Source organism: Phodopus roborovskii, unplaced genomic scaffold, assembly GCF_943737965.1.
Source record: "Phodopus roborovskii unplaced genomic scaffold, PHOROB, whole genome shotgun sequence".
Taxonomy (NCBI): Eukaryota; Metazoa; Chordata; class Mammalia; order Rodentia; family Cricetidae; genus Phodopus; species Phodopus roborovskii.
This window is the reverse complement of record NW_026126407.1, coordinates 14231585-14302707: the sequence shown is the minus strand read 5'-3', so window position 1 is coordinate 14302707 and position 71123 is coordinate 14231585. Positions and strand designations below refer to the sequence as shown.

Sequence of the window (71123 nt, the reverse complement as noted above, 5' to 3'; positions counted from 1 at the left end):
TTCAAGGACCCACATTAATAATAATGAATTTAACTGAGTGTGAAAATATATGTCTATGTTGTTTAAGTGTGTTTATCTAATTCTTACAATAACCTAATATAATAAGGTAAGCAATTGAATAAACCCATTCTATATGTGAGAAAAAAAATTTAAAAATCAAGATTATTTTCACTTCTGGCAGGTGCTAGTCATGGCTGGAAACCCTGACTACTTGGCTCCACAATTCATAATTTCAATAACTACTGAGCTGTGCTGCCCATAGGAATGACTAATTTCCTTGTTTTAAAATGACTTATCATCTTTTTAACCCACTACTAAGCAAATCTGTTTCATCCCAACTGAATTTTGGTTGTTTATTTAAAGCAACCTATCATCAAAGGAAAGTTACAAACAAACATAAGATAAATTCAAAAGAATTTGCTCCAGGCTCTAGAAGTGGCTCCCAGGAAGGGTCACACATTCTTGAGTAATGACAATCTTCCAAGTGTGTACTCTACCTAAATACCCAGAGCTATAATTGACCCTGGTATGTTGGTTAAAAATAATTCACTACATTCTTTTATAATCATTTCTCACAACAAGCAGAGGAGGTGAGCATCTTCCAGGGTCCTCCACCCTTCCTTCCCTGGAGCACCCAGACTCAAGTGTACTCACTCCAGACTCCAAAGCACTCCTCTCTGCTCAGCCCAGAGACATTAAGCCTGATTTAACCCAAAGTAGGAATATTTCTGTCCAGTGTCTTCAGTGGGAGCCGCCCACAAGAGAAGTGAGCAGAGCATGGCTAGTCCATCAGTGGTCCTCGATACCCAGAGCCATGACCACCTCATGATCCTCACCCTCTCCATTCACTTATTTTCAGATGACTTTCTTTTTCTCTTATAAATTTTATTTAAATTAGAAGCAATCTTATTTTACATATCAATACCAGTTCCCTAGTCCTCCTATCCTCCCATACCCCCCAACAACCCCCCATCCCATCCCCTATCCACTCCCCAGGAAGGGTGAAGCCTTCCATGAGGGATCATCAAAGTTTGTCAAGTCATTTGGGGCAGGGTCTAGTCCCTCCCCCATGTATCTAGGCTAAGAGTGTATCCCTCCATAGGGAATGGGCTCCCAAAGTACATTCCTGCACTAGGGATAAATACTGGTTCCACTGTCAGAGACCCTATAAACTTCCCATGCCTCCTAGCTGACACCCATATTCAGGGGGCCTGGTTCAGTCCTATGTTGGTTCCCCAGCTGTCAAACTGGGGTCGATGAGCTCCAATTTGCTCAGGTCAGCTGTTTCTGTGGGTTTCCCCAGCATGGTCTTGACCTTTTGTTTAATATTCCTCCCTCTCTACAACTGGATTCCAGGAGTTTGGCTCAGTGTTTAGCTATGGATTGTCTGCTTCTGCTTCCATCAGCTACTGGATGAAGGCTCTAGGATGGCATTTAAGGTAGTCATCAATCTCATTATAGGGGAAAAGCATTTAATGTAGCCTCTCCACTATTGCTTAGATTCATAGTTGGGGTTATCCTTGTAGATCTCTGGACATTTTCCTAGTGCCAGGTTTCTGTTGAAACCTGTACTGGCTCCCTCTGTTAAGGTATCTCTTTTCTTGCCCTCCTCTATTCATCCCCTGACTCAATCTTCCTGATCTCTCATGTTCCCCTCCCCCCTCCTCTGATCCCCTCCTCTTTCTCCTACCTCTCTTCCCCCTCCTGAAGCAATGACTTTTAGATTCATGGTAGCCCTAAAAAAATTCACTCACAGGAGACTCAATGGTGTCTGGGACCAGGCTAGAACTGGACAACAGACAAGTTTGGAGGATCCGTGAGGGGATAGGAGGCAAAAGGCCTGGCCCTCCAACAGAAAAGAATGAAAGCCCATGTCAGGCATCATGGGGTACAGACACAAGAGTGAATGAATGTCTCTCCGTGGTGATATTAATGGACAGCCAGAGTGGAGATTCCCTAGGTCAGGGGTCAGCAAAAAAAAAGGTTGTCTGGGTTATTAGATCTCTTTTCCCACCTCTCCTCTTCATCCCTTTTCCTTCTCTTCTTCCTCCTCCCTTCCTTGTCTTTTCTTCTTTCTCTTTCTATTTCTTTTTTAACAAAATTTTGACAAGTACACACACACACACACACACACAGAGAGAGAGAGAGAGAGAGAGAGAGAGAGAGCGCTCATGGGAAACACGAAAGAAAGCAACAAGTTTTATTTGACACTCAAGCCACAGTCGGCTGGCCCCACGTCAACAAATCTCAAACATCGACTAGAAACACAGTCAAAGCCCATGATGTGCTGATGAACAATTTCTGAAAACAGAAACAGAACCCCTATTTGCCCATGCCTACAGTGTAAATATTCCCTCCGTGCCTATTGTGTTGCTTCTGGGCACAGAGCTGAGAACTGAGGCTGTACAGTAAGCTCTTGGCAGCCAAGGCCAGCCTGCCCCAAATCACTGTGCAGCAATCCCAGGTAGACAGCATGCGGCAGAAATTATGTCACTGCCAAATATGGGAAACTCCGGTGTTGGTCATATGAGTAAACAACACGCCAATAACACTCATTCAACAAATGTTTATACTGTGGTAAAGTGTAAGATCTATCACTGAGTAACAAACATCCCCAGCCTCAAGGAGGTCAGAGTGTAGTAGACAGTCTACAAGCTGGTATTCATAACCTGAGAACAGGCTGGGATGAGGGTCTGGAGAGGTCTGGAGAGGCCGGTGCAGCACAGAGGAGGCATGCCTCCCCTGGGCTGTGGGTCAGATGGTTTGTTTAGGAAAATTATCCCCAACTTATCTCTAAGACAAGAGGACACTGTGGGATCAAACAGACCTTACCAGATCATTCCTGAAAGTCCCAGCTCAGTTCATCAAACCCTTTTGGAGTATATATCTTGGTCTAAGAAAGTCTTGTTTAGGGACCAGTCATAAAATTGGGAGTTAATGTGTATAAGATTGACAAAGAGTTTTTTTCCTGGCCATGGAAGAAATATTGGTTCCTAGTGATCATTTTATCCTTGTTTTTTATTTTTTATTTTTGTATTTCTTTTGCTGTGCTGACAGTTTGTCGTGAAAAGGCCATACGGTTGTGGTTATGTGATAAAATGTATATTTTCTTCTGGCAAATGACCTTGACAAGTTTGCACACTTGCAAGTTTTTTCCTTCACTTTTGAACACGCATCATACTTTCTACTGGACAAGACAACACTTCTGACTTCCCTCCCTGGCACTCTGACACTAACTTCTTCCACTTTCTGTGTTCCACCATCTGAGTCTGTGACAGAAGATGGCCCCAAAGGTTGCTTCCTTTCTTATTTCTTTTTGCTTTTGAGACAGCCTCACTATGTTAGCTGGTAATGCCTTTTTTATTGCATATTAGTCTTGCAATCATATATATGCATTCTCTTTTCCATTAACTTTATAAGAATCCTCAACCTAGTTTCCTCTCTGCTACTGTGACAGAACACTCTGACATGACCAAAAGCAACATGGGGGAGGAAAGGGTTTATTTCGCTTCCAGATCACAGTCTGTCACTGGGGGACATCAGAACTCAAGCAGGAACTTGGAGTGGAAACCATGGAGGAATACTGCTTGGTCGATTGAAGGCTGGTGCTTATACAGCCCAGACTCAGATGCCCAAGGGGACAGTTCCACTTACAGAGCGGGGGGGGGGGGGGGGGGACTCCTACACCCATTAACAATCGAGGCAATCCCCCACAGTCCAAACCGATTCCAGGAACTACCTCACTAGAGAATCCCTTCTCGGGTGACTTTAGGCCAGTGGTTACTAACCCTGTAACCCGTTGATGCAGCCCCTCATGTTGTGGTGACCTCCAACCATAAAATCCAACCATAAAATTATGTTCCTTGCTACTTCATAACTGTAATTCTGCTACTGTTATAATCATAAGGTAAACATCTGTGTTTTCTGGTGGTTTTGATCCCTATGAAAGGATCATTTGACTCCCAAAGGGCTGTGAGCCACAAATCAAGAACACTGCTCTAGGCTGTATCAAGTAGACAGTTAAAGCTAACTAGGAAAATCTAGCTTTCCTCGGTTTCAATGCACCGGCTGATTTACCTTCTACGAATCTATTTCTCTATTGGGTTCAGTTGTCTAACAAATCACTCCAGAAGAAAGGAAGCTTAAACTCAGAGCAATTTCTTGACTTTGTGATTCTGCATCTCGGGGAGCTCTGACGTGGAATGGCCCAGCTCCTGTCAGGGGGGCTCACTTGTGCATCTACTAAGTCGCGGGGTATCAGGCTGCCCAGTGTTCTTGCCCAATCATCCAGCAGCAGACTGGCCCAGCTTTCCATGTGATAGTTGCTGATTTCCAAGATCAGCAAGCGAAGACAAGAACACACAATGCACACATCTTTTTGTTCTCACACTCTGCTTTCATCTGATTTATTGTTCGGATGTGCAGGGAAGCGCGGGTAAATTGGGGAACCAGTATCACAACGAACGGTTCACCAGACGTCACTTATGACTCGGATGATATTTGCCAAGTGCTATTTGGAGAGTTATGCTCTTCCAGGATGAAGACATGAACCATTTACCCTGTAAAAGGAAAGATTTGGAGAAGTGAAAAATCGATCAAGCAATCAACGGAATAGTACTTTTGGCAGAAGCAGGACAGCCAAAGCTGTTTCCTATGATTGACACCCAAAATGAGCAGACCTACCTAGACTGTAAACATCTGTTATATGCAGGTGGCTTTCATTCAAACGCCTTGCGAACTATGGCCTGACTTTGCTTTCATTACCTGTAATGTTTGTCCTGCTAAAATGATTGGGAACCGACATCTGCCCACCCGGAAGAAGTATTACTTGATTTGGGATTGAGTCAAATAGGCCATCACATCTGCAAAGAACAAGAGGGCACATGTGGAAAAGAAGGACTGCTTAGAGATGAAAAGGGGGGTTCTAGAAGGAAGGAAAGAGGCTGAAGGGTGTTGTGAAGCAGGACAGGAAGAGAGGTGAGGTGTGAGGAGCCCAGGGAATCTTCCCCAAGAATAGGGAGGGCCCACAGTAGGGGAAAACCAAAGGCAGCCACATCAGGGACCCTGCCTTGTCCTGGAAACCAACCCTGTGCAGCCCACCTTAACTCCAGCCAGGCCTGATTCACTTATGTTCCTGCATTCAACTTGGTGACATCGCCCCCAGCGGCCAGTAGTTTGTGCAGTGGCTTCTTACTTGCACTTCAGCCTCAGTATCTTATCTAGAAAACAACAACAACAAGAAAACCCACCTTTCATGCCCCAAGAGCCTAAAACTCAGGCATCTGGAGACCCAGGTGATAGCCCGATGGTAAAATGAGTCTGTCACCCTTTCCTGCTGTCTAGGGCCAGAAGTAGCATATGACAAGGGCCACCGAGAAGCTCCAGCTTCTCACACAGAAGACTGTGTGAGAATATGGCTGGGCTCAGCACATAGTTACCTCACAAGAGACAGCCACTGGGAGTTGTTTGCTGTGCTCTGAAATGCTTGTTTATACTCACACCAGTTGAGCCATAGAGATGTCCTCATTTCAGATGTGTTTTCAAACAGCAGTAGAAAGTCAGGGAAAACTCAGCAGCATTAGGGTCTTATTAGAAAACCTAACATAACCTTCAGTGTTGTGGGTTCCTTCCTTTCTTTCCTTTCTTTCTTTCTTTCCTTTCTTTCTTTCTTTCTTTCTTTCTTTCCTTTAGTTAGAAGTCTCTGCTTCCTTAATTGCAGAATGAAAGTGCCAGTCAGCATTAACAATTACCCTCTGCGACATTGACATCTTCCTATAGTGACTTGCAGAGAATAAGGAGGTGGGGGAGGCAGGAAATGTGACAGCCCCGTACACACTCCCACCCTCACTCCAGAAAGCCCAGAGGAGGTCAGCAGAGCCTGGAATGAGAAAAGGAACAGCTCCGGAGCTAATTAAGTCTTCAGCAGAGCCAAGAGGCCTCCTTCCGGGTTCTCTGCCAGACACAAAGCTTTTTGATGCTGTTCTTACATCTGAACCTGCCAGGCCAAAGAGAATTTTGATTACAATGACTTGAAATATTGAGAGGAAGAATGGATGTCTGGGCCCAGAAAGGATGGAATACGCCAACCGACTGTGCATGGATAGTGTAAGAAGGGTGCATGACCTCTAATCTTGATATTTAGATGACTCTTGCCGTAAATAATTGCATTTTAACCAAGGAAAGGCAGAAAAATTACCGCCCCCCCCCCCAACCCTGTAACCTAGTGGCTGTACCGTGAAGCTTGCGCCACCTAGTGTCTGATCCTGGAATCACAAGCACGGTTGCTTTCCGGCTTTAACAAATTTTGAAAAGCTGACTCTGAGCTGAGCCTGCCATGGCTTTGTTTTCACTACAGCCTTCCTGTGAACACACATTCATTTGTGGTCTCTACAAAAAACTATCACATATAATTCTAACCATTTCTCTCTGACATTTATGTAGCCTTTTGCGATTTATAAAGCCTTTTTGCACATAGGACTTTTCAACCATGGGCGGGCATCAGGAGAGAAGGCATACTTATCTTCCTATTACCAAACAATAGCATCAGGATCAAAAAGGCCCAGAAAAGGATGGCCTGGCCCTTGGGCAGTGACCCACAAATACTGAGCCACATATCCCAGGCCAGTCACAAATCTAAAGTCTTCCAGGGCAAAAGGCAGAAAGCAGGGACCACCACTCACCAAGGTCAGTAGTCTGACTGGCAAGACATAGAAAAGAGATGCTGTGATGTGGATGAGCATCAAAGAAGTCAGACACAAGAGGCACCTGTTCCATGATTTTGTTTACATGCAATGTCCAGAACAGGAAGTTGCATAGACCAACAGAGAAGTCCTGTGGTGGCAAAGGATGAGACTGGAGAATGACCGCTTCCTCAGCACAGGGTTTCCCTGGGAGCCAAGAGAAATGTTTGAAACTAAATGCAGCTGCTGGCTTCTACACTGAGATCCCAGGTAGTAGAGAGAGGCATGGTGGGTGGCTGAGAGAAACCTTGGTGCCTGGTTGCTCTGTTCTCCCAGACCCAAGGAGTAGGACTGTGTCCTTTGTCAGTAAGAGGCCCTCGCCACAGGTTGCAGATGCCAACTGTCAAAGCCTGATGAAACATCCCTTTCTAAACCAATGACCAACACTCCCATGGAGACTTAACAGGACTCAGTCAATGAGGTCAAGGCCAGGCTTCCGGCCTGGTCCTGGGACAGCTGCTGTCTCTGGCTGCTAATTGCAAGGCAGTCCTGCAGGACTCAGCTCTTCCCATATAACTGAATTTTCTCCCAGTGCCAGTGAAGACACAAAGAGGTTAAGTGTCTGTCCTCAGATCATACTGCCAGTCAGGCTACTCTCCATGCCCTTTTGAGACAGTAACACTTTACCAGAAGCTACTTCTACCAACTGCAAGTGGCCCAGTAACCACCTGATCAATGATCACAGCTGAAACACCACTGCCCCCACCCCTCATCCACCCTGGGCCACCCAAGGGACAGGCCTTTGGGGGTTCCAGAAGGAAATCAGGAAGTTGGGGGCAGTCTCAGCCTCTGACATTTTGACATTTTTAACCAGATGAGTTTTGTTGCTTTGTGATGAACTATATCACATATTATGGAATATTTAGCAACATCCTGGTCTCTGACTACAACATGTCAGTTAAAAACAAGCCCCCTTCCCACCAATAGTTGTCCAGTGTTTCTTAGAGAGCAAAGTCATCAATAGCTGAGGCCACCATTGTGTATGTGTGTGTGTGTGTGCGCGCGCGCGCTCACGCGTACGTGTTTAAATACACATGTATGCACCTGTGAGTGGAAGTGAAGCAAAGAAATGTGTCCCCCAATGAGAATTCACTCCACGCACTCAGGAAAAATAAGAAGAAAAGCTCTTTAATATTAGTGACAATGGTTATGATGATGATGATGACAGTGATAATGGTGATGATGAGGAGGAGGAGGATTAGGATAATGATGATTATTATGATGATGAGTATGATGAGGATGATGATGAGGAGGAGAAGGATGATGAGGATGACAATGATAAGAATGATGATGATGGTGATAATGATGATGGTGATGACAGTGAAGAAGATGATGATAATGTTGGAGGCGATGATGACAGTGATGATGGTGATGATGATGGTGATGATGATGATGACAGCAAAGATGATGATGATGCCCAAAAAGGAAGTATCAGCAAACAGAAATTTGTACTGTCGTATACAGACACTGGGCTTATACTTTACACATAGGCTGTTATCTTTACATTTCTTTCAGGTGACACTTAGAATAACTTAAACTGAAACAGGAAACTTCAAGTCTGGCTACTTGGGCAGATGGAAGATTTACACAACAAAGATATTATCAGAGCTGCCCCTAAGTACACCAGGGTTGTGGTTCTCAAACAGCTGTTACCCAGAGTCATCTTGCCCACCTGGAAGAATGATGCTTCTCCTAAGAACCCCAAGGGCTTTATGACAATCCAAGACTTAGCAATGGTGGTCACCCAGTGCTGCCCCCTTGGTCAAATTTTATACCAAATTTATACTGAAAGAAATTTACATTAAAAAATCACAATGATAACAAAAATATATCACCATCTGATACCGACTACATTCCCTTCTGTGTGATTCCTCCTACGGGCCGCACAGTGCTGGCCTTCATCTGTAACCTATTCAATGGATAGAACTAGTATTATTTTCAGCACCAGTGATAGGTATTTACAAGATGGTGTATCAGTGTCAATGTGAATTATTTGGGGGTCACTTAAGTCCAGCGAAAATGTTCTCCTGGGAGCTCATGTTGCACAGAATGCTAGGACCTCATATACTCTGTGGACACACAGCTCTGAAACAGGGCAGAGATGGGACTGCCTCCTTGACTATCCAGTCACATCTCCTGAGTCTTGCTATAAATGTATCTGATTATTATGGGGTGTCCTTAGTATTATAGTATTGTAATCAAAAAGGGCACACACACACACACACATATATATATATATATATATATATTTAGACAGTCTTGCCTCTAAGTTTAAGCTTGATCCTCTTGCTTCCCAGTCTAAAGTTGGCAGGGAGTGGCTCCTGGCACATTAGCCATGGTTTGCTGTCATCCTGCTCCTCTGGGTTGGACAGTACCTGTCGGGGACTTCCTCCATGGGTCCATCTTATGGTGCTTTCCCACCAGCCACTGCATGCAATTGCTGATACCTTGTTGGCATCACAGCATCTGCATCCCTGCCAGTGTCCAAACAAGAACTGCTGGCTGTACTAGCTCAAATCTTAGTCACTGGCCCTAGCTGGTTGGCTCAGGACTTGTAGAGATGAGAAGATGATTGGCCATGAGGACAAACATGTCTTCTCCACAAGAATCCCTGCCCTCTGGAAACAAGCTCATTCACTTCCTCAGCAAGCCTGCACCACAGAAGTTCTTTGCAATGCCTTGCAACACCACACAAAATCTCTGAATCTACTTTCCCTGCTCTAGTAGGAGCAGCACTCCCTGCCCCCACACCACCACCACCACCACCACCACCACCCCCAGTAAGCTATCAACTGACTGTATCTCCCTAGGGAATGAACACCAGCTGTGTCTCTGTCATTATTAGGTCTCCCTGGTGGAAAAGATGGCCAAGACCAAGGGCTTGTTGCTAGGTGCTTGGGATGGAGGCAAGGGTGGAATTAAAGATAATTAAGTGAAAGCCAGGAGGGATGATTTGGGTCATAGAGTGACTGATCCTCTGTGTGAGCAATATTTACTCTGCAAAGTGCTTTCATGAGGGTTTGTACTTAAAAGTAGCAAAGGAGAAACTGATTAATTCAAAGTATATTTAGTGGGTCCCCTAATGACCACAAACGCTGGGGAGTCGGTTTCTGAGCACACAAAGCAAATGGGGAAGCTAAGCTAAATTATATCAATGATCTTACCAGTAAACCCAGGGATCCCCTATCATTCTGATCAGTGGTCTGCCAATGTCACTGTCACTGAATCCTCATCTCTTCTGCTTCTGGTCACCAGCTCCTGATTCAAAATCACAGGTGTGTGAACCAACATGGCTGACATTGGGCCATATGCCTGATTTCTCTGTGCCAGGGAAATGGAAAAGCAACATCTAGCCATCTGGACCTTTGGTCATCTATGAATAATGGGCAATGTTTCCCATTAAGATGCAGAGCAGGGCCAGTAAGAAAGTTCAAAGGGAGGGCATTTGTCACCAAACCTGGCAACCTGAGTTCAAGCCCTTGGACTCACATGATTCCCTAAAGTTATCCTTTGGCCTCTACCCATGAACCCATGAACCCATGAACCATCACACACACACACACACACACACACACACACACACACACACACACACACACCACTGCTGTTTTTGTCAACTTGGCACAAAGTAGGGAACCTCAGTTGAGGAATCACCTCCACCAGATTGGCCAGTGGACATGCCTGTGGGGCATTTTCCTGATTGCCAGTTGAAAATGGAGGGCCCACCCCAGGCCAAAGGTTCCTAGGTTTCAAGAGAAAATATGTTAATGTGATTCTGGAAGTAAGCTAGTAAGCAGCAGCCCTTCACCATCTCTGCTTCATTTCCTGCCCTAGGTTCCTACCCTGACTGCCCACAGAGATGGTTTATGACCTGGAGTTGTAAGATGGCCTTTGGTCCCCAAGTTGATTTTGGTCAGTGTTTCATCACAGTGACAGAAACCAAACTAGAGCACACACATACAGATTAAATAGATAAATAATGTAATTTAAAAAATTGTTTTAGGTTGCATGGCAAAACTCCCAAGCATAGCCATAGGAAACAAAATCAGCATTCTAAAGAGAAACTTGTACATTCATATTTATTGTGATATTATTTACAATAGCCAAGTGATGGGATAAGCCTCTGTGTTCATCAACAGGTGAGGGATTAAGAAAAATGTACCACACACAGAGACACACATACAGAGATAGAGGGGGGGGTGGAGAGAGCTTTACTTAGCTCTAAAGAAGAAAATCATGTAATTTGCAGGAAAGTGTCTATAACTGGAGATCATCACATTGATTAAAATAACCCAGAAAGACAAATATCACATGTTTTCTCTCATATATGGAATCTAGATTTTTAAAAAGAGATACATGAAACTAAACAAGTTCTAATTTTTTACAGGAAGGGAGAGTCCACCAGGAAGTGAATGGAGACTTGGGAAGGTAATGGGGGAATGGATAAGATCAGAGTATATTGTGGACAGTCTGAGGGGCAGGCCACTGAAAATGACCCTACCCTTCATGGTCACTTCAGGCCATAAAACCCTACACAAGCTAATATCATCAGCTTTGCCACTCCTCAGGACTGAAATAGCCATTTGAAAAAGTGAAGGTATCTGTGCTTTGTGGAGGCCCATTAGGAAGCTCCTTCCTCCTGGTCAAAAACTAGAGTGTAAGTTCTACCCTTGCCTTGGATGGGCACTTGGCTATCTAAGCTACCCAGAACACTATTGTTATCGCTCCTTTATTTTAACTTTTATTTAAGAATTAATCCAACTGTTGATGACATGTCAACCACCCTGCTCCATGCCCCAGGAAAGCAGGCTCACCTGAAGATGGGCTAAGAAAGGACTAATGATGCCCTGTCTGAGATAGTGTGCACATCCTTGCAGAAGCCCCTTCCTTGAGACAGACACTTGCAGTGTTTCTATGAGGTGGCATAGCAGGGCCTGTCCACGTTTATGACCAGTAAGTCTTCAGTGGTAATGCTTGTGTGCATGAGAGTCAACTGGGGTCATGAAGTAAAACCATACCACATCAAAAGACTGGTTTCATAGGTTCTTATAGGTCTGGGAATATCTGTGAATCCATGTCTCCACACTATAGACATCTAGGCAGACCCCAGTACCACACACAATGTATCCCGAGAACATCAAGGTGCCAAGGAGGTGAGCTAAGACTTGAAGAAGTTGGGCAGAGGGATAGGGAATGAGGTGAGCAAACTCATCTACTATTGGCAGTATACAGAGGAACCAAAAAAAAAACAGACGGACAAGAAACTGAAACACTGGAGATGGGTGAGTACAGGAGGTGAATGGATCTTCTCCATCATTCCAAAGGAATTCAGTTTGATTCCTTGAGTCAATATTTTCCAAACAGATGACTCACTAGCAGATAGTGAAATCAATTTAGTGGATTCTGACAGGCGTTTCTCAAATGTGATTTATATCAGAAACACAGGTAAGTATTGATTCATGTAAGTTTGACTTCCTTTATATAAATAAGTGCATTAGAAAAGTCAACTGCAATTTAAAAAAAAAAAGTTTTACAGTAGGTTAAGGGCACAGGAAGTTGAGAGCTATGTCCCAGGTAACACAGAGCTGTCTGAAGCTTTTCAAGAAGCGTTTGGACAAGGGTATGATGGAACTTGCAACACACAACCCTCATTCTGGGGCTGACTATATAGACAGTCCAGAGAGATAAGCTCAAAGGGCACTGTTCATCAAAAACCTGGAAATTAACAGAGGGGCTGAACTCCACTGATAATCATATTAATAGAGAGGAGTGGAGAGCTAGAAGCCAAACGTGTAAAAGGAGTACAGCTTCACCGAACACAGAGGAAGAGGAAAAGACACCATCCCCAGTGTGATGGGACCGTGAAGGTTCTTGACCTGAATCGGTCCCTGGATGATGGGTATGTTCGCCTGTGGAGGATAGGGAACTGGTAGATATAAGAACATACATGGTACCCAAGAACATCCCCAGGGCTCTGTCTATTGGATGTGTGCACCTGTCCTAAACCAGGTTCATCCAGTACTGTCCTCCAGGATGCAGCCTTGAACTGAGGAAGATCCAGGACCAACCTACCCTGTCAAGTGGCCCTAAAAAGTTGTATCCCTTTTCTGGGACCCAAGAGCTTGTTCTTAGGACCCCAAAGAATCTGTGAGCCTCCCTTGGCCTTTCCCAATGAGTCCTCTTGATTGATTTTCATTTCCTTTCTCCCACAAAGCAAGTGTCATTTTCTCAGCATCTAAAAACACCTGACTGATAAAGAGCACTCACCCTGTTGGCCTCATAAAGCTCCTGTGTTGTGATTCATCAGGTACTTTTAAACTGCTTTGCAAACTATAAAGTAAAGCACCAGATAGGTGTGAATAATAGGAGTTTGACTACAACACCACCCTCACCCAGAGGCCCTTCAGATATTCATGCATGTTCTCCTTGTGAAACACAGGACCTGAAGGCAGCTGCCTGCAGAAAAATTACCCACAGTGCACTGTAATCTATGATCCCCCAACACAATGAGAGAGCACAAGGAAAGGCTCAGGTAGACTGGCAGGTTTCTATTGAGTTCCCCTGGAAGACAGGAGGATGTTGACTATGCTGAGAGCCTGTCATGAGCTAAGTCCCAGAAGCAACTGCTCTACTGGGCTACATGGTCACAACAAACAGCCTAGCACGTTTCATGGTTTGCAGAAAAGAAATGGAAATGGCCGAGGCCCTCCCTTGGGGACTGGGATTTAAACTACAAGGGGACGTGAAAATCAAGGCACAGACTTGAATGGTGGAAAGCTGACAATTATGGATCTAGGGGGTGTCCTGGTTTCCCAGCTAGAACAAGGAGAAGAGGGTAGACTTGGAGCTCACACATGGGCATCAAATGTCCTATCTTAAAGCCCTTCTGACCTCTAACAAGACTGGGGATAACTCATTCCTCCATGTTCCCATCCCTCTGTTCTTCCCCCAGGGTATTCATGCCTGCCCTGGTTTCTCCCCAATCCTATTAAATCTGAAAGGACAAGGACCTCCTCTTGCTGCCTGTGTTCTTGACAGCGACTAGAACTCTTTGTGCTCTGTAAACACTAAATGAATGAACAATCCTTCCTCCTTCCAGTCAGTCCATCATCTCTTCCTTTCTTCCCACTGGCAGATCAAACTTGGATGCCCTGTACCCTCTGCCACACTCCTGAGTCTGGTTCCTCCCTGGGTTCTGTGTAAAGCATGTGTTTACCCAAGAGATAAGCAGAGCCTAGGGCTGGTCAAAGTGAGCTGGGCACAGCTTGGCCAGGAGCCAGACAGCAATGGAAAATTCCAGCCTGGCACCAAACCTGCCAGCCACAGCTCCCAGTTGGCACATGCAGAAGCTACAGAGAGACCCTTTCCTTTCAATGGATCTGTGTCTCCCCCCCCCAGCCCATCCCACCTGACCCCTTTGAAGACTAAAGAGAAGACCCTGAACTTTACATGTAAAACACCGAATAGTAATGACTTTAGACCTCATGAACCAGATGGTCTCTGTCACAGCCACTCAGCTCTGTCCTTTGCAGCAGAAACATAATGGATAAAACATGTCAGTGCATGGGCTGTGTGTTCCCACTAACTCAATTAGGCTACAATGGTGTGTACTTTAGAGTGTAGTTAGTAGACCTGCCATGCCTATGCCCTACCATCATCTAAGATCTACAGCAACCATTTTGCCACCCCTGTAGGAGACATTTGGCAATGTCTGGAGATTTTTCTAGTCATCACACATCAAGGAAATTTATTATTGGCATCCAGCAGGTAGTCTATTACTGAAGGCTTTAGGACACAAGTCTGGTCTGTGACAATTTTAACAAGATAGGTTCATTCACTCATCCTCAATATATCAATTAAAGAGTCAAGTAACAGTAAACAGGGGGAGAAGATTTATTTGATGTGGTTACATTGGGAAGTAGAGTCAACAAAGAGGTCCAGCGACCCAGTACTGACCCAAGGTTTACATTTAAAGGAGTTCTGCATAGCTGAGCAGTCCTAGTCAAGGTATGCCCCTGCCCATCACTGACCCATCACTGTCTGAATCTCAGTCTGTCCTGCAAGGTGGTCTGATAAATTCTCAGAACTGTGAAACTGCTTCTTGGAGACAAGTTCCTCCAGGCTAGACCAGACTTCAGCCTTTCCCTTCTCCTGGCATGAAATTCCTAGAGACAGTGCAGTTTCTTGGCATCCATTGCTTCACTTGTCAGGAAATAACAAAGAGAGGCACTGTGTCTCTCTTTAGACTATCTCCTCTCCTCTTAAAAGACCAGGGAAGCTAGGAAGCATCCCCTAATGTGCAGGACTGTCCTCATAACAAGCATGTACCATGGCCCAAGTGTCAATAGTCTAAGTTGAACAGCTCTGCTTCAGAGTGACATGAAGGGCATCAGCATCACCTGGGTAGTTATCAGAATTGTTAATTACCCACCATCCACCCCACTGAACCAGAGCAGCAGGTGCTGCTCAGCAACCTGCATTTTAACAAGCCTTCCTTCTGGTTGTGATCTCACTATAGCTAGACAACCATTGCTATAAGCAGTTCCAAAGGGCTGAGGGATTGGAGCCATGAAGATAGGGCAGACTGGAACAAAACCAGTTACCAGCTCTGAGCATCAGGGTTTCTGACCATAGTGAGAGAGCAAAGATTCTTAGAAATGTCCATGCAGATGAGAGCAAGTGCTAGAGAAAGATATGAGAACCCAATAAGAAGGTAAAAATGCTCCTGTCTCATACGCCTCTGGAACATATTTCTAGGTGTTTATTCAGAGAATCTGCAAGGATTTGTACATGAGAATATCCAGACTCAGAGAAATCATGTGCCTGCACTCTGGAGTCTCCTAGGAGAAAAACCTGGAAGCAGAAACACAACAGAGCTATGTGTAGCTGTCACCAGACTCTAGTGACATTTTGGACTGGAACTTTAGGAACTGATAGAGGAAGGGACAAGAGGATCTTGATTTCTATCTATCCAGGCCTGAGCCTGTACAAGGATGGAGCTCTCTCTTAAGTGAGACAAACAAGACCATGCATTCACTCCCTCCCATGCTCTGTCCTCCCTGCAGCCTGGACTCAGACACAGAGCACTCCTTGGTAAGGACTTTTGCTGTGGCATGTGCAGCCCTGGGAGATGACACTAGGAATGGCTAGAAGAGTTTGAGAGTTTTCATATCACTCCACTGGGTATTAAGAGGTTTCTAGGAACATGGCTGTGCTCGGAACAGCGTGATAGGCTGATCATCCTTTCACACATGGGGCACAGGATGTAGAGTTGACACTGAGAGCCACTGGGCTACCACATCAGAAGAGGGGCCCTGACTGTTCAACTGTGAAATCACCACATGCACATACAATATCAGAAAGCTTCTAGGGAGAGGAACCGTGAAAATGGGGGAAGGGTCTCCAAATGGAAAGAAGGAAGGGGACACAGGGTACAGCCTTCATGCTCTCAGCCCCCCAACCCCCTCACCCCCACCCCCCAACCCCGGTAGTGATCCTGAAAGGTTGACTGTTTCCTCCATCTAATAGACTAGGAACTGGAGCTCAGAATGACTAGGTAAGTTCCGCAAAAGGGACACAGCAAAGTCTAGATTCAGGATCCTCCGAGACAAAAGAAACTTCGTCCCTTTGCTGAAGCATGGCAGCATCTAGAAATCAGGAAAGACCTAGACCTAGAAATGTCTTTCATCTGCAGGAAATGAGCAGCCATCCATCCATTTGTAGCATCTCCAGCAGCCCGGTTACCTCTCTGACCTTCTCCTTTCTCCATTCTTATTTCTCTTGGAGGTCATCCTACTGAGGTGAACCACTGCTCAGTGTAGCAGAGATGCGTAACCCCTGGAGGTGGGGTTCCTTCACAAGTCTTTGCTTTCACTGTAGCTGTAGCTAGAGATCAGACAACCCCTCCCCTCCTCACTCCTCCTTGTCCTCCCATGGTCATTCTCCAGACTAGAAAATACTCCTCCTTAGCTTGGTCCAGCCTCAACTGGATATGCCATGCTTTGTTGACTTCCGTGGGGGTGGGTATGGGTAGAAGGAAGGTAGGGGGGATGGGAGGAGAGGAGGGAGAGGAAACTGTGGTTGGAATGTAAAATAAAAAAAATTTTTTTTAAAAGAGAAACTACTACTCTGTAAATGAAACTCTGTCCTGTTTTCTGCTAGATCTCAAGATTGTTATCTTTGTGACTCCATCAAAATGTGTTTGTTGGCTGATTAATACAGAGGGCTGACCACCAGTCACTGCCTTACCAAGGATCCCCTTCATGCCCTACTACTTTGACCTACCAGGAAGCAAGTACCCACTACCAGAAAGTCGCCCCCTCCCCAGTGCCTGAATGATGAAGGCATCCTGCCTTAGGACTCATTTAACAAGAAACAAGGCTGTATTGGATTAACAAGAAGCATGACTGTAGACTCTATTGGATTAACAAGAAACAAGGCTGTGTTGGATGCAAGTTGTCTGAATATCCTTTGTTTCCTGGGTGGGAGGAAATCGCCTCAGCAGCGCTAGTTTCCTTAATTCTCCCAAGAACTTTTTGCAAAAAGCTCATGGGAGAATTAAGTGCTAAGCTTGTGCAGTCGTTTGCTCAGGCAACTCCAACCTGTCTGAAGGGTGGGGGTGAATTACAGAGGGATTGGTACATTTCCTGGGGAAAAAGAGGGTTCGAAAATAGGCCCATGTCCTGAAGCAGGCCATTTCTAATTTGTTTGTTTCCCCCCCCCCCAAGAAGACTCATACACCTTCCCCCAGCCCCACCTAGCCCCTACATCAGGAGATCAGCCTGCATGTGTTAGGAAGATATGGCACATCCAGACTGGCCTGAGCGAGCTCATCAGCCCCAAGTTTAAGTGCAGTTCTGAATACAAACCTTGATACTGTGACCAGAAACCTTTTGCAGTCATCCAATGAGGAGCCAGCACCGAAGGAAACCAAATCCTCAACTCACCAAAGCCCCCTTTTCCTACAGCAGTGAAATTCGTGCTTCTGTGTAGATGGAACAATTATAGATGCTAAATGGCTCCCACACATGGATGGACACATGAAAAAGCCACAACCTCCCGTGTCCTGGCCTACATGGAAAGGGGCCTTGTAATTTCTTCTACAATTCCTTTGAGTGTGTGGTTTTCACAGTCAGGCTAAAAAGATTCTTTAGAGTCAAGGTCTATGTTTTGAAATCTTCTCGGGATGTGGTAGGATGGAAGAGCTATCCAGATGGCTCAGTGGTCAAGTACACATACATCCAGAGAGCCTGAGTTAGTCCTTGCTTTCATATCAGGTAGTTCACAATTGCCTGTAACTCCAGCATCAGGGAGATCCAACGCTTCAGGCTTTCATGGGTTCCTGGACTCTCATGCACATAACCACACACGATTCAGATACATACACACTAATAATAAATCATTTAAAATAGATGTAAGTAAATAAAATCAAATCCCTCGCTGATACACAGCGTATTAGAGTATTAGATCACTCCCCAGATATCTCATTATTTTTAGACACACACACACACACACACACACACACACACACACACACACACACACGGAGAGAGAGAGAGAGAGAGGGGCCTAATAAACACAAAGCCAACGCACAAAACTTATGTGCTGAATGAGTGATTGGATAAATGAATAAATGAATGAATTCAGTCTACATGGAGTTTATGCTGGAAAGGAGACCTAGGACAAACTCCTGCCCTGGGTCCTTTCTCAGGGTGGCAGCCCAGAGCTCAGGCTCGTGTTCTGTGAGAGGCTCGAAGGCCAGGGTGACCAGGGGCAAGAATGGGCCCAGGAGATCATGAGTGCAAACACTTTCTACAAAGCCCACAAAGAGCAGGGCTTGACTCTTTGTTTCCTCGCTCTTTGTCCACAGTTTGTACTCCTGGGGGCTGCTGTGGGCCTGCGTTGTTGCTAAGCAACCTAGAGCATTACCAGCTGGAGTTGTAGTCTGAACATACTTTTGCTTCCTGGTGCCGAGAGCACCTGAAAGGTTGTGAGAGGACCAGATGCACCTCACCTGGGGGACCTCTTACACTAACTAGGGATTTGTTCTGCTCACTGTCAACCAGATGAAGTCAGATCCCTATCTTCTCCAGGAAGGAAACAGTGGCTCTCAGTCTTTCCCAGATCAGAATGGGAAGCAGTGAATATGAGTTAGGATGAAAGTGGAGATGGGGACATATTGACAAGTTTTGGATTTTTGGGGGTAGGGGTCCTTTTCCATGCTGTGTTCTTCCAAAGGAGGTGTCTTCTTCCAAACCACTGACACCAGAGCTTCTAAAGCAGAGCTGACTTGGACTCTGTCATTCTTCGGGGACATTTGGCCACATCTGAAGATAGTTTTGGTCAGCACGAGTTGGGGATCTTACTGGGGCTGTCTAACCAACCTATCACACACTGAAGAACAGCAACAAAAAAGCAAAGAGTTACCCAGCCCAAAATGTCATCAATGCTGAGACACCTGGGCTGAGAGCGACAGAGGCTTAGACATATAACCAATGTCATAGAGCTACATCAGAGTGGTGGACTCTCTAGCCCCCATCACTTTGTAACTCTAAGTCCCTTTGAAGACATAACACAGACACCACAGTGGATCAGAGGCAGCGATAGGAATAAATAAGAGAGAACAACTATTGAGCACCTACTGTGTGTCAGGAGTCCTACTAGAGTAGATACACTGCAATCCTCCACTACTAAAGGACAGATAATAAAACTGCCCTGGGTCCCTCCACACTCCTCCTTTTCTTTTTGCCATCAAAGGAAGGTATGAAATGCTGAGACAGAGCAGAAATTCAAGAATGTGGGAACACACTCCTATTGGGTAAGATAAGAAAATTCCAACCTCAGCCAGCATGATGGCTTTTGCTGTGTTCACACAAGAATCCATGAAGAGAGGAAGTAATAGGACTAGGGGAGATGGGAGTGGCCTCAAGCCCTGGTCCAAAAGTCTAACTCCCTGCCCACCACCCTCACTCCACCCACTCCCTCACCCCTCTCAACCCTGCCAGCCTGGCTGCCAGTCAAGGTCCTCCAGCCAGGCTCCTCACTGAAACTTCAGGGATTGAAGTCTTGATTAGGAAGGGTTCTCCATTGCTCGCTTGCTGGCTCTCTCTCTCTCCCCAGGCACTGATGGTCACCTCCTCCACCTGGGCTGAGTAAAGAGGGACAGAGAGCAAGTACTCACTCAAAAGTAAAACCTCCAAGTACTCATCAGACTCAAGGAAGACGCCTCACTCTCCCTCACCACAAGGAAGGTTCTGTATTTCAGACAAAACACAGATGTGGTCTCCAGCTCGTGGGGAAAGTCTACTTCCATTCCTGAGTGCAAACCCAGTCATAACTGAGAGGTGAAGCCACTTAGTGCCTTGACCGCATGTTCATCTGACGTCAGCACTAAAGACATGTACAGCACACATCGATGCCTTTTGTTCTTTTTCCATTGTGTGTGCATATATGCATTTTTTTGTTTGGGTTTTTTTTTTTTTTTTTTTTTTTTTTTTTTTTGAGCCAGGGTTTCTCTGTGTAGCTTTGTAGACCAGGCTGGCCTCAAACTCACAGAGAACCTGCCTGCCTCTGTCTCCAGAGTGCCAGAATTAAAGGCATGTGCCACCATCGCCTGGCCTTCATATGTGCATTTTTGTATGTGTGTGGGCACACATGTGTATTGAATGTACATGCAAGTAGATGCCAGAGGTTGATGAGGTGAATCAATCACTCTTCTATATTATTCAGTGAGGCTGGATGCCTCAATCCAAACCAAAGCCCCCTACACAGATAGTCTCCCTAACCAGTTTGCTCTAAGGAACCCCCTGTCTCTGCCTTCTGAGGCTGGATTAACAAGCAAGCCAATAAACATTTGTATGCTGTGCTGGCTGGTTTTATGTCAACTTTATACAAGCTAGAGTCAACAGAGAGGAGGGAACCTCAATTGAAAATTTTTTCTCATAAGATCAGGCTGTAGGCAAGTCTGGAGGGCACTTTCTTATTTAGTGATTGATGGGGAGGCCTCAGTCCATTGTAGGTGGGGCTGCCCCTGGGCTGGTGGTCCTTGGTGCTACAAGAAAGCAAACTGAACAAACCAGGAAGGCAAGCTATTGAGCAGCGCCTCTTCATGGCCTCTGCAGCAGCTCCTGCCTCCAAGTTCCTGCCCTGCCCTGTTTGAGTTCCTGTCTTTACTTCCATCAATGATGAACAGTAATGAGGAAGCATTAGAAATAGACCCTTTTAGGTTGGGTGTTGGTGGCAGATGCTTTTAATCCCATCACTCAGGAAGCAGAGGCAGGCGGATCTATGTGAGTTCAAAGCCAGCCTGGTCTACAGCACGAGTTCCGGGACAGGCTCTAAAGCAATACAGAGAAACCCTGTTTCAAAAAACAAAAACAAAAAGAAAGAGAAAGAAAGAAAGAAAGAAAGAAAGAAAGAAAGAAAGAAAGGAAGGAAGAAAGAGACCCTTTCCTCCCCAAGTTGCTTGGGTCATGGTATTTCCTCACAGCACTAGTAACCCTAACTAAAACACATGGGTTCTAGAGATCTGGTGTTCACTGGCTTTCATGTTTGTGAAGTAAGGACTGAACCACTGAGCTGTTTGCCCAGCCCATAAATAAATGTCTTCCTACCTCACCATGCCACCAAGGATGAGCACTTTCAATTCTCACAACCTAAGACAAGGGCTTTAATGTCTTCTTTTTTTGCAAATCAGGAGGCCCAGCTTTAACCATTTAGAGGGATTCACTAAATGCCATTGTGGCAGGTTGGCATCCCAGGGAGGCAAACATTGAGAAAATGCTTGGAGTGGGACTGTTAAGTTGACCTGAAGGCCCCATCAGTGCTGTGGGGGCTGCCCCACGCAGGAAAGAAGGAACTGTGCTTTCAGAACCTGGCTTTGATCATCACTGTCATGGGCTGCCCCTTATGGGAGCCATGACCTCAGACTAGGCACATGAGGCAAGTCAAGGCTGACTGTTGAGGGCCGCCCGTCATAGTACAGGACAAATAGCATCTGCATTGGTGAAGAGGAATTGTGGCACAGGCTGCAGCATTTAGCAGTCACTCCCTAATGAAGAGCAGAGCTGGAAGTGGCCCCTCTTCACTCCAGTGTTTTGGCACTGTCAAGTCTCAGCCCTCACACCAATCTGAAGAATTTGAGTGAGTTCATGATTGGGGTTCCAAGGTATCCAGGGTAACCTAGCAAACTGCAAGGGTGGGGAATGGGAAAAGAAAGAAAGAAAAAGATCCACCATAGTGTATGGACCTTCCCTGCAAGGTCTGCAAAAGAACAGATCTTACCCCTGGTCCCTTTACATCTCAACCTAGTAGTCTAACTTGGCTTCACTGACCAACTAGTCCCAACCTGGAGCCTAGAAGTCATATCACACAGATGCATCTTTTCTTTACAGCCAGCCGCTGAGACCCTTGAAATGAACTGGGTACTTTAGCAGCTACCCATCTTAGGCTTAGTGTTGTTCCTTCACAGAAGCTTCAGCTAACCAGGAGACAGATAATTTATAGGAGCCACTCCCGGTAGTTTTGTCTCTGAGCTTCAGCACTCCAGTTACACTTTCTCTCGCACTTAGTGGGAAAGCCACATATGCTACAGGTCAGCCTCTGAAGGTGACAGGTCCCAGAGCCACAGCATAGTACATTGTGGATGCTTTCAAATGGTAAAATCTCTTTTATCATCTTGCTTCCTCCACCAAGATGAAAGGGACTGGAAGAGAAGATGTATTTGTTTTGTTTGTTTTTTGGTTTTTTTTTCACCATAGAATGTTAAGGAAGTGAGACTGAGGACTTGAGACTCAAGCTAACAAAGTGAGGGTTCTCAGTGTCACGTAAGTATCCGGTACATCAATGCAAAGCTAATGACACGGGGAAGGGGCGAACAGAACCCCAATCTCCCTGGAAGTCTCCCGACTCCCACCCTTGGACACTGTGCCAGGCTGTTTCTGTCAGTGAGGCAGGGAAACAGCCCTACCCAGCCTTGTCTTTCAGGAAGCTTCCTGTGTCCTGCAGCAATACCTGCTCTTCTCTCAGCCTGCCAGGTCCCCTTGGATCCTCATCCCTATTCAGTATTCACTAATCTACCTCAGAAAGCTTTCCTGGACTCCCAGACTAGATAAGTCCCACCCCATTATCCCCATTATCCTCTCAGCCCCAAGAAGAGAGAAGGTACCCGAAGAAAGACACTTGTGCCCTCCCCGTAGCAATCAGACTAACTGAAACAATGGCCTCCCAAATGGTGCAGTTTCCCTAGGAGTTTCATGCTGAAGGAAGAAAAAAAGCTAAAGTCCCAGTGCCAACCAGAGGAGGGACATGTCTTCTGAGAAAAGATGCCACACAGTCCTGGCAGCTTGTCAGACCACTTACAGTAGAGACAGGAGCCAAGAAAATAATGAGACAGTGATGGGTGGGGCCCCACCTTGACCAGGATTGCTAGGGATAGGTTCTTGCTCCCACATTAAAACCTAAACCTTAGGTCAGTACTCCCAAGATGGGTTTTGTGGGGAGAGTCACTGGGCCTCTTTAATGGTTCCTTTTTCCAGTGTGGCCACATTGAATAATTCTACTTTCTCTGATTTTTTTTTTTTTTTTTTTTGTTCCTGTTTTCTATTTATTTGGTATATTGAGGATGGGTCACCAAACCTTGCTTATTGAGATTGCCAGGGCCTAGCTTTCAAACTAAAAAATTCAGTAACATCAGGAATCCTGCCTTATTGCACATGTGTCTATCATAGTTAAAATTTGTAGTGTGCAACTGCTTATTTAGCATCAGTCTCGCTGGAATATGAGTTCCATGATAGAGTGATTGGAGCTGTCATAGTGACCAGAGTATCTCTAGAAAGAAACAGCTAACCAAGAGTGCATTCTGTGTGATTGTCCTGGTCCACTTTGGTCCGTTTAACACAAGCTAGGGTTATCTGGGAAGAGGGACCTCAGTTGAGAAACTTCCTCCATCAGATTGGCCTGTAGGCAAGTCTGTGGGAGCATATTCTTGATTAATGATTCATGTAAGCGGGTCCAGCCTCTGAGCAGGTAGGTTGTCCTGAGTTGTACAAGAAAGCAGGCTGGGAAAGCTATGGGAGCAAGCAAGTAAGCAGCATCCCTCTGCGGTCCCTGCTTCAGTCCCTGTCTCCAGATACCTGCCCTGCTTGAGTTCCTGCCTTGGCTTTCCTCACTGAGGGACTGTGATCAGAATGCATAAGCTAAATTTACCCTTTCCTCTGCAGTAGCTTTGACCAATGTTTTATCACAGCAACAGAAAGCAAATTAAGACAGTGTTCTAATCCCCTAACTCTCATATCTCTTGAATATCCTGAGGTTTTAGACAAATACCAGCAGTCTGAAAGGCACTCCAGATTTAATAAATCTCTTAAAGGACTCCCTCAACACACACACACACACACACACACACACACACACACGCACGCACACACACACACACACACACATGCACACACACACGCACACACCTAGTCCAATGCAGAGGCGACAATCAATGGTGGTGCAATGGCTGTGCTTCCTAAGTCTCTAGGACACCTACCCTGAAAGAGGGAACTTGGGAATTTTGAGTTTCTGCCTGAGACAGTTCTGGCCTGGGCCCCAGGCACTGGGGAAGAATGGATCTCAAATCACATTAGCATGGTGCTCAGCTGCTGAATTAGAGGTTGCAGCCTGCTCAGTGCTCTTCTTAATAGGACATTAATGTTCATTCCCAGCAATTACTGTATTTGCAACGGTTTCTTAATGTTCAGCTTCTGGAGCCTAAGAGCAAAGGGCCCTGTGTTTCCAGTAACCAGCTGTCCACTAAGGTGGAGAAATGAGCTTTAGAAATGTTGTCCCCTGATGGATCTGGGGAAAGGTGAGTACCTGGCAGACTCTGCACCTGGCTTCCCTGACCCCTTCACACCCTATGTCTTCTGAGTGAGTATAGGCAGAGGCAGGTGGATCTCCAGGCACAAAAGAACCTCAGGAAACTTCTGTACAGCTGCTCCTGCATAATCATACAGGGCCCCAGACCTAATGCCTGCTAAGTGCTCCTAACAGCATCCAGTCCTCTCCAGCATTCCACTGTGGTGCTTAATGTTTTTATTATAATAGCATTTCCCTTCTTGATCATTAGAATAATTAAGGCTCTTTGCAAAAATAGACCAAAGTGTAGAACTGAGCAGATCATATTACCTCTACACCTACAAGCCACAGCTCCTTGACACTATCCTATACACAGGTATACATGAAGAAATAAATGCCAGTATTAAAAACACAGAGTATAGTGTTCCAACAACCTTATGATAATAGGGTGACCACAGTAGATTGCCATTGCATTTATAGTCCTTTCCCCAGTAAGATGTAGCCTCAAGATGGAGGTATACAAACAACAAAGCTCACTGCTGATCTTGGGCAGGGCACATAGCACAGAACCCTCACCCCTTAAATGTTAGCTGGCTGGCTGCTGTCTCAGAATTCCTTGAGTATAATTGACCTAATTGGTTGCCCAATGAAAACTGGCTAACAAAAGTTATTCACTGAAAGTCTTAGGGCATCAGAAATAGTTCTAACTGCAAGTGAAAACTGATCCAACTCCCTAATCCAGAGCTTTCTCTGTGTGTGTCTCTCTCTGTCTCTCTGTCTCTGTCTCTCTCTGTCTCTCTCTCTCTCTCTCTCTCTCTCACACACACACACACACACACACATACACTCCTCATCTACTGTAGTCATCCTTAGGCTCCTCTGGGTAGACCAGATCTTTTTCTCACACAGCACATAGTCTGGAAAGAGGAGCCAGCCCCTCTCTCTAGCTGAACTAATCCATCCCTGCATCCAAAGTTGGAATGTCTAGAGCTTGGGGGTGGTGACAGCTTGGATCTTGGATCTGGAATGTCCTCTAAAGGTCCTGTTACAGACAAAGTCCCCAGTTGGGTGGTATGGGAAGCAATAAAACTTTTGAATGGTGAGACCTAGTAAGAGGTCTTGAATCTAGGGATGTGGCCTTGAAGGAGACAGAAGGATCCCAGCTTCCTCTTTTTTGTTCCTGTCAACAAGGATGAATAGCTTTGCTACCCCAGTGTACTCATGCCATGGTGTACTATCACAGGAAAAATCAGTCATGGTCTAAAAAACCAAATACAAGGAGCCCAGATCACCCTTCTTCCTTTAAAGTCCATTGTCTGTTACTTATCACAGTAAAGGAAAGCTGGCTCACATGGGTGGGCCTATCATCACCAAGCCAAAAGACAAAATGGAGAATGAGATGGGAAATCCCCACACATGAGAAACAAATGATGGAAAGATGAATGGACCATAGGCAGATGGATGAAATAATCAGCTGCCAAAGACAGCAATAGGAGATCCTCAGCTTCTGAAATTTGTTTGCAATGCTCGTGTTATGTATTGAGGACAGCAGAAAAGGCAGGGAGAAGCTGGGAGGGATGGAGGGAGGGTGGGTGGGAGGGAGACCATTTAAGCACAGGAAAACAAGTAGAAGATAACCTATAAAGTAGTTGGGGGACATTAGCAATGGACCATCACAACAAAAGTCTTTCCTGGGTAACCTGGAAGCCTTCAGGGACACCTTCCCTCCAGGGAATGGGGAAGCACACCCCCTTTCTGAGACGTGTGTCCATCTCTCTGCCTGTGGTGTTCCTTCCTAACCACCCCACACTGGGTTTTAATAATCTGGGCCAAGGGAAGGAAGGGGGTCGGGGCTTCTACACTGTAGATTTCCAGGGGAACTCTATTCACTCTGTGCTCTAGTGTCCCCTCAGCTGTCACAGTTCAGCTATAAATCACAAGGTACCAGACTCTCTCTACACATCCCAGCCTGTTCTTTGTGGGTTGGACCAGGCCAGTGATAAAAATGATCTCTGGCCCAGAAAGGCTAGAAGCTATAGAAAGAAAAGGAAAAAAAAAAAAAAAGGAAGGAAGGGCGGGCAAGCCTTCCTCTGCCTCCAGCTCACCAACTGGATGTCAGAAAACTACATAGAGACTACATATGTTATGGGCTTAAAACTTGGGATCACCCTTACTCAAGTGTGGAGTGTTGCTAGGCGTCTCTTCTCCTTCACTGATCTCTCTCTCTCTCTCTCTCTCTCTCTCTCTCTCTCTCTCTCTCTGTGTGTGTGTGTGTGTGAGAGAGAGAGAGAGTCTGTCTCTTTCTGCCTACCCCCTCCCTACCTCCCTCTTCCACTCCCTACTTTTTTCTTCCTACCTCCATCTTCATTTCTCTCTCCTCTTTTCTCCTGCCCGCTCTGCATCCCCATCTCTATTCTTATCTTTACCTCCTTCCTTTCTCTCTCTTCCCTCTCCTTTTATCATCTTCTCCCTCCATGTCTCTTTCCCTTTTCTCCCTCTCCTTCCTTTATCTTGTTCCCCCTCTATTCCTCTTCCCCGTTCCTTTCTCTTGTTCTCTCTTCCCCTTTTTCGAGTCTCCTCTTCCCTCTCCCTCTGTAGCTCTCTTTGCCTTCCCTCCTCCTTTACCCCTCCCCAGCTTCCATGCTCCCATTTCCCCAGTTATGTTTCAGTTTCCTGCCTGTCTTCCCTCATTCCATTGGGTACTTAAATTTTACCAAATGCAGTCAAGCGCACACTTTCGCTGTATTACTGTGAGAAGGACAATCTCCCTCTAATAAGGGAATCCTGCTTCTTTCTATGACCACTGCATCTTAAAAATATTCTTACACGGAACGTGATTCTATTTTTTTTTTTTTTAAAGGAACATAAATTGTCTACTGGAGACGAAAGGCCCCAGTCCCTGCCAGTGGTGCACAGGGCCCCATTTCCTTGTCTGCAGCAACAAAAGGAACCAGTATCTCAGCAGAACTGACTTCAAAGCATGCCCAGTAGAAAGATCTGACAAATGTCTTTCAGTAGCTTTGCTGAACTGTGCAGTGATGGGAGATGCCATTATGTATTTATGTTTCTCATACTAGTTATGAATAAAGCACTGTTGGCCAATAGGAAAGGAAGATAGGAGGGACTAGGAGACAAGGAGGAAATAGGAAGGAGGAAGGGGGAGTCAAGATGGAGAGTCTGGAGAGACTAGAACCACCAGCTGCCTCTCGCTGGTAAGACCACGTGGAAATACATAGAAATGGGTTAATAATTAACACAGAGCTAGCCGATAATAAACTAGTAATGGTCCAACAGATTATATCAAATACAGAGTATCGGTGTGCGTTATTTGGGGCTGGCGCGGCGGCGGGACAAGACTGGTGGCGGGAGGAAAAACCATACTCGTTACAGTGCAGCACTGCCTGGAAACCAGCAGATGCTATGTACTGGGCATGTAATCTCTGACTATTGGGACTTTCAGGGTCTTTAAGAAGAAACACATCCCAGGCAGTGATGGGATCAGGCACTAGGTGAAGAGTATTGGGTTAGGAGAACAGAACTAGTCATTCCCAGACCATGGGACACTTCAGCTTCCAAATCCAAAGGCCACTTGTGAATAAACTGCTCAGGGATTGTTTTTCCATTCAAGATCAAGGCTTGAGTCAGGACTCTACTGGCCTCCCCAATGCTGCCCTTTTTCTCCACAAAGGAATATGAACATGGCTCCCATCATCAGTTTGCTGGGGCATTTCCCAGCCCCAGCACAGAGCTGGGCAGAGCCAAGTGTCTTCTCCCTCATTCACCTGCCCTTAAACCTTTACATGAATGAATATGCAGCAGGGGACTTAGAAAGAAAATTATGACAAAGCCATAATTCCTCTAGTCAGGGAGATGCCCTTCCTTTGAGGCACGGTTTGATCAGAAGGAAGTCAGATTCAGCCAGGCCCACATCTAAAGCAAGTCGGGGCTAGGGAAATGACTCCTTGGTGAAGTGTGTGCTTAGCATGATCCACACCCTGATCTTGATCCTTAGCCCCACCCAAATAAGATATAAACAAACACACAAACAGATTGTAGGGCGTGAGGTAGGAAAGGCCCTGCTGGGTGTGGAGACACACACTTTTTTTTTTTTGATAATATTTTTAAATTTAAATTTGCAACAAGCTTGTTTTACATGTCAATCCCAGTTCCCTCACCTGCTCCTCCTTCCCTGTCCCCCTCCCAACCCCCATCCCATCCTCTTTCTGCTCCCCACGGAGGTGAGGCCTCCCATGGGGGATCTTCAAAGTCTAAGTCTGTGGTATCATTTGGAGCAGGGCCTAGGCCCTCCCCCATAGAGAAACACACCTTTAATTAAGCTTTAATCCTAGCACTTAGGAGGCAGAGGCAGGGTGATTTCTGTGAGTTTGAGGTTTCTAGCCAGCCACAGTTACCGGATTAGACCATCTCAAAAACAGTATTGTGTCCTACAGAAATCCTCAAGATGTAGGGTTTGTTTTTTTCTCTAATGAGCACTGGGACTTGAACCGGGGCTCCTGTTCATGCTAGGCACTGAACTGAAACAGAGACCGACCTTCTCTTTAGTCTCTCCTAGCCTGTTTTGCCCAATAGTCTTGTGTTCCCACCTCCCACTGGTTCTCACCTCCCATTAGTTCCCACCTCCCACTGGTTCCCACTGTCCACTGGCCTACCCGAGTGCATCTTCTGCCTTCTCCCTACCCTCCATACACCCTGTTCCATTCGATATTTCAATGTATCCAAAGTCAGATTTTCCAGCCTTTTCTCTACCAAGTACTGGCCTCCCTTCCAAGTCCTCCTTAGGTCTGTAATTGGCACCACCAGCTTCACTAGATGCTCAGGCCCAAATCCCTGATGTCCTCCTTGACCTATTATTTTTCTCTTCTGAACCCAATACATCTTGTTACTTCAAAAATATATTCACACTTGTGTATCTTCTGTCTACCACCAGGGTCTGTAGCCTAGCTAGAACCTGCAGCCCTTTTCACCTAGGCTACAATTGCTTCCCATCGAATTAGTCTCCTAGCTTCCATTCTTGTGAGATTCTAATTTCTCACCCCTACACACAGTAGCCACAATTGTCACAAACAAATAAACAAACAACAAAACCCACAGGGAGCCAGCAAAAAAAAGAAAAAGAAAAAGAAAAAAGAAAAGAAAAAAGAAAGAAAGAAAGAGAGAGCGAAAGAAAGAAAGAAAAGTTTAATGTGTAACAACCTGAGTCTGATCCCCAGGACCCACAAGGAGGAAGGAGAGAACTGACCCCTGCACATTGTCCTCTGACCTCACATGCACAATGTGCCGCTCCCCAAATAAATAAATAAATAAATGTGAAAACAAACCCCACAAACAACTCATGACTCTCTTCATCTCAAAGCTCTTTAATAGTTTCATAACAAAATCCCATCTCCTTATCAGGCCTGGTGATGCAGGGGAGTAGCTAGCCAGTGAGTTCCCAGTGAGAGACCCTGTCTCAAGAAATAGAGTGGGGATAGAGAAAGGAATACTCCTCCCATCAGCCTGAGCCTCCACATGCATAAGCACAGGTGAACACACCCGAACATGCATGTGTTTGTGCACACATATACAAGTAATTGATAAAAAATAAATAAAAGCCATAGATTTTGCATGAATATACATAAGTTGTCTTGTGTGCTTTAAAAATCTTTCTGGTCACTCTCTGGTACAACATAAAGTAGACTGTATTGCTTAGATCATGAACAAGTATGAACATTATCAATATAGATGCAATTTTTTCAGACATTTTTTACATGAGTTCATTCAGTCAACCACTGCAGGCAGAAGTTGAGGGTAGAGGCTGGGTATATTACAAGGCAGAGGGCTTGCTCAGCTGTGTCCAAAGCCATTGGTAATTAGAACCACAGGAGTCTGAGACAAACCTTGGCTCTGAGAGTGCACAGCTGAACTTGAAGGGGTCATAACACATAGCTACCATACAACTCTGCCAACAAAATACCACTGTCTCCATTTTAACAGATAGTGCCAGGGCTACACACCTGTGAGTGTCGGGGAAACCATTAGATTGTAGATGTTTGAGGCACCATCTCCCATCAAAGCACCAAACCCCAGCCATGGAGGCACACCATTCACCCAGGGGGTAAGCTCACAGTACTATCAAGTAGGAAATATCAGCCTGCACCATCTGGCTCAAAACAGAAGTGGGCATTTCTCTCCCACTGATTTTACTCTTAATGTTACCAGACTTGGGATTATAACCACATCAGGTCTGGCTATTCATCCTCAACAAGCCAATTAAAAGAGGAGAACAAAAAGGAAGGTTTATTTAATGTGAACACATTGGGGAGAGGGACAAAGGGATCCCAGCAATGACCCTCAGGTCAATCTTGGGGTTCAGAAGTTAGAGCAAGGTTTAAACAGAAACCTAAGGCTATGTGCACATCTAAACAGTTCCAGTCAAGGCATGGTCCCGCCCACCACTGACCCATCAGTATCTGGGTTCTTAATATGTAAGATCCTTTTCAGGGAGACACCCTCCCACCCCCACCCCCACCCCCAGACTGGTCTGGTGTCCTTTCCTTCTCAGGTCATGAGGTTCCTGGGGAAATTCCCATTTGTGGGTCTACTGTTTCAACCAACTAATAGTTAATTGAGAGTTACGTTTCTCTTCAGAATATTTTTAATTCCGGCAGGTCACATTACACTATTCCTTGGTAGATTTTTGCTGTCTACATAGAGAAACAAGTTTGGAGAGCCAATTTCACCAGCCAGGGGCAGGTAGCTGCCTTTCATGGCACAGGACTCCTCTATGCTGAAGATCCATTGTCTGCCTCCTCTCCTGACCCTGCCAAGACTCCAGACCTTTGCACCCCCCCACACACCCCTAGCCACTCAGCACCCTGCCTGCCTATCATCCCCTTTCACCCTCAGCAATCCCCTTAACTAACTGCTTTCACCCCCCAGAGTTTTAGGCACCCATGCAGAACAGCATTCTGAAAGAAAAATATACGTTCTGACCATATTCATGCCATTTTCAGTGCAGTATATTGTTGTGCATGCTGTATTTTATTACTAGCTGTTACCCTTTGTGCCAATTTGTAACTTTAACTTGACGGTAGGTGTGTATGTAGAAGGGAAGCATAGTGTACATAGATCAGGTGTGGAACTATTCATGAGGCCAGGCATCTGCTGAGGAACTTGGGAAATGCCCCCCACCGTGGATAAGGGGAGCCCTTGCAACATAAAGGACAAGTGGCCAGATGTAGTGAGTGACACAGGGCTGAATTCTCAGTACTTGAAGGACAAGCAGAACCCCCTGGGATAGAGCGCAAGTTCTAGGCTAGCCTGGGCTACATAGGGGACTGCTGAATCAAAAATAAATAAAACAAAACAAATAAAAATAAATGAGTCATCATCTACCCATATATCTCTGTTGTCTTACCATTTTGGTGGATTTTAACTACTTTTGAAACATTTCTTTTTATTAACTGTGTTTCCTTTTTCTTTTTTCAACATTTTATTATGAAAATGTACGAACATAGGGCCAAGTTGGAAAGCACTGTGCAGGGAGCCCCTTTTCACCCACCACCTCTAGTTTATAGGGACAACTTACTCTGCCTGGTTGTCACACAGCTATCCATCCATTCCTCCATCTGCCACCATCAGTCCATCTTTTCTTTAAGCCACAGTTCACCCCAAACACTAGCACCTGTCTTGTTAACCCCAGGCCAGTATTTGCTCAAGGGTTTATTTTTGGTGACACAGTTCGCAAACAGGGAAATTGGCAACCCTGATGTGTGCAGATACTGAAGTGTTGACAAATACAAGCACATGGGTAACAACCCCTCCTTCGAGATATAGAGCACCGTGGTCACTGGCAACAAGCTCCCAGTCAGGCCCCACCTATCCCAGAGGAACCCCGATGGGGATGAGGTATGCTTCACCAGAAAGGGCTTTGCCTTCCTCATAAACAGCCTAACTTCAGTGTCTCCCAGCATGGCTCCCTATCAAGGATGCTAGGCAGTTAGTTCCTTTCCTTTGGTTTCTATTAGTAATCCATTATGTGACTACGTCTCAGTATGACTGTTCTCTTCCTGACAGCAACAGTTACCTAATAAAGAAAAGTATTGTTCATTAGCAAAATTCCTCTTAAATGGTTCTGCTAGGGGTCGGAGAGACAGCTCAGCTGGATCAAGCACTTGCTCCACAAATCTGACACCTGAGTTTGAGTCCCAGGAAAGAGGGAGCCAACTCCTGAGATTTGTCCTCTGACCTCTACCTGTGTGCTGTGGCACTCTCAAACTTGCACTTAATAACAAATAATATGTGAATTCTGTTAAGAATTCTCTCATCATTTAAAACTAGCAGGTGGCTGGCAAAGACAGCTGAGCAGGTAGAAGCACTGCCTCCAGCCCGAGGACCTGGGTTGAATCCCAGGACCCACCTGGTAGAAGCAGAAAACTGACACTCACAAGTTATTTTCTGACCACCATGTACACACACACACACACACACACACACACACACACACACACACCACATGCAAGTGCACATGTACATACATGCACACACAAATGCAAAAAAAAATCAAAATATAAAGCTAGTTCATCCATCATCTGGGATTAAAACCCTGGGCCAATGTTGTCTGTTAATGTGATGTCTTGGTTTGCTCCAGTATTTTGCTCTGGTCTTGGTAGTTTATATGTAACCAAGCCTTAAGTTCTTTGTCACAAAAAATATTTTTTTTCTAGGTAACTGCTTTGGTGATTGCCAAGAATTCACTTTGAATTTATATATACACTTTAGAAAGATCTAAAGGATGGTAGGTGTTTTTCAGAATGGTTTCTTCATTCTGGGCCTCATCCCTGGCACAATAGCTAAGGAACACCAGCCATGTTCTAAGTGTGCTAAGCCTGGGAAAGCAGCAAGAAGAAAAACATATATATGATAGACACAGATATTGTCCTCATGGGGCTTGCAGTCTGGTGAGCTATACAAACACCAAACAACTAATTGTATCATTGGCAATGTAATTGCCAAAAAACAGATGCTGAGGGTGTGGCTGGATTGCTCCAGGAGACTCAGTGCAAACAGGGGTGAGAGCTAACTAGGCAAAGGGGAAGGAACTATGCAGAACCCACGTCTGCAGGAAAGAGAGCTGCAAAATAGGAGGCCTATGTAACCAAAGGGCTAGGAGCCTGTGTGTGTGAAGTGGGGAAGAAAGCAGCACAGTGGGCTGCAAGCTCCGCCTTCTGGATCCAGCTTTGCAGGGTTTCACAGACTGTTCAAACTCTTGGTCCTTGCCCTTGGAGTTTCCCACCGGAGAATTAGGTGAGGTTGTCTGTTCTGCTCACGTGAAATCTCTGGTGCCTCGCATCAATCCAAAGGAGCAAAGTGAGGGAGGAAGAAAGGATGAGGGAGGCAGAGAAGGAGAGAGGGTTGGTTTTAGGTAGAAGTTTGGGGATCTGTGGCTTACAGAGGTCACTTGTTGCAATGCTGGTGGGAGTAAGCTCAGAACCCAGGTCTTCTTTGACTTGGGTACCAAGTGGGGTGGGGCTAAACAACAGACAGTTACTCTCTTGAGTTGCTGGAAGCTGGGGGTTCTCAATGCCTTCAGAGTTGATGACTGGGGAGTGCTTCCCTCCTGGCTTGTATACAGCTGCCTGCTGAGTTCCTGCTGTGCCTTTCCCTAGACACCCTCAGGAGGGGAGGAAGATGTGTAGATGTTGAATCCTTTTCCTGTAAAACACCTGTCCTATCAGGTTAGGGTCCGGCTCTAGTAACCTCACTGAACTATCTCCTTAAAAGCCTGTCACTATACATTCAATGTATGAATGGGGAGGGGGACTCTATGCAGGTCACAATAGGAGAGAAACCCTCCAGGAGGTCACCGGAGCCAAGCAGAGCATATGAGCAGCTTGTTGGGGGTGTCGTAGTAAAGATGGAGTGACATTGTGCAGAAAGGTCCACCAGAATCACAGATAGGCTGCCTGAGGAGGGAGGAGGAGGGGACTGATGGGTTTCTACAGTTAAGCTCTCCAAAGATATGTCTACCTACCCCCAACCCTAGAAGTCTGTGCACATGACCTTAATCAAATACAGAAAAGAATCATTGAAAATTATCTTGATAATTAACCCGATAGAGATGAGATCAGTCTGGACTATCCAGGTGGGGTCTTAAATCCTATGATTAGTCTTCCTGTAAAACAAAGGAGAGGGGCAGCAAGATGGCTTAGAGAGTAAAAGAGCTACCTGCCAAGCCTGGTATGTCCTAAGTTTAACCCCTGAGGCCAGCATGGTGGAAGGAGAGAGCTGAGCTGATTCCAGCAAGCACCAAGCACACCTTAGTACACACACACACACACACACACACACACACGATGAAGCAGAGAGAAGGCACCTACACACAGAAGACTAAGTGAAGACAGAGTCTACAGGAGAGAGCTGACCAGAAGGAGCCTGGAAGGAACAAGGCAGACATATCCCCTAAGCCTTTTGGGGGTGTGGTCCCGCTGACACCTTCACTTTGGATTTTCAGACTCCAGAACTAGGTGATAATCATTTCTCTGCTTTCACAGCAATATGCTAAGGCACCCTTACACCACTAACAAAAAGAGCAATTGTGTATGTGATCCCAATGGTGTCACCCATGAAGACTGGGACACGAGAAGCTCAGGTCACCTAAGAGGAGTATTTTAGATTTATAAATACAGAATCTGAGTTAGTGTTAAGATGCCCAGAGCTACCTCGGTCTTGCATAAGGACTCAGCAACCGACAGCTATTATCGTCATTGTTTGCTTGGAGATCGGGTCTTACAAACTCATTTTTTCCTGCAGTCTCGTGGGTAGCAGGTGGGTATAATCTCTGCTCACAGCACAGCAAGGCTTAGGTCGTAACTCGCGGCGCCTCAGCTTGAACGTAAAAGGTCCTGATACAAAATTCCATTTGTGTTTCTTCATCTCCCGCCTGATTCCAACTTCATAACCACTCTAAAAGTCTACATCAGACCTCTCCAGGGACATCTAAGGGAAGGCACAACCCTCCCAGGACTCTGTTCGCAGTGAAAGCCCGCCATCTTGTGGACACTCATGGTTCCAACAGCCTAACCCTTAAATTACCTGTCCTTTATCTTATTAGAGCAAAAGGACAAGGCCATGGGCGGGACATCCTCCTATTCTTCAAAGCACCTAACTGGTTATCAAAGCGGTGTCAATCAGGTCCTGAGGGGTCCCCTGTTCAGCCCTTGAAGAAATGAGACCACACCTGCAGATGGTCCCTTAAGGCTCCCCAGGTCACAGTGGGAACAAAAGCAATATTTCCTGAAAATCTTTACTACGTATATCAAAACCCTGTAGGACAGTGGTTCTCAACCTCTGGGTTGTGACCCCTTCGGGGCTGAACGGTCTTTTCACAGGGGTTGCTAAGGCCATCAGAAAACACAGATATTTCCATTATAGCCCATAGCAGCAGCAAGATTAGTTATGAAGTAGCACACACAAAAATGATTTAATGGTTGAGGGGTCACCACAACATGAGGAACTGGATTAAGGGGTCACAGCATTAGGAAGGCTGAGAACCCCAGCTCTCAGTGAAACCTCTTATTTCAAGAATGTCACCTGCTGGGTCCCACAGGTTGAAAAACCCTGACCTAAAGAATTAAGGGGAAACCTGTCTGAGCAGTTTAAAGAAAATTTAGTTAAAAGGAAAAGAGGACAGGCAAGCAGCCATGTGCAGGATCTGAGGTGACAAAGACTCTTTAAAATAAAAAACAAGGCCAGCAGATGTGTAAATGAGACCCAAGATGCCCTGTCAAAAGGGTAGCCCGCAAGAGAGCAGAGAGCTGGAATACTTCCAGGCCTTCCCTTCTAAGAGGCACAGGAGCAAATGAGTGCTGGAAATGTTCATTTTGCTGGTGGGAGAGAAATGTAAATACGTATAATATGTAAATACCTTTTATGGCCAGAGGGCATTAAGATAAAGGGCTAGCTGCTTTGGAAAGCTGTGTGTTGTCACTCACTTCAGAAACTGTCACAATGTTTTCCTGGCTCTGAAAGTGCAGGCTTTGGAAAGGAGCACCTAAACACTAACCAGAAAGGCCTGGTGGCACACACCTTTAACTGGAGGCAGGCAGGCAGATCTCTGAGTTCAAGGTCAGTCTGTTTTACATAGTGAGCTTCAGGACAGCCTAGGCGATGTAGGAAGACCCAGTCTCCAAAAAAGAAAGAAAGAGGGAGGGAGGGAGGGAGGGAGGGAGGGAGGGAGGAGGAAGGAAGAAGAAAGAAAGAAGGAAAGGGAGAGACAGGCAGGTAGACACACACAGAGAGGGGGAGGGAGAAAGAGGTGCCAGTTAGGTTTCTTTGTTAAATGTCTGTCATATCTTTCCTCTCTCTCTCTCTCTCTCTCTCTCTCTCTCTCTCTCACACACACACACACACCTTTTTTTCTTTCTATTCTTCACTTCCATTTCTGGTTTGTCCTTGTTTTATTTTTCTCACTTGCTTTTTTTTTTTTTTTAGTATGAGAAAGTACAGCCTTAGCCTAGGGGAAACAGGCTTTGGAGCTACACCTCTCTACAAGAGTTGAAGGCTAATTTTCTGCTATCCCTCCACCACCTGGGAGACTCACATCGACTGTCTAGGAGTCACTTTCCCATCAGTAAAATGGGGACAGCATCAACTCTGCCTCCAGGAAGACAGCAGAGCACACACTCCTCCGCTAGCGGGAGTCGCGAGACCGTCCTAGGACTGGGGAGGGAGGGGAGGGCTGCCCGAGCCATCTGAGTCCTGCCCCGCTAGCTCCGCCCCCGCCCGCTGCGCCCCGCCCCTCCTGGGTCCTGCCCCACTAAGGGGCCCCGCCCTCTGGTCACGGCTCCTCTGTCCACGCCTGCGCCTCCTGCTTCCAGGCCATGGCGCCTGCAGGGGCTACCTGGGCTCCCGGCTTGTGGCGGGCCTGCAACGCGCTCATGGCAGCCTTCTTCTCTCTGGCCGCCGTGGTGCAGGTCAGGCGGGCTGAGGAAGGGCGGGCAGCGGGACCGCGGAGACGCCCGGTCGGCCAGTTCGCAGGGTAGAGCGGAATTGGGGTTTCCGTTTCCCTGAACCTGCTGAGCCCTCTCTACCAGAACAAGTTCGTGTGATTAAGCAACAAGCTGAGAGCCTGACCTGGCGGCCCTCGTGCACGTGCACACAGCAGCTGGCCACTCAGAAAGGGACCCAGAACCGCCCCTCTAGCACCCTTCCGTACCTTCAGCTCCCGAGAGACTGAATGGGTTTCTGTGCCTGGGAGAAAGGAGGCAACAACACTGTTGCCTTACTGTTCCCATACCGCTTCCCGACTTAGGATAACCCCGCCTCTCGTTTCTTGAGACCCAGGGTCTTAAGACACCCGTGTGGTTCTTAGGCAATCCTCAGCATTCTTTTCAAAGGATGTGTGGCTATGTGTTAGAGATACCTGTTGTGTTTAACTGGGGGGTCACTTAGGCCACCCGGATGTGCAGACAGCTAGACCAGTGTTGACAGATGTTCTGTACCCTGAGCCCATTGCAGCGCCTGGCTCTTCACAATGATTAGTAAATACAAGGTCAAACCAGACATAGGGTGCGACGGGTCTAATGTCAGCTAACAGCTTGATGTTTTGGCATTCTAGGTGAACGATCCAGATGCAGAGTTGTGGGTGGTGAGTATGAACTACTATGTTCCTCCGTTTGACGCAATTGTGCCTCTGATCCTGGAGACATTTGGCTAAAACCTGAAGAATCAACACTTGTGAGCTTATTTTCCTAATTTTTCTCCTTGGAAGTGGAAGTCACTATGATAATATAACTTCCTGAGGATTGGGGGGGGGGCAGGTGTGAATTCTGAACTCTCTGGAGACATCAAAGTCTTTCCACAGAGTTTATTCCAGCAACTCTCATGCCGTTGACAATCACAGCACCAATCATGACAATAAGATGTTATTAAGGCCTACAATGTACTAGTCACTTGACATGTGTTATGCTAACCTTTATGACAGCCATTACAGGATGAGTATTGGTTATACGCAGCCGTGTTTTTGTTGTTTGTTTTTGTTTGTTTGTTTGTTTTTCCTCAAACAACAATAGACAGTCTTGGATGAAGACTGTACAAAATCACTGAGGAATTCATTCTTGGGTTCAAGGACATTGTATGTAGCTGAGCAACCAGTGACAACACCAGGAATTATAGAGCAGTTTTAGTGTAGTTTTGGTGTGTTTCCAGTAGACCCATAGTCTGATTCTGCTTGTTATCCAGAGTCTCCAGTCCCCAAGTCCAATGACCTCTTCCTTAGCACTTTGGTCCATAGCCTGAGTTCCAAAGTGTATTTTCCTGCAGGAGGAGCTGACCAAGGGAGATAAGAATTACAGCCTGGTAATTACAGCCTGTGATGAGGTCACAGTAGCAGAAGTTATCACACCCTTGGTGCCTAGTGAAACAGGAAAATTACATGGCTTGGGGGACCACTGACCACATTTTTATTCTGAACCTGTTTTCAGTGCTGGGGACGAGGACATTCTACTTCTACCAGGCTACACTCCCAGGTTTGGGCACAGGTCCTAACCCTCCCATTTCCTCTTTGCCCACAGGTGATGTACATGATCCCTGCAGTACTTACCCTGCTTGTTGGTTTTAATCCTCTTGTCACAGGTATGAACAGTGGATTCCCCATGGAGGTTCCGCAAATCAGAGTTCTTAGAATGATGAGAATCTACCTGGCCAACTCTCAAGAGAAAACCAGGATTCCAGGCATTTCCTCTCCCTTCTCATAATGAGGAGCTCTCTTTCACTTAGACTGTCCTAGGAAGGCTTTCCCAGGTGTTAACATACTAGTCATTGTCAACAGTGACTCACGACCTCTTGGAATGATTATTGCTTATGAGATTTAGCTCAGAAGGGAGATAGGTTTGGTCACTGCACTAACTTCTTAAGCCTCCAGCTACCAGCTACTCCATCAGTTGCAGAGGTAATCTTGTCTTCTCAGACTCAGGGGCAATCATTGCCTCTTATGTATTTCTTTCTCATCCAGATCAACTCCTTTTCTTTATACATCCTTAGAACACCACCTCCACTGTGAACTACTTTCTTATTTGAAATTTATTCAAACATCTATGTATACAAACTGCCACTTGTGTATGGAAAGTGCTTATCATGTCTGCAACACACCTCTGCATCCCTCATTAGTATATGTTGCTTCTTCCAAACTCCCAGTGCATAGTACTTACAGCAATGCCAATGTATGGCATGCTTTTATGTGTCCCCCTAGTAGGTGAAAGCTAATCATTACAAGCAAAACTATGCTTCGTGTCTCCTTGCCTAAGCTTGCACGTATGATTCCACTAAGCTAAGCAACAGAAAGTGCTGAGGCCAGGTGCTGGTCATGGGCAAGTGGTGTGGGAAGGGTGGCTCTCCCAAGAAAATGACTGAATTCTCATCAAGTAAAAGAGAGCATTTGCTTCTGGACTCAGCCTGATTAACAGCTGCAGGGTATGCACTCGTAGGCAATTTCATCTGGAAGAGTGTGTCTGCGATACACATGCTGTTTTGCACGCTGTGGGCTGGTGGCTTGGCGTACCACTTCTTGCTCCATGCACAGCAGAGCATCCTAAATGAGGAAGAAGGCAGGTGAGCAGCGACTTTTGCTCTTGGGAGGGGTGGAGCAGAATCCTTCACAGCAGCAACTTACCTGTGCCCAATGATGATTAAACACCCCCCCACACCCCATGTACCTGGAGGAGCAGGGACGTAGGTAACACAGCCATTATAGGATGAAGGAACTGTGGGAATGGTGGAGCCGGGATTCAGACCCAGCATTGCCTCCTGAATTCTACTATCACAGCTCTCATAGCCATTGCCAATTCCACAACATTACCACCAGACAGGTGGACCTTGACCTCCCTGTAACTAGAGAGGGTATAGTACAGTAACGTTCCAGTCTGATCAGCTGGCGACTTCCTGAATCATCCTTAGGTCATAGTCTTATGTGGAAATCAGCCAGCCACTTCAGACGTCAGTATTTTGAGTCAACCTTGTTTGGTGTATCACATATCATTTCCCTTGGTCAGAACCATTTATTTTGATCTTCCTTTCTTTGGCTCCCAGTCTTACGAAGAGACCTTACTTTCCTCTCCACTAGTGGAGCGTGTAAACACCATGCTTCAGGGACTTGTATGTTAGGTGTCACTGACAAGGCATGGTTTGCTCTGGACCCTAGCTTATGTGAACTGGAAAGATGGCCAGGCTGGGTCTGTAGATGGGGATATATACTAAATGGGTTGAGTTGCCTCTAAAAACTCAGTGGCCCAGTGGCAGTGACAACATGCTTATTCTCAAGCCAATGCAAGAGGCACACACACCCGACACACAACTCCATGAACACACACCCCTCAACAGTATTAGTCTGATTAATACAAGCCCTTATTCTTCCTGCAGCCCCCCCTCCCCGCCAGCTCTCTCAGTGTGTGCTTAGATTTTTTTTTTTAATTGATTCAAGCCCCTGCAAAGCACTGCCATCTTTAAAAGCATCAAACTAATGACAAATGAGGCCCCAGGCTGTTTTGGGGGCTGTACTACTGGTGACGTGCAATGGGGGTGCGGTGGCTATGGGAGTGCGGCGGATACTTCATAATGTGAAACATGGGTGTTTTCCAGGGAGCTGTCTGGCCTGGTGATAATCACAGCATGGATGGCACTGTGTCACAGCTCAGCAAAGTAAGTTCAACTCATCAGTTAAAAGCCAAGGACTCAGGCTGGAGAAACAGCTCAGTGGTTAAGAACACTGGCTGCTTTTCCAGAGGACCTGAATTCCATTTCCAGCACCCAAAGAATGGCTTATAGCTGGCTATCTGTTAGTTCCAGTCTCAGAGGATCCAGTGCTGTCTTCTGACCAGGTACCAGGCACACATGTAGACAAAACATTCATAACACATAAAAATATTTTTGGCCCAAATGTATATTTGAAAGTAAATGTCCTAATTTCTACATGTACATTGTTGTTAATGGTTTCTATGTCAATCACACTATGCTCAGAGAATATTCTTTGAAGGATATAAGTTCTTTGAAATACGTAGGGAGTATTTTATGGCCGAGTCTATAGTGTTTTTGAAATAATGTACAGGTACACCTGGCAGGGGTGTGTGTGTGTGTGTGTGTGTGTGTGTGTGTGTGTGTGCGCACAAGAGCACACACACACACACATTTTTTTTTTGTAACAGGGTTTCTAAACTCACTATGTAGCAGAGGATGACCTTGAACTCTCAATCTTCCTCTTTCATCTATCTCTTAAATGCTGACATTATAGGCATGTATCACCATACCTGGCTAGGAAGACACTTGTTAATGGCCAAACCTTCAGTCTCTCAAGAAGATACAATCATACTAAATGTGTATGTGCCCAATAACATCGTCTCCAAATAGATAAAATAAACATCAGTTAAAAACAAAAAAAAATTCACAATTATTTTTGTGGAACATTAACACACTCCTTCTATTCATTAATACAAAGGGCAGTGTAGATACGGAAGATTTTATTTACACAAGAAACTAGACTCATGAACACTCTAGGACACATGATTATGGATGAAAGAATCTGGGCTGGTGAAGATGACTCAGTTGATAAAACTCTTGCAGTGAAAGCCCGAAGACCTGAGTTCAGATTCTCAGCACCCATATAAAACAGGTAGATCTGTCTCACATGTAACCCCAGTGCTTAAGAGACTGGAGACTCATGGGTCCTAGGGCCTTGTTGGTCAGCAAGTTCAGCCAGTCTGTGAGTTCTTGGTTCTGTAAGAGGCCCTGCCTCCAGAAAAGGTGGGCAGTGAGGCTGGAGAGATGCCTCAGCAGTTGGGAGCACTTGCTGCTCTTGAAGAGGACCTGAGATCAGTTCCCAGCACCCACATGGTGTCTCACAATAGCCTGTACCTCCAGTCCTGGGGGATTCAAGGCCCTTTTGGCTTCCACGGGTACCAGACAGGTACACATGTGGTGCCCTTACATACATATAGGCAAATACTTATACATACAAAGTAAAAATAAATCTTAAAACAAAACTGTATTCAGTAATACAATAATAAGACTGTCAGTGTCAACCTCTGGCCTACACACACACACACACACACACACACACACACACACACACACACACGGCAGAATCCACTTTCTTTTCACATGTGCATTATTTCAAAAACACTATAGCCTCAGTCATAAAATACTCCCTACATATTTCAAAGAACTTATATCCTACAAAGTATATTCTCTGAACATAGTGTAATCAACATGGAAACCATTAACAACAATATAACTAGGCAACTGTTGTACATTTGGAAACTAGGAAATTTGCTTTCAAGTACAACTGAGTCAAAAAAAAAGAAAGCACAATGGAAATCAGAAACATCTGTGACTGAAAGGGGCAATGCTTACATTAATGAAATGAGGCTTAAAACCATGCTTAGATATAAATTCTGGAGTCCAGAGTATATTTGCTATGAGGGGTGAGGAGGCTGGGATGTATGAGCTAGGCTTCAAGCTTAGGAGAACATGAAGCTAACGCCCCCCCAACAAGAAAATAAACATTAAAGTAAAAACCAATTAAATGAAAAGTTGATGTGCAAAAACAAGAGAACCCATAAGCCAAATATGGATTCTCTAAAATTATCATAACAATAAGCCCTGGAAAGACATAAAATAAAAAAATATACATCAGCGGGATCCTGAAGAGGCATAAGTAAAAGAAACATTGGGGTAAACAAGAACACATGGCACAGCTAGCCAATCAAGTCCTCAGATAGCACTGCAAACAACTTTGTGCATTGTATTTAAAATCCTAGATTAAGTGAACGATTCTATCAAAACATTCAGTTGACTTAAAAAGAGTTATCAATGCTGTAAGGCATTTTAGGGAATTCCTATTCTGGACTTGATTTATAAAATTTACTCATTTATTGTTCAGGTGCTCGAGACTGAATACAAGGTTTGTACAAGCTAAGGCATTTGTTCAACTGTTGAGCCACATCCCCAGATTTTTTTACTTTTTATTTTGAGGCAAGGTCTCAGTTGCCCAGTCTGGCTTTGAACTCACGCTCTACCAGGCGGGTGTTGTATTTTTTCAATCCTCCTGCCTCAGGCTCCTGAGTAGTTGGGATTATGAGCCTGAATCACCAGGTCTGTGGCCATCCACTGGAGCATGGTCAGCCTACCAGGGGCCACACGCTTAAAGAACGCTGACTCTCCCTCCTCCAGCAATTGCCAACACCCCAGTTTATTCTGGGGCTAGGGGACCATGAGCCCCTCCTCATTCAGCTGGATGTTCCTACCTTCTTGGAAGTTTAGTTCATCACTTTCCAGTCTTTTTTTTTTTTTCTATTTTCCCTAAAAGACAACTGTAGACCTAGATGGCATAGCTGATGAAATCTAGCATTAAGGAAGAACAGTGCTGCCCATCAGCAAAAGCCTCTGGGGCAGGAAGGAAGGGCTGCTTTCCGGAGCTCGTGGTGAGGGCACAACAACCTGTATAACAAAATTTTCCAAAAACATTTTTAAAAAATTATAGTAATGTTACTCATAAGCACAGATAGCAAAATCTTTAAAGATTTTATTGTCATGAAAAAAAAAAAAAAAAACTTCAAACAACAAAATTTCCAGAGAAAGCAAGTGTCTTCAAGACCTTGGGAAAAGCTGAACAGGGTGCTACATCTTCTTATACCAACACTTGGGTTGAGGAGTTCAAGGCCAGCCTGAGGTACATAACAAATATAAGACCAGCAAGGGCTACTCAGCAGGACCCTGTCTTGAACAGTCAGTCTCAGGAAGGGAGAGATTCCTTATGAGGGAAAAAAAAATAGGGAAAGATTAATTTTTGTATAGTCTAATTAATCAATATTCCTCAACATGGAGTGGGAGAAGGCATTTGCAGCATATATCAACTTAAGTATAATAAAGATTTTATCTAAATATTAGTTTCATAAATGGAAACTACTAAGATGTAACATTTTACCGATTCAAACTTGATGCGTATTTCCAAAGCAATTTGTTTTCTTGGACTTTACAATAATTTTTATTTTGATAGGAATCCAGTTGGTGGAAGAATGCACTTGGCTATTGCTGTTGGGATCACTCTTCTCCCACTCATTTCATGGGTTTATGTATACATAAACAAGGAGATGCGGTCCTCCTGGCCGACTCACTGCAAGACAGTCATTTAGATGAATTCAATGATGAAATGAGTATTTTCAGTATTTTATACACATTAGAGTATAAATAAACCAGGAAACAGGGCAGTTTCCTGGTTTGTTTCAAGACATCTGAGTGAATCCTAGAGATGATTTAAACTCTTCAGAATTTAACAAGGCTGCCTACAACATGATGAAAGACTGTGAACAGGGCAGGTAAGATTAAGGCCTGATTCTCCAAAGGTCTCTTCTCTGACAGGAGTAGAACAGGCCATGATCAGAAATTTGAGTTTGAATTTAGCTTTCACCCTTTATGAGGGGGTTGGGAGTGGGGCAAAACCAGGATGTCAGACACCCTTAGTTACCAAAACCAAACCAATGTGAAGGCACTCTGAGAAGACAGTGTGTGCGGATTCCAAAGGGCTCTATTTGACCGGGGGGGAGGGGGGGGGTGTTGGCAGAGGTTGGGTAATAAATATGCTGACACGGAGGTAAAGTCAAGAAAAGAAAGAAAAGATTGCAACCCCAAACTAAGTCCAGTATAGTTACCTGGCTCAGTGACACAAAGTAAGAAAAACTCTAGAACAGGTGAGCCAAATGATGTTTGTCTTGCAATGAAAGTAGGAAAACCATAGAAATTAAAGTTTAGAAAAGACGAATTTGGAATACAGAAAAAAAGAATAGAGACTATTAATCATAATTTCTTATTCTCAGTGGAAAAGAAGAAATCTCTATATATGTATGCCTGTACGTTGTTTTAATGAATATCTATACAACCATACTCAGGACACTGTAGAGCAACAAAACCCAACAGAGAAGCCATGTGTTGTTACTGACCACTTAACTTGTGGGCAGGGTGTCCAGAGAAATACATTCTTAACTTTTGTACTTTTAGAAGCAGATACTCAATTGCCAGAAAAAAGGTTAAGTGTGTTTGGAATGACATATGTGTTTTGTGTGTGTGTCCTCAAGCATTTGTGCATGTGTTATTTACAGATGAAGTATTTGCAATCGTTAAGTCAGGTGGATATGTTCAGTGCAAAACATATAGTTTAGACATAAACACAGAATACATTTTATACTGATTGTATGCTGAAAAGTATTTTGAGATAAATTAGGCTAAATAAAATGTTTTTACTTGTAAATGTTGAGTGTGTTAGATTATTTAATTAGCTCACATGGTGCATTAGATATCTGGATGGGAAGTTTATCTAGGCTGGAATTAAACTCTGTAACCACATGAGTGGTTTGGATTAGCATGGCCCCCATATGCCTGAATACTTGGTCCTCAGGAGACAATCTGTGTGGGTAGGCTAAAATGTGTGGCCTCCTGGGGTTGAGATTTGAGGGCATTCCCAGTGCCTCTCTCCTCCTCATTTTGGAACAAGATTTAAGCTCTCTGCCATTCATGCCACTGTGCCTTTGTTCTGCCATCATGGGCTCTAACCCTCTGGAAGTTTTCAAACTGTGGTTTGCAACCCCTTTGGGTGTTGAATGGCCCTTTCATAGGGGTCACGAGGAACCATCTGCATATCAGATATTTACATTACAATTCACAACAGTAGCAAAATTACAGTTAATGAAGTAGCAATGAAGATAATTTTATGCTTGGGGGTCACAACATGAGAAACTGTATTAAAGGGTTGCAGCATTAGGAAAGTTGGGAACCATGGCTCTAGAACCCTATGTCCCAAATTAAATGCTTTCTTAGATGAGTTGCCTTGGTCATGGTGTTTTGTCTCAACAACAGAAAAGACGTAAGATATCATTTCAGGAAATTTAAGAAATGCTTCTTAAATAGATAGAATCAGTGCCTATCAAGCCAAAGGAATGAGAATGAGTCTGATAAAATTTTATACCCTATAATGAAATGGTACTCTGTAAATGCTAAAGGAATATTTCTTTTCAAAAACTGGCCACTGAAGTCAGATTATCAAGGAAAAAAGTAAATTGATATTAAATCGATTACAGTGCACTTTGAGTCAATAAAATACATATCAAAGCGTTGAGTTTCCCAGTGTCCCTTTAGCCTACATGTTCTTTACAGCTTGCACATCTTCTTTGGAATTAGTTATAACGAACCCAATCCATTTGAAAATTCGATATAGGCCTTATCGATCCTCCAAATCATGCTTGACTTCTGTGTAAATGACTCATATGTTCAAAATATATAGAGTATTTTAAGTCCCTCTATCAGACCAGTATGGCTGTAAATGTTCATAGTACCTTTTGCACCCTCAGAGAAGCATGGAAGACACTAACTTTTGGTCTGTACTTGGCTTTGGTCCTTAGCAATGGAATGATTTTTATTTACTTTTTTTTCAGGCGGGGTCCATGTAGGTCAGGCTAGCCAACATGGCAGGCTAAACTTCCTCTACCTTAAGCATTTACTGTTTTATTTCAGTATAAATAAGATGTGCCTGTGAACTGTTAATTCATTTTCTTTGCTGGCCAGATATGCTGTTCTCTCTTCAAGGGTCTTGTGGCTCTTGGGGGAAGGAATGAATGATCTCAACACAGTGAGACTTGTAGTTTATCAGGGGCACTTCCAGACCAGGACTTCCAAAAGCCACTGGGCAGTGGTTGTCTTGTCTTCCCTATAACCAATACTGGGCCCAGGGCTTTGGCTTGGAATCTTCCCTGCACCTTGCTATTTCTAGATTTCGCTAGTTATGCTTAGTTTTGACCTATTGGTCTGAATGGTACAGGATGAACTTCTTGGTCTTCAACAGAAGCAAAAGGGCAGCCATGATACTAGATGACAGCCACTGGCACATGCACAGCTTTGGAGGGGTGAAGGTATACTCCACTGTTTCTATTGGGATTAAGAATCAACAGCAGATTTAACATTCTAGTTCTCAGGATGTCTCCCAAGGACCCCACAATCTTCTCCCTTTTCCTATGCCTGCCCGTCAGTTTACTCTCTAGACACACATCCACAGCTCAGAAACCAAGAGTTCCTCCTACAGTTTAACTCTCCTCCCACACTCACTGGCCTTCCCCACTCATCTAAACCATTTTTCTTCTTTTCTCCCCGTCATCCCTAATCTCTTCAAATGAAATTCAAGTCTTCGACATTCTTTGTCCTTTTATATGTGGTGGGCAATTCCTCACATTTGTACTTGTATTTGTATGTTTTCCTCTATCCTGGTGACTTGAGTGTACACAGAACACATAACAGCCATGCTGTGGCTGGCTGGGTAAAGTCACGATCCCTGTTCAGCCTTACATGGTGAGATGAACTTTACAAATGAGGTCATGAACCCTGACACGGGCAGGCACTTAGACTACCCAGATGGTCAAGTGATGCCAAAGAGCATCTTGAGCGGCTGGTATCAAGGAAGAGGATCTGCCCAGAGCTTCCCACTGGATATGGCCACCCCAACACTTTGTTTTCAGCCTCACTGGAGAATTCACTGGGGCAGTCAAAGAAACTAATGTACCTGTTTTCTGGTAGAAGCTGCACATGATAATTATGCTGATTAGTATTTCTGTTTTTCAGCCCTGAATCAAACTCTACTCTTCAATGGTCTGTTTGCTGTCAAGACTTTCTGCAGCTAAGCCTTGACACAAACAACAGTGGAGTGGGCTCCATTTGTCCAGAGAAGAAGTCAAAAATGATTTTCTACACTGTGATCCCCTGTCCTGGGTATTTAAAACAGAGCAGGCTAGTCAGCACTCAGCGTGTGATCCTAGTGTCACATGGCAATTCCCTGCAGGCTCTTTCTGGGATGAAAATGCCATGCCTTCACCTGAAATAAGTTCAGTTTTAATTCACAGAACAGTAATGTCACCTTTATGTGAGTATAGGTGCTCTGAACCACAACGGTCCAAAGCAAACCCACACATTGGGGAAGCGCAGCAGACTCCCATGTACTAAGTGCTAGAGTTCACACAAGAGCACATTCTCCTTATACAAAAGGGAGGAAATTCAAATTAGGCTAAACACAGTCCCTCATGAGACTACACGCCCTTAAGTCCCCTTCCTGGTTTGCTTTACTTCTAGCTGTCAGCACTTGAATGTTTTATTCAAAAACAACATTTCTGAATTTTATCTTCACTCATACATACTCAAGCCACAAATGAACTTTGTACACAAACAATACTAACACTTGGACTGAGAATTTAATTGTCTTTTTTGAGGCAGGGTTTCTCTATGTAATAGTCCTGGCTGTCCTGGAACTCACTCTGTAGACCAGGCTGGCCTCGAACTGAGAGATTTGCCTGCCTCTGCCTCTTAAATGCTGGGATTAAAGGTGTGAGCCACCATACCCAGTGAGAATTGAACTTTGTATGTAATGGAGTAAAACAAAAAACAATGCCATTCTCTTTCTACAAAGACAGACAAGATAATGAGCCTAAAAACACAAAGCTTGTTCCCTCTTGTAATTCATAATTCTGTCTGGGACTCTGCCTCTCCCTTTCAGCAGCATTTTGTCAGGGTAGACATGAACTGTGCCGAAGGCCTGGCTATCTGGAGCTGTTTCAATAACTCCCTCAAGGTTGACGTGGTGCACACCAAAAGGATCCTCAGAGTAGCCACCATCATGTGTGTGACCAGCAAGGAAACACACCACACACTTGTGAGACCATATGATTGACAGCGCATCCATGTAGTTCCAAGCCAGGCACACGCTGTCAGAGGCCTCTGGGTAAATGGGAAGATGGCCTGTTAAAGAAAAATTAGGAGCCAATTAAATTGTTTTTCATTAAGAAAAAAGACCAAAAGCTAGTACTCACCAAAACCAAACCTAAATATAATTCTTCTTAATCCACACCAAGACCAAGCTCTATAATTTCAAATCATGAGTTGAAAGCCAGACTGAGCTACCAAGCAGGCAATCTAAAGCCTTATCTCTGGCACACAGAACAAACAGATGGGTAACTGGTTCAAATATAAGGTGGAAGGCACATTTGTATAGGAAAATGATGTCTGAGTTCTACAGAATCCCCAAGACATCTTGTGCTGAGCATCTGGAAAGGCAGCGAGGAGTCAGCCAGATTCTGCACTGGAATCCAATCTTACTGATTTCCATAAATAGGGATGTTACATATAAAAAATGATTAAAAAAAAAAAAAAACAGCCCAGGGTTGTGTCATATAAAAATGTCACTGAACAGCAACAGTTCAGGAGATTCTAAAGAACCTCTGGAGATCAAGACTGCCAGATCAATTTGCAGCTGCAAAAACCGTTGAAAGCTCAGAACATTGACCTCAGGCTGAGAGGAAATACGCAGGACTTCCAGTCCTCCTGAGACCAGGCACCAGGCCAGAGTTGCACTCTGAAGGGAACAGCACTACTCACCAATCTTGGCTTCCTTCCAATCACTTTGCTCTACTCTGCTCCTGCTCATCTGTACCCTTACATCCAAACAAGTTCCATTTAATGCCTACCTGTTTATAAGCTAGTGAGAGAGGGAGTAGGGAAAAGACCCCTAAAGCAGGAGGAAGTGTATGTGCCCAAGCACTTGTGTGTGTCCTCCCCTTCTTCCTTCCTCTCACATGAGCTAAGAGAGGCTAAAAGGATGGTCGAATGGCAGCAGACATGCTCCTATTCAATGTACTTTACAGACAGATTATATTATCAATCACCTGAAGAGCCTATCATTTTCAAAGGATTTTCATTAATGATGTTACAAGCTGAGAAATTTCTAGTTCACAGGTTTTGTTTGTCAACACTCATGAAACAAAGAGGAAGACGGCACCCAGACATCATGTGTGAGCAGGCTCACCTTCCAAATTGCCTACTATCTCTGACGGCAGTGTGTCTCAAAACTGGTTCTAAAGGAAAACTAATGCCTCTGGAATGGTGGGATTGGTAGACAACTGCAAGAGCTTGCTGTCCCATCTCATAATAGCTCTGCTTTAACTGGACAACAGTGACACCATAGTAGCAATTTCACTGTCAGCTGGGGCTCCTAAAGCTAAGACTTGGTGGGGCCTGAAAAGAACTTCTCAGTTAAAAGTACATAATTTGATCCCAGTTGGGAAAAGTCCACTTCAAAACCTACAGGGGAAACTCAGAGACAATAATAGATGGCAAAATGGTTTTGTTATTTCCTTCATAAATGTTAAGATTTATATTATAGGTCAGTGAAAACTATTAAGTAAGACTGGAGAGATACTTAGCAGTTAAGAGCACTGCCTGGCTGCTCTTAATTCCCAGCACCCACAAGTCATCTCACAACTGTCTGTAATTCCAGAAGGGGGGACCTGACACCGTCTTTTGGTATTTTGGGGTACTGCAAACACCTGGTACTCAAAGACACATTCAGGCAAACATTCACACACTAAATAAAATTATTTTAAAATCTCAAAACAAAAAAAAAGTGTAGTTAAAACATCTGTTTTACAGAAAGAGGGCATTAAAATACAAATACTACTATTTTTTCATGGATAATTTCCCAATTCCCAAAATGCAGGTAACCAAGGAAACAATTTACATACTTACTCACAATCACCACCTTTTCCTGGTTCAGGTCAGAGAATGTAAGAACTTCATTCAACCAGTTCAGCTGTTCTTGGCTGAATCCTCCATTGAACTGGACATACTGGGGCTCAGAAAGTCCTGAATGAATTCAGCAAATTAGACCCGTGGCATGTCATTTTCCCCCTCATTTGGACATTCAAGTTTTACTAACATAGAGAAAATGCTCTTCCGGGATATCTGAGCACCATCTTAGGAATGTAGAGCAATATATAAATACAGTGACGTGAATTCTAGCCTTGGTCTCCTCTGCTTACTTCACTGGCTTTCCACTACACTGAAAATGCAACCCCCTTTCTACGTCCTTCAGGTCCCACTACACAGTCTAGTGCCAGTCACCTTTGCCAGGTGGATCCTGTGCTGCTTAGTAATGCCGAAGTCTTGTGCAACTTAGTGCCTTCATATCTGTGTCTCCCTGTGCCTTCCAGCTTCCTACCCCACTCTTTCCAAGTGTAAATCCCTAGACAACAGCTTAAACACTTGAGTCCAGGGAGCACCTATGTCTGCTCACCTGGTCTAAAACAGCACCCCCAGTTCTTTGCTGTTCTTTTCCAACACAGTTAATCATGAGAGATAATCTTGCTTTTGTTTCATTTAATGCTATACTTTGGATCTGAAATGTCCAATAAGGCTCATACACTGAAGACTTGGTCACTAACTATGCTGCTACTAGGAGTTGGTAGCATCTTTTAGAGGCAGGAGCTAGTGAGGGAAGTCAAGTCACAAGGGAGACTACAAGCTCAGACCCTCTTCTCCCACTTAGCTTCCTGTCTGTGAGCAAGCGGTTTGCTCTGGTATGTATTCTGTTATAACATGTTGTTTCACCACAGGTCAAAATGCAACCAGGACAAGGGACTATGGACTAAATAAAAACCCACAAACTATAAGCCAAGACAGGGCTTTCCTCCTTATAAGTTGATTATTTTAGGAATTAATCAGTGCTGGAAAGCTAACAAATAAATTTATTATCTGCCCTACCTACACACTGCTATGGTTCTCTCTCTCTCTCTCTCTCTCTCTCTCTATATATATATATATATATATATATATATATATATATACATACATATATGTGTACACACACCCCCCTCCAGGATGGGCATTCAAAACTTATAACCAATTCATCAAGCTTGTAAGAATCCTGACCCTGAACAACAGCGACAATAAACTTTTACCTTAATCATCCATCTTCCTGCTGAATAAAAGGTAGCTGAAGAATTTAAAGACAATGTATTAGATTCTCAGCTCAAAGCAATAATTCACCTTGGGGACTATTTAACTCCACATTTGGGTTGTGCTCCCTCAGCATCTTCATACACTGCTCATATTTTGGAGAAGACTGATCTATGCCCAAGACACTCAGGTCATAAGCATCAAGTAAAACAAACCGGAATTTAGGAAATGGTACAAAGTGATAAGCATAATAGTTCTCTGATGGCATGGTCTCAGGATGCTGTACAATTCGGTCTTCTAGAAACTTGCTGTTAAGTTTAGAGTTCACTAAGAAGTCTCTACTGAAGTTATAGAACTCATGGTTTCCCCATGTGTGGTGAACTGGGACTTTAAGCATTTGGAATGTGTTCATGACAAGTTCTAGAGACTTTTCTGATACTTTATACTGTGCATTGTAGCCATCGATGATGTCTCCGAGCTGTAGGACACAGCAGGGCAGGCTTGTCTCTTTATTCCAGTCTTCAATGGCACCCTGTAGGTGAACAAGACTGTGTCGGTAGTACCTCCGCCTGCTTCTTTGATAATTGAATCCATCTTCTAAGTCAGCATATTGAATATCTGCTATAACTCCAAAGGAAAAAAGTGGCTCTGAACCATCAGCCAGGGCTTCGGGGTCCAACTTTTCAGCCATAATCTCCAAGCAGGCTTCTAAAAAAGCTAACAAGAAGGAAAAGATACTCATGTTAAAATATTGCAGCTATCCAATGGATAGAAGAAAATGATAAAATAGGTTAATCAACTAGACAGCAAGACAGATGGACAAGTGTGTGGGCTCTAGAAGTCAATGTCTTAATTCTAAAATGCTTCAATTCTCACCCATAAAAAAGATGATAACCTCTGTCACTCAAAGACTAACAATTTACAAAAGGGCACTATCATATCGATCATCAGGAATTCCAACTGCAACAGTCAAATTCAAATCTGGAATCATTTCTCACTTTGCACCCATTGAAAATATGATGGTATACAGCCTCTCCTGAGTCAAACAATTCCACCAAAACTTCACCGGTTGCATTTACCATCACATACACACTCATCCCCTCTACATTTCATAGAGAGTCCACTCTGCGATAGTCAAGCTGGCCAAGTCTTTTCTCTTTGTTGATGCAGAATTAGTCTCTCCCTTTCTTGTATCTGAAGTTGTAAGGGAAGATAGTGATAGGAAAAGAGAAGGAGGTGGTCTAATGAGGAATGTCCGCAGAGGCTCAGGAACTTGGTGCCCCACCCCCCCAGGTGGAGGCATTCTGGGGAGCTGCAGCCTTGTTGAAATAAATAGGCCACTCACTGAGGGTGGGCTTTTGAGTTTAAAGCCTTGCCGACTTCCAGTTCACTCTTGGCTCACGGTGCTATTAAACATGATCTCTCAGCTCTCTGCTGTGCTACCATGCCTGCCTGCTACTACGTACACATGGGGTGGGATAGGGAGGTGTTGGAGATAGGGTCTCTATGTAGCCCTGGCTATCCTAGAACTCATACAGATCTGCTGGCTTCTGCCTCCACAGTGCTGGGACTAAAGGAGTGTGCTACCTTGCTCGGATACAAAAGATTCTTATTTCTCTGAACTATAAGCCAAACTAAACTCTTCCTTAAGTTACTTTTTGCCAATTTTTAAAAATCACAACAGAAAAGTAACTAAAACCAAGAAGAATAATTTAAAAATTTAAAAAGCCAGTGCAGGGGCTGGAGAGATACCCAGTGGTTTAGAGAGCTTCCTGCGGGTACCAGAATTTCCAGCACCAATGTCAGAGAGCTCACACTCCTTGTAACTCCAGCTACAATGTAGCTGCTATCTTATTCTTGCCTCTGGGGGGTGGTGTGTCCTCAAATATACATGTGCATAATCACACAGAAATACATAAATAAAAATACAAACACTATGACATCAATGTAAGCCTTGTCCTTTCCATGAGCAGCAGGCTCTGCTTCAACAGCTGAATTCTAATTTGAACCAGTTTTCCTAATCTTAGAAGCAATCCCCCAAAACAGAAAACAAATCTTTTCATTCCACACATAATCTCCATTTACACTTGGGAAAAGAATCTCATTAGGTTATTTATAAACAGAATTTATAACTCTAAAATAACCCAGAATACTAAAGATTATGACCAATAAGGCCAAGTTGCCAAATTATCAACTATCATTATGAGAAATAAACCACTGTAGTGCTATCTGAACTGACTAAGACCTTCTAAAAACTCCTCTGACTTTCTAAAAATCCTTCTGACTCCTGATTTGCCATCCAGCTGCTCGGTCTGGCTCCTACTTACTCACAGTTCAAGTGTACCCTTGACAGAGATGCTCCAGCTCCATGCTCAGCACAGGTGTCAGACCACAGCTAGACACGAGAATGAGAGGCTCTCCTCTCAGAAACTGTTGTCACTGGAAGGCTCACTGGGTAAAGGTACTTGCTAATTGCCAAGTCTAATGAACTAAGTTCAATTCCTAAGACCCACAGCCCCCAAGCTATCCTGTGGCCTTCGGATGTGCACTGTGGCACACAAGTAACCACGTACATGTTCACATAAACATTTTCTTTCTTCTTTAACTTTTTTAAAAGAGTGTTTTTTATTAGAGTGTTTTTAAAAATTTGTTCTCTTCTTCCAATTGCTAATTGAAAACCCTACTGGTTATCAAGTCTAAATATGTGTGATGGTGCAGTAGTGTAAGCGAAAAACATTCTTATTGGAAAGGTGGAAAACGAAACTAAAATTACAAGAAACCCAGAGTCTCATCTAACTCAGCTGAAACATCTCTGATCTAATTAGTTTCAGGCATTTGCAATTCCAAGTACAGCTGAATAGGATTAATGCAAAGGTCATGCAGCAGCAAGTCTGTCCCATGAGCATCATCCCCATAGCTCAAGACTGACCCCAGAATGCCCTTCAGCTGTGCCCAATGAATCTGTTTGTTTGATATTTAAACTCGTCAACTTCTAGATCACAGTAAGTTCTATGGATTTCTTTGAGAAGGCTTAGTCCCAGTTTCAGTACAACAATCTTGGTTAATATGTATTGCTCTCATTGTTACTAAAAAGCTGATTGGATAATGGCTAGGCTCAATTTTCAGGGCAGAGAGAATACAGGGCAGGGAAGAGGAAGTTTGGAGTCAGAGGCGATGTCAGCCAGAAGGAAAGGAAGCAAGCAGGGCATACAGGAGAAGTAAAAGCCATGAGCCTTGGGACAGCACACAAATTGATAGAAATGGGTTAATTTAAGTTGTAAGAGCTGGTTAGTATTCAGTCTGAGCTATCGGCTAAGCATTTATAATTAATAATATATCTCTGGGTGGTTATTTGGGAAGCAGCTGGTGGTCCAGATGAAAAACTCCACCTATACCCAATGATCTTATCTTCTCTCCAGAAAGCAAATGTTATTTTTGCTCACTTAACAGTCATTTCCTGTTGTTTATGTAACTAGATCCCTATTTTCTTTCAGGCCAATTTCCCTTCTGAGGTCATATTTTGTGACCTACCAATTTGGGCTGACCACCTAGGGGTAGGTGCACAACCCAAGCTGGGTCATAAACTTCAGCTTAGTAACATCTGCCAGGAACTTGAGCACAGCTGCTGCAGCCACTTTCACTAAACTGAAATGACTAAGGTAATGCTGTCTTGTCCTGACTCCATTTTATATCTGTTTAGGCACTCTTCAGCCCAATCCCCCACAACAGACACATTTGGGGTTTCCCATGACCCTGGCCATGGTCCAGACTTACTGACCAAAATAAGTAATGTTTGTACAAACTAAAGATTAACATAAATAACTGATAAGGGTATAAGTCAAAACTAATTGTCATGCTGTGACTGGAACAACTATTAAGTTTTGCTGACACAGATGATGCAAGGTTACTTTGACCCTTATCTAAGACTGATATACTTGTGGTCAGTGTGGTCTTTTGTCTTTAAAAATGCTATACTCCAGAACTTCTGTACCGAAATCTCCTTGAGGCACTAACCCACTCTTTGGCTAGGCTGAAAGTAAATGGACTCTAATTTGGCCTTCTATGCATGGTGGGCTGTAACTTTCTCATCTATAGTATAACACAACTTGAGTTTCAGAGGCAAATTAACAGAAACAAGATCTAACATGGAAGGGAGCAAATAAATCCAAGTGATAAAAGAAAGGGTCCTGGAAATACTGAATACCTGAACCCACTGGTTCCCGCTAGAACTACCTTAGTCATTCACTGTATCACTGTTATTCAACAGCTTCCCCTTAAGCCAAGAGGCAAGCCAAATTATTTTCTGTCAGTTAAGTCAATTCTATCAAATGCAATTTCCACTATACACTCGCAGTGTGGGGAAACAAGGGACTAGGTTAAAGTTTGACAATTTTCCAAAGAAAAGTGGGGAGAATCACACAAGGGGCGCACACTTCCAGTCTGTTCTGCCTATAAACCAAAACCACATAGGTATGGCTTTTAAAACTAAAGTCAAGGGTGGGGTGCCATGGTGTATGCCAGTAATTCTTGCATTCTGGAGGCAAAGGTGGGAGGATCATTATTTCAAGGACCGCCTTGAGCAAAATATATCTGAGCTCATTACAAAAATTAAGGACAATGAAAGGGGGGTAATCTACAGTGTTATTAACTAAATCATCTTGAATAAACAGAAAATATAAAATCAGACTGGTGATACTAGTAGACACAAGGGATCCTTGATCACAATGTTAAATGTGTGGGGGCGGTGGGGGTAAAAGATTTACCTGAAAGGAAAAAGGATGAGGATGGGGGGGACTAAGTCAACAAACAGAACTAGCATTTCAATGGGCTGCTTGAGAGGTGCTGGGTCTGGCAATTCCTCCTACTCAAAATATACTGGGCCTGAAACTTAGGGTTCTTTTCAGAAAATACTTAGCAGAGAGCTCATCTTCCCCTTTGATCTGCCTCGATGTGTAATATAAGCAGAGCAAGAGAGTTTCTGCTCATCTTCTACAGACCCACTTCCTCTCACCTGCTACTCTGAGTTCAAAGGGCATTTCTAAAGAGCAGCCTCTCTCTCCTCAACTAACCTGAGCTGACTGGCAGAAAAACAGAGCCCCTGAAGAGAAAATAAAGGTGCCAATTCCCAGAAAATCTTGGGTCAGCTCTGACTTTGAAAGAAAAAGATCAGGGGATAAATATATATTATCTCAGTGTAACTACTTGTATCTCTTAGAAGCCTCAATAACTGTCTACCCTCTCAAGCCCTCATCTAAGTGAATCTCCTTCCACCAGTTTCTGTCTCCTGGTTTTACCTGTAGCCCTGAAACCAACAGAAAATTCATTTGCAAAAATTTCGTATGTCTTCAGACATCTTTTTCTTATATAAGACACAGGGCATGGCCAGTTCATCTCTAGAGACCTCATAGTATCGTCCCCTCCACTCGCTGGTAGTTTTTAACTTATGACAGAATGGGAAGAAGGGGATAAGGGAGGTAAAGGTGTGTGGGGGGGGGGAGGCATGGTCCACACACCACTAACAAGATCAAAACTACTCTTACTGGGTAACTAGTAATGAGTGAAGGCCTGAGAACCTGTCTTTTATCCCAATGAGGGCTTCTGCAACACTTCACTGTGGCCTGTTATAGGAAAAAGAATCCAGAGTGAAGGACCAGACCGCATTCAGGGACAGACAGTTAGGACCACAGTGACTAAGGGTGGGCAAAGAGAACTAAGCATACAGAGAAATTACTCTTTGCTAGTTCTGGGCTGTTCTTTAGATGTAAGAGGGCTTGATAGACTGGCCCTTGTGAACAGAGACCAGAAACTCAAATCCTTCTCTAGTCAGGCAATGGAAGATAAACAACCAACTGACAGGAACTTTTCCCACAATATCCGTCTCCACCAAATACCCCATACACACTCAGAGAAAAGTATTTCACAATGTCAGTGTCAATAAGAGGAAGTGCGAGGCAGGGCATGCTTGTGATTAGTCACAAGAGTCTAAATCTATGATGAAGCAGACATGTTACAGTACCAGGAAGTTCAGAAAACTTCCATTTTAGCCCATCCCTCTTAAAGTTGCATTCAATTTAAATGGCCTTGTCAACTAATGATAAAATAAGCATCAGACTGTACTATGTATGCCCCGTCTCTCTTAAGAGAAGTTCCTGAACTGTAAGCAAATCCATCTGATACCTTGGTGGTTTCTGTTAATAATATAAGTTCCAGATTTACACACACACCTGCACTCATGTATACACGCACAATCTGAAATGTTATTTAAAAATAAAATAAAAAAATTCTTAGAGTTGTTGTTTGTATTTTCCCATACTCACCAGTATATAATCAGGTCTACACTTCTTCCAAAAGTTGAGGACAGTCACACCGATGGCCCCGATAGTCTATCAACAGCACACAGAGAACCTATGCCACCGTTAAAGTGCTGGGTATATGCAACTGACAACTGGGATATGGATCCTCAATCCTCCAAGATTTATAGACCACAATTGAATCACTGTAGGGTTCTGTGGTAAGTTTTAGTGACTCATTAACAGCACAGGTCTCAGGTACCACCTGATTAAAAGGCCCAGTGACTTGAGTGCTAATCTTAGAACCAGGTGCAACAATCTACTGCATGCTTTATTGCTTATGTGGTTTGATGTGGCGGGTAATGACACCCTCTCATCTACATTCCCATGGAATGATGCTCATGCAATCTCCATGCTCAGATTCTCTCACATTCTGTATTGATGAGGTAGCTTGAGTCAGCTGATGGCTAGATAGACAGGGCATATATTATCCCTGTTCAGCAAATAAGTTATAGGAAACATATCTACAACCACCAGCAACTCTTAAAATTAAGGGGTCAAAGTCTCAGAGGGGAAGTGAGGTAGGAGACATGAAAAGGAATCATTTTTGGAGTTTCTTGACACCTGAAAGCCAAGATTTCCCCACTATTAATAATGTTTGCTGTGAAGGTTGCCGGCAAAGAAACAGTTTTCCCTTTTATATAGAGATTTCAAATAGGAAGGTTAAATGGCAATGAACTACACTTAAGGCATAAGCACATATCACCCTGCTCCTTTCCCAGACATAAAGCTACAGGTTTCTGGAAATTTTACAAAACAAGACTATAATCTTTATTTGCACTGCACATGCCACAAGGCCCTTGTGTAATCCTATATCTAGTGAACCCCAGCCTATCTCATTTCCCAGAAAAATGAAAACAAAAGGAAAATTTGTTCGACAATCTTTTGATATATAACTTCAGAAGCCATCCAAATTGTTTATATATGTGTGTGTGTATTTACATACACACACATATACATATACATATATGTATCTGTTACAAAGACACTTAAATGTGACTCTTCTGAGAGGCCCACATCCTTGCTTTGGGTGTGTACTTTCCTCCTAACATCTTTCCATTAGCCCCTGTTCTTAAAATTTATATTAAAATCCCTTCATTAACTTCAACAATTCTGTATTAAAAATAAAAAAAAAATTTCTACTAGCTTTGAGCATAAATTTCAAAAGATTCCAAATCAACTTGAGAAGAAATACCATTAAACTACAATAGTTAAGAGAGCAGCACAATAGGTCAGATAGTCCAAACACTAGATAAAGAGCATCATGCTCCAATGCAACAATCACTCAAGCAATGCTGGGGTCCCCTTGAGCGGCAGGGTAAAGAGTAGGTAGGGAGTGTTTTCCAAAGGCCACACAACCACAGAAGCAGGGTGGGGAGGGAGGAGCAAAGGTTGCTGACACTAAGACATAACCAAGAGCAGGTAACAAGCTAGGGATATTTGCCCATTGCGTGCAAAGCAAATAATAATAAGCAAATGAACGGAATACCAGTTAAAATGTCTCAAGGAACGAAAAGTAAGTATGTGGCTGGGGCCAATTAATTAAGCAGCAACAAACTTTAAAATGAGGGATGGACGGATGTGATGAGACCGTTTCAAGAAACGAGCCACTGCAGACTAAATGAAGCATGGGTATGACGCAGTTACACACTTTGGCAGTGCCTTGCTCTCAGGCAGCTTGTACAGTAGTAGGAAGCGCGGGGGTCTTAAATCCTTATCGTTCTAGACACTTAAAATCTTACTTTTTTTTTCTAAGTCCTGGGTATTTCAAACGTCATGGGACGACTTCTACTTTGGGGTCCGAGACCTCCGCAGCTCTACCGGGCCGGTTTTTAGGTTGGGGAGGAGGAGATCCCCAGACTCCTGCAGCTCGAAGAGCAAACCCCACTAGGAGACCCGAGACCACCTACTACCCCAGTCCTGCCTTGCGATGTTCGTTCATGTTTGTTTATTCCAGCCGCCGCCAGGCCCAGGACAGAGTCCCGAGGCACCCCGGCCCAGGGCCCACTGCCTACAGCCCGCACCACCCGTTTCCACCCGGAAGAACCACCTACCGCTTGCAGCCGCCCAGCCCTGGACTCCTTGACAACCCACGGGTAAACCGCATCACCACCGAGCCCAGAGGAGAGAGCGGCCTCGCTCAGCTTCCGGCAGAAGAGGAAGCTCCTGCGGAAATGGAGGGGCGGCCCCAAAGAGGGGCGGTTTCCTAAACTCATGGCGGCGTTGGTGCTGTCGCCCTGTGCGGTGATGCGGCCGCAGTGCCGCCAGCTCTGGCGTCTGTTCCCTCACGGCCGTGGGCTTTGGGGTCCGGCGGGGAGTTCGCGGCCGGGAGAGGCGCGCTGCTGTCTAGGGGTCCGGGCCTTCAGCGTCGCGCCGCCATCGCCGGAGGCCCAGGGGCCCGAGCCCAAGGGCGGCCAATCCGGGCCGCGCCGCCCGAAGCCCGGGGTGAGTGTCTGCATGGAATCTTCGGGACTCGGCGCTCTCTGCAGCCTGGTATCTCCGTATCCTGCTAGGTCACAACCTCGGGAACTCCCTGGCGTGCCCTGAAAGGACCATGGAGTCACCTCCTTGCTTCCTGATCAGCCGGTAGTCCTAGCTTTTACAGAACTGTTCCCTGGTCACCTATACTGCCAGCCTCGATAGGACTTGAGAATCTACTCCCCCTCCGCACGGTTTCAACCTGGGGCTTTGGTCCAGGAAGGAAAAAAAAAATCAGTTTTGGATCTTAAGGATCTCAGCTTTATTACAATTCAAAAGTCTAGAGCACTTTTATAATCTCACTGAACCCGGCTTCAGTGTTCAGTGTGTAAGTTAAAATTGAAACAAAAATGTGGACCTCTGTTGCATTTTGGATCCCCCCCCCTTCCTTATTTCCTCCCTTTCTCTCCTGTTCCTTTTTATCTTCCTCTCATTCTAATTCAGAGCCTCTACCTTGCTTTTGTTAATAAGAGCTGTGGATTTGCAGAGTGGGGGAATCTTAAGCAAACATTTAAAAAGAGTACAGTATCAGCATAAACCAGTAATCAGTTGAGAGGCTCTGTGCGTTGAGGTCAGGTCTCTTATATCTCAGGCTGGCCTAGAACTTGATATGTAGCCAAGCATGACTTTGAGCTTGATCCTCCTGCTTTCCTCTCCCAGAGTGTTGAGATTACAGGTGTGCTTCACCACACCCGGTTTTATGCAGTGCTTGGCACGGAACACAGGGGTTTGGTATATGTCAAGCAAGCTTTCTACCAATTACTTTAGCTCAATCTTCAGATCTTATCTGTTGTTTGTTTGTTTGTTTTTTAATTAACGGGTAACTTCCCTGGAAACAAGTGCTTTCATAGTAGATATGACTGTATTCACAGAAACTTTCAGGATTTATCCCACAGTAACCCGAAGCATTCAACATATATGACAATGGTTTGTGTGTACATTCTTGCTCTGAAAACTTAGATAGTAAATACAGCGTGGTTAAGTGTTTGCATCTTACTTGTTTTATTGTTGAAATCTCTGTCCCAGTAGCCCGTTTCTTGGAAGTCTTTAGCGTTGACTTTTGCCATTGGAGGATCTTTATTGGCTGGAATGAAGTACTTCAAGAAAGAAAAGATAGAAAGTAAGTGGTTAAATTTTGGTCTGTCTTGTTTTGTTTTTAAACTTTTATTTACTTGTTTTTAAGTGTGTGTGTGTGTGTGTGTGTGTACAAAACTAAGGTCCCATCACCACTGCCTTTCCCATGAAGCTGCCTTTAGCACACCCCACATCTAGGCTCCCTCGCCCCCACACTGAACACTTTAGGACCGATTGTTCTAGGAGAACACATTTTGCCACTTAACTACGGTGCTTATCATGTATTATAGCATTTAATTTTCTTATCTGATGCTTATTTTTCTGAAAATATTTTTGTTAGTGTCTTGAAAGCTGAAATTTCTTCTGTATTTTATACTTCCTAGTATGCTTACTCTATGTCAGATATTTGAGTGACTTGGTTACAGTGACTTGTTTTGTTTGGTCCATCTCTTTAAGAGCTGGAGAAGCAACGGCATCGAAGCATTGGGAAGCCTTTACTAGGAGGACCATTTTCCCTCACAACTCATGATGGAGAGCCCAAAACTGACAAGGACTTCCTAGGCCAGTGGGTATTGATTTATTTTGGCTTCACTCATTGCCCTGATATCTGTCCAGAAGAACTAGAAAAAATGATTCAAGTTGTGGATGAAATAGGTAAGAAAGCAGTTGCTAATACACTCTTTAACAGTACTGTTTCCCATATTCCTGTAGTGTGTTAGATAGGGTGTTGTAATTATTTGGTCTGTAGGAACATAGTTTCCATGTTCAGCTTGATGCTTTGATTACAGGACCCTGCCCTCTACCTAAGGAGGCGTGTTTGGGTGCCACGTGTCAGATCACTTAAACATGTCTTCATGCCTCTATTTCGTCTTAGTGACATGTTCTCATTGTGTTTCCCCAGTGACGCTGATGGTTAGATTCAGAAATCTGGAGTGATAAGTGATATTTTATTAGTGCCTATTAAAAGCAGTTGTAAAGAAGTGTACTTCTTTGAATTGTGTCAGTGTATTCAGTCTTTATTGATAGCTTGCCTTGTCCTTGAGATGTGGTAAGAAAAACTACAGGGATTCATTGCATTAGGAAATAAGATGGCTCTTAGAAGTGATCTGGGGTAACAGCATTTATGTATCAGTAGATGTGTTTGGTAGTACTTCTGTCTAGCTCCACCACACCACAAACAGAAACTACTCCATTCCAGATAGTCTAATCTGTCCTCTGTGTTACCCTGCCATTTTGCTATAGTACCACCTTTTCTGAGTGTTGCTGTGTCTCTCTGTCTTTTTTTTTTCCCCCTTATGGTGACTGTTGACTAATTGGAACTTTCTTTCAGACAGTATTCCATCCCTGCCAAATTTAACTCCACTTTTCATCACCATTGACCCAGAAAGGGACACAAAAGAAGCCATCTCAACTTATGTGAAAGGTTTGTTTTACTGATAATTTATACATAACAGTTTTCGGTAGTAAACCAAAATAGACAGGTTAAGGTATTATTAGCCATTGCTGGCAAATAAACAGTGAAGCTCAGAGTTGCAGCTCTGTTTTGTTAACACACGAGAAACAGTTTTGCCCATTCTTGGCGCTGTTCTCTGTACTTTTATCACAGGAAGGGTTATAACTTGAGTTTCATGTACACCTAAGTTAAGTGGGGAATGAGAGAGAGTGCATTACTTCTAACTCTGTGTCTCACTGTCTTTTTTGTTAAAATGGAAAAACAAACTCAGGATTATGTACAATGGGAGATTAAAGATGAATTTTAGAGTGTAAACAAATTTGAAGTCAGCCTTGATGTTATTGTTTGGGGTGTTTTTGTTTTGGGGGGCTGTTTATTTATTTACTTACTTACTTATTTAAACTGGCTTTAACTGTGCCTTTGGATGCCCTGGAAGTCACCATAGACTAAGCTACCTTGAACTCAGAGATCAACCTGCCTCTGCCTCTGGAGTGCTGGTATGTGCCACCCTTCTCTGCTTTATTCAACTGTTTTAAACAAGATTACATAAATTCTAAAAAACATAACAGCGCATGAGTTTTATGACTGATTTGTTTTTGTATGAATTTTCTTATTGGCTGTAGGTACCCCATGAACAATGCTTTTTTATGTTAATTTTCCTACCAGGTATGGCGGTGTACACCCTTAACCCCAGTACTAGGGAGTTATAAATTAGAGGCCAGCCTTGTTTATATGGAGTGCTGGGACAGCCAGGGCTACATAGAGAAACCCTGTCTCAAAATTTCTCAAAAATCAACAAAAAAAAAGTTCTTTTCACACAGTCTGTTTTGATCATGTTCCTTCCCCAGCTCCTCCCAGGCCTTCCCTACTCACCCAACCTCCCACCTCAAAAACAAAAAAATAATTTAAAAAAAAAAAAAAGAACAAAAATCAAAACAGACAAAAAGCCAAGAAGAAAAAAAAATGCTCCAGTAATGAAACAAAAGTTCACAAAAAGAACATGGAGTTCATTTTCTGTTGGCTGCCAACTCCTGAGCATGGGGCCTACCCTGGAGTGTGGTTGATATTGCCATTAACACTTCACTGGAGAAAACTGATTTTCCTTTTCCCAGTCATTATCAATTGCAAATAGCTTCTTGACTAGGGGCAGGACTTGTGTCCGCTTTCCCTTCTCAGTGCTCAGATTTTGTCAAGGTTGAACATGTCCAGATCTTATGCATGCTGTCACAGTCTCTGAGTTCATATGTGCATCAGGCCTTTTGTCTTTAGAAGACACTGTTTCTTGGAGTCATCCATCCCTTCTATCTCTTAAAGTCTTTCTACTTCCTCTTCCATGTGGATTCTGAGCCTTGAATTTCAGACTGAGTCCTTCCCAGCTGTCTTGGTTAGGGTTTCTATTGCTGTTAAGAGTCACCATGACCATGGCAGTTCTTACAAAGGAGAACATTTAGTTGGGTGGCTTCCATTTTCAGAGGTTTAGTTCATTATCAGCATGGTGTTGCTTGGTGACATAACAGGCAGACATGGTGCTGGAGTAGGAGCTGAGGGTTCTTGGCTCACGGGGCCCACAGAAAGTACTCTGAGACACTGGATGGGATCTTGAGCATATGAGACCTGAAAACTCACTTCCACAGTGACACACTTTCTCCAACAAAACCACACCTGCCCCATCAAGGCCACACCTAATAGCACCACTTCCTTTGGGGGTCATTTTCTTTCAAGCCACCACACAAGCCTCTCACATCCACTGCTCCATCTTACCAGGTTCTGAAACTAGGTTTCTTCCCATACAATGCAGTGAAAACCTGAAATACTTGAGGAACCCTCAACTGTATGTTTTTAACTAAATTAATTTAAATAACTAGAGTACATTTCTTTCGGGTCTTTATTATATTATGATCACAAAAAGATCCAACATATGTCATGGGAGAATTTTTGTTTTTTTCCCTGAGTTTATGTTCCTTCAAATCATGCAGAAATGTTTGGAGACTCAGGAGCACCAAAGCTGCTTTATAGTGGCTCCTATTTATTAGGGCTTTTATTTATGTATGTTTTTCTGTTATTTCAGTTTTGTTTTAAGTAAAGATGGTTATGTTTTTTGTCTTTTTAAATTTTCACTGGCTTTCTCATTTTCATATTTAGAATTTTCTCCCAAATTGGTTGGTTTGACTGGCACAAAAGAAGAGATTGATGGAGTGGCCAGAGCATACAGGGTCTATTACAGCCCTGGCCCTAAGGATGAAGATGAGGACTACATAGTAAGTCAATGCTCAGCTTTCAGCTCCTAGGCCTGATGCCTCATAGCATTGGGGAAACTTGGGATTTGTGGAAGAAAGGGACAAGAAAAAGTGAGTTTTTCCTGAAGCCCTAAGTTTGAGAGAAGTAGTCAGGCTCTCCTGGGCCTCTGTCTCGTGCACCTGCAGTGATAAGTGCCAAAAGAGGAGGCCCCGTGGGACGAAGGACTTTTTAAACATCTCCCCTTTGATACAGTTAGAGTGGCTGGTTTGGGTTTACCCAAGAGTGCCAGAAGGGATGGGAGGGGCTAATCGTCCAGGGATAAATAAGTTTTGTTAAATTCTGTTGTAGGCCTGTTCTGAAGTTAAAAGGAAAAAAATTACAAATAAACAGAATGGCTGGTTTTATTTGTAACATTTCAGTTCAGACAGGCCTGGTGTCACACTTCATCAGTTTTAATCCGACTAGGACCACTTAAGTGAGACCTTGTCTCAAAAAATAAAAACAAGGGAAACATTCCATTCAAATGACAAATATTTTACTGAAACCAAAGCTGCTCTTCACAGCAGAATGGGGTTAAGAAGCTAGCCCATGTGACCCCACAGTAGCCCTTTGTGAAGTAAGAATTAGCATTCCTTGTCTGTGGGTCTCAAGCAGTGCAGTCTGGAGCCAGTGAGTTCATTATAGTCCAAGAACGTTAGGCCTTGAAATTTGTACTTGTGAGTCAGATAATCTAAATTATAGTTGTTACGTTTGTCATATAGATTAAAGTACAAGAATATCAATTTCTGGAGATTTCCTTGACCTTTTGGAGGCATCCTAGGCACATTTTCTAGCTTACAGGTCTGCTGGTCTGAACTCTCAGTGAGTCCATTGCTGTGCATTTGCTAAATCAACCAACAGGGGGAGATACTTCCAAGGTTCCTAGAATATTTCATTAGTGTGACTCCTTTGTAGCTTGAAGCTGTGGATAGATGGAAGTATGTTAGGATTTGAGGACCAGTAAGGGGCAATGCTTAAAGATTGCCTTGAGGTGCAATGGGACTATACTTTCATAATCTCAGACAATGGTGATAGAAGTAGTCTTTGGACAATGGATATAAATTGAGCATACCAAACAGGATTCACCACAAAGCTAAATTTGCACATTACTATATGCATAATTATTATACACGTGATACCACGTTCTATATATGTTAGTTAGAAAATAGTTCGAGGAATACAAATGACTTTTTAAGTTTAAGCTAAGACAATTTCATAACAAAGGAAATGAGGGTTTTTTTAGTGGTACACCTTTTAAAAACATGTTAGTTTAGCTGTGTTTGGAAAGCCAAAATCTGTTGTTAGAATTGGAAAACTAAGAAATGGGTTGTCGGAGTGAACTTTTAACAGGTGTTTCCATGCATTGTTGATAGGGATGAATCGGGTAGTGTGGAAGTATGTGAAACTGCTTTTACCGACATGGATGTTACTTGGAAATTAGCTCACAGCTGAATCTTGTTGAAGCATTGTAGGTAAAGACAAGAGACTGTGATGAAGTGTCAGTTGTGTAGGTGGTGCTGGATACAGACATAGTAATGAAGAGAATGTCTCTGAGAATATAATAGTAACTAGTGACAGTGGTTCCCTGCTAGAAAAACCAAAGGACATTGGGAGTTCAGAATAAAAGAGTAGTGTGCATGCACTACTTTTTTTAGGCAGTAAATATGTGTATTAAAAAAACACATGAATTGCCACCTTTGCAGTTAAATTGGAAATAGTGGCAACATAGCTATAAAAGAATGTGGACTTTGAAAATAGACAGGTGCTAGGTCTTAATGTTAGATCTGACCCTTAGTAGTGTCTATAACTTCCCCTCCCCAGCCTGCTTATACTTAATAGAGAATGGGTTCAAATGACAAGGGAGGGGTGAATGCCTATTGCACAAGAACAGGGACGTGAGTTCATATCCCCAGCAACCATGTAAAAAGCCAGGCATGGTCATGCACTCCTGGAACTCCAGCACTATTGGGGTTGGTAACAGGAGGTTGTTGGGGCTTGATGCTCCCAGTCTGCTCCAGGTTTAGTGAGAGATCTTGTTTCGAGGGTCTCAGGCTGAAAGTGACCCAACGTCATCCTCTGTCCTCTGTGTGTGTGTGGGGGGGGGGGCATACTTAACCCACTTGTACACATGCACCAAGGAAGAAAGGGTGTGTAGTTGCTGATTTTGTTTTTCTATACTACAAATTACTAGATTTTCACAAAGTCCCTATTAGAACAAATGTTGATTTGTCCCAACAATAATTGAAAAGTGACTAATGAATGACAAGTTTGACAAGGGCAAAAGAATGTGTTTTACCACATACTAGTAATATGGTAATTTATATTAAAAACCCTCAAAAATCAGTCCAACATACTGCAAGTTCTGTTCTTTAAGAAGGAAAGTGAATAGAGAAAATGAAAGGGGTATGGGTATATGTGCACATGAAATTGTCAAAAAATTAATTCTCTAAAAAAGGAAACAATAAAGGAAAGAGGGTATAAGCTGCGGAGAAAGGCTTGAGTCTAAGCCAGAGTTTTAATAATGAGCCCTCTGTCAAATGGGAGGAGAAATTCCAGACTCTGCCTGGCTCCTACAGTGAATTCTCCACATGAAGTCACCAGCTGTCTGAGCTCTTGGTGGCATTCTTTCCTGATGGCAGGGAGTGGCTCTTTCCATTTGCTATGTCCTTATGAATGTGTGTGTGTATAAAAAGGTAATAGCCTCATGGCCAGATAATGTGGGTTGGGGTATATTCTGGGGAGTTTCCAGTTGGTGTGTATGATAGTATTCCTATCTTCCTATCTTGCGACAAATTACAAGGACTTATGATGCCAGATCTACTCTTAAAATATTGTGGAAATGAATATCTAAAAAGAATGATGACAAGTCTCAACTTAAATTGGAACTGAGACATTTTAAGAGCATAGTCAGGAAAATGGATGGTGGTTTGAAGAGCCTCCCATAGAGCAGCATTTGTGGCTGGTGGGGTTTCCAAGCAGTCTGCTTCAGGCATGAAGCTCAGAATAGTAATTGCCGATTTCCCAGGAGAGAAAAACATCTTCCAGTTTTTGTTTGAATCACTCATACCTGGACAAAATCACTATTAGGATTTGTAAATTACATGCTTCAACCAGTGGTTGGGTTTCTGGCTTCTCATAAAGCGTGGCAAGCAGAGGTTAGGCAGTACTGAGAGCCAATTCTTCCTTAAACATGAGAATGGATACCCAGGCACTCACTGGGTTCTGAACTACTCAGAGTAGTTTTGACCACTGATCGACTCCCATGTGACAACTCCGTGTGAATGGAGAGGGGATCAGATGAGAAATGCCCAATTAAGTGGAAGGTGTTTCACAACAGCATTGCTGTTCCACAGCATAGGTTATTTATGAAGGCCAATAGAAGGTGAATTCCTCTCTCAGAATGCACGGGTGAGTATATGAAGAATTGTACCCAAAGAATCCTAAGCTGACCCACAGCAGCAGCCATTGCAGATTTGTGGACCATGAGGTTTCAGATGGTCCCCGGCTGTGAATGTGCCACAGTCAGCACAGGCCCATTTTGTAGTTAGTGCTTCCCTGAGTGTATGCTATAGTGGTTATTCAAGCACCGATGCTAACATCTCTCACCTGCAGTATATTTCTCTTCAGCAACATGAAGTCCGTGACCGTTTTTCACACATGCCTCTCCCCCTCTTCTTTACAGGTTGATCATACAATAATAATGTACTTGATTGGACCAGATGGAGAGTTTCTTGATTACTTTGGCCAAAACAAGAAGGCGGCAGAAATAGCTGGTTCAATTGCTGCACACATGAGGTCACACGTGAAGAAGAGGTAGCCAGAGTGGTGTCACCAGACACAGGATTGTCTTGTTGAAGAGGAAGGAGGCTTTGTCTCCCAGAGGAGCCCGGATATAATGTAACATGTACAGAATGGCCTTTCATACCCTGAGATGTTTCATTCTACATGAGATGTTGCCCTTGAACTCAGCCAACCCGGTCTGCCACATATCTCCCATGAGTCCAAAGGGCCAGGATAAGCAGAGCCAGTGGAGAACAGGCCTCCCAGAGCCATCAAGAGCACCCTTCCATAGGAAGGAGGGCAGCATTGCTACCCCAACAATGCCTGGGACCTTGCTCAGTCGAATTGTGGGGCCACATTCTACAGTGGGGTGTCATTTCCATAGTGCTCTTGCCTTTTCAACTTGTGTGCCTATTTGCTTGCAGATGGTCAAGATAAGCATTCAAGTTTATCTTTATACTTGAGAATAGAACTCAGTCTTCCTTGAAAAGGAATGTCAAGTTTTCATTTCGTTCCCTCAGCAGATGCTGCTTTGACTACTGAAAGAGAAAACTTACTGTTGGGCATAACTGTTGCTTCAGTTCCTGCATTTTTTTTTTTTTTTTTTTTGGTTTTGTTTTGTTTTTTAAGGTGAAATGATTTGTCTGGTTTTCAGTGGTAAACCAAATGGAAATAAGGATATTAATTATAACTGATCTAGTTTTTTTTTCACATGTACCAGATTATACAGTGTATAAAATAAAGCTATAATCAATCAGTTTAACAACTTGAACAAGCATGACTTCACTTCTGTGAAGAGTGTGGGTAGATGTTAACATGCAGGCTCCCAGGCTTGGAGCTCACCTCTCTTGTCTGGGTAGCATGCAGAGACCTGGGTTTCCTGAGGACGGGGACCTGATATGCTGATGCTTCGAGTCACACCTGGATAAGCGGCCTTTTGAGAAGTTATCAGCAGCTATTCCAGAAAATGCTCAGTGCCTGGGACCTTGCTCAGGAAAATTGTGGGGCCTGGAGTTTGAGAACAACCAGGCAACCTAGTAAGGCCCTATTTCCAAAAATAGAAAGAAAATGCTAGTTTAGTAATGGATCTTGGCTGTGTTTCTGAATTAAACTGCCATAATACCTGGATTTGGCTGTCACCTTTTCAACCCATAGGTTGAGAACGGCTGCTCTAGGTTCTTGCTTTGTTTTCCCTTGATGATGATGATGACTATAACCTGTAGGACATACAAGGCCTTCCCTCCCCAAGTTGCTTTTTGTTAGAGTGTTTCTTGACAGCAATGGAAAAGCAAACAAATGCATCCTTCAAAGGTGGTACCA

General features: G+C 44.1%; 3 protein-coding genes across 4 annotated transcripts; 2 read left to right on the top strand and 1 right to left on the bottom strand.

Annotated features, from left to right (window-relative positions):
• Nucleotides 1–37413: 37413 nt before the first annotated feature.
• Nucleotides 37414–44776, top strand: Tmem220 (transmembrane protein 220). The gene is made up of 6 exons (XM_051180367.1): nucleotides 37414–37555; nucleotides 38200–38229; nucleotides 39155–39215; nucleotides 40067–40190; nucleotides 41217–41276; nucleotides 44629–44776. Exons 1-6 carry the CDS (start codon nucleotides 37463–37465, stop codon nucleotides 44762–44764), a joined length of 504 nt encoding a protein of 167 aa, XP_051036324.1. The 5' UTR covers nucleotides 37414–37462; the 3' UTR covers nucleotides 44765–44776.
• On the bottom strand, nucleotides 44135–60880 carry Adprm (ADP-ribose/CDP-alcohol diphosphatase, manganese dependent). Of its 2 annotated transcripts, none has more exons than XM_051180364.1 (5): nucleotides 60796–60880; nucleotides 52482–53108; nucleotides 51183–51299; nucleotides 44557–49400; nucleotides 44135–44382 (listed from the first exon to the last, which is right to left on the bottom strand). In XM_051180364.1, exons 2-4 carry the CDS (start codon nucleotides 53080–53082, stop codon nucleotides 49090–49092), a joined length of 1029 nt encoding a protein of 342 aa, XP_051036321.1. In that variant the 5' UTR covers nucleotides 53083–53108; nucleotides 60796–60880; the 3' UTR covers nucleotides 44135–44382; nucleotides 44557–49089. The 2 variants fall into 2 exon arrangements, with proteins under 2 accessions (XP_051036321.1, XP_051036320.1); XM_051180363.1 differs by lacking the exon at nucleotides 60796–60880 and adding an exon at nucleotides 58709–58816.
• Nucleotides 60881–60915: 35 nt separating this feature from the next.
• LOC127219117 (protein SCO1 homolog, mitochondrial) lies at nucleotides 60916–70412 on the top strand. The gene is made up of 6 exons (XM_051180365.1): nucleotides 60916–61186; nucleotides 62249–62339; nucleotides 62750–62947; nucleotides 63624–63716; nucleotides 65889–66004; nucleotides 69706–70412. Exons 1-6 carry the CDS (start codon nucleotides 60956–60958, stop codon nucleotides 69838–69840), a joined length of 864 nt encoding a protein of 287 aa, XP_051036322.1. The 5' UTR covers nucleotides 60916–60955; the 3' UTR covers nucleotides 69841–70412.
• Nucleotides 70413–71123: the final 711 nt, after the last annotated feature.

What these genes read in the sequence shown, in the direction of transcription:
- Tmem220 (XM_051180367.1), top strand. Translation starts at nt 37,463, where the DNA reads ATGGCGCCTGCAGGGGCTACCTGGGCTCCCGGCTTGTGGCGGGCCTGC. An exon ending in CTCTGGCCGCCGTGGTGCAG is followed by an intron (nt 37,556 to 38,199) that starts GTCAGGCGGGCT and finishes TTGGCATTCTAG; the next exon opens with GTGAACGATCCAGATGCAGA. An exon ending in CTAAATGAGGAAGAAGGCAG is followed by an intron (nt 40,191 to 41,216) that starts GTGAGCAGCGAC and finishes GGTGTTTTCCAG; the next exon opens with GGAGCTGTCTGGCCTGGTGA.
- Adprm (XM_051180364.1), bottom strand. Translation starts at nt 53,082, where the DNA reads ATGGCTGAAAAGTTGGACCCCGAAGCCCTGGCTGATGGTTCAGAGCCA. An exon ending in GGAGTTAAATAGTCCCCAAG is followed by an intron (nt 51,300 to 52,481) that starts GTGAATTATTGC and finishes GAATTCATTCAG; the next exon opens with GACTTTCTGAGCCCCAGTAT. An exon ending in GGAAAAGGTGGTGATTGTGA is followed by an intron (nt 49,401 to 51,182) that starts GTAAGTATGTAA and finishes TTTCTTTAACAG; the next exon opens with GCCATCTTCCCATTTACCCA.
- LOC127219117 (XM_051180365.1), top strand. Translation starts at nt 60,956, where the DNA reads ATGGCGGCGTTGGTGCTGTCGCCCTGTGCGGTGATGCGGCCGCAGTGC. An exon ending in CGCGCCGCCCGAAGCCCGGG is followed by an intron (nt 61,187 to 62,248) that starts GTGAGTGTCTGC and finishes CTGTCCCAGTAG; the next exon opens with CCCGTTTCTTGGAAGTCTTT. An exon ending in CATCTCAACTTATGTGAAAG is followed by an intron (nt 63,717 to 65,888) that starts GTTTGTTTTACT and finishes TTTCATATTTAG; the next exon opens with AATTTTCTCCCAAATTGGTT.